This window comes from Elephas maximus, chromosome X (assembly GCF_024166365.1).
Source record: "Elephas maximus indicus isolate mEleMax1 chromosome X, mEleMax1 primary haplotype, whole genome shotgun sequence".
In the NCBI taxonomy this organism is placed as follows: Eukaryota; Metazoa; Chordata; class Mammalia; order Proboscidea; family Elephantidae; genus Elephas; species Elephas maximus.
Window position 1 is genome coordinate 115,731,868 of NC_064846.1, and position 72,089 is coordinate 115,803,956.

The 72,089-nt window shown below is 42.6% G+C and overlaps 1 protein-coding gene and 1 pseudogene across 8 annotated transcripts; one reads left to right on the forward strand and one right to left on the reverse strand.

Moving 5' to 3' along the window:
- The first annotated feature begins 3,674 nt into the window (after nucleotides 1-3,674).
- On the forward strand, nucleotides 3,675-54,891 carry LOC126068980 (protein FAM104A-like). 8 transcript variants are annotated; one of them, XM_049871807.1, is made up of 3 exons: nucleotides 3,675-3,997; nucleotides 48,335-48,434; nucleotides 53,690-54,891. In XM_049871807.1, exons 1-3 carry the CDS (start codon nucleotides 3,924-3,926, stop codon nucleotides 53,924-53,926), a joined length of 411 nt encoding a protein of 136 aa, XP_049727764.1. In that variant the 5' UTR covers nucleotides 3,675-3,923; the 3' UTR covers nucleotides 53,927-54,891. The 8 variants fall into 8 exon arrangements, 1 of the variants encoding a protein (XP_049727764.1); XR_007515800.1 differs by lacking the exons at nucleotides 48,335-48,434; nucleotides 53,690-54,891 and adding exons at nucleotides 35,765-41,854; nucleotides 43,043-44,866 and having other exon boundaries at nucleotides 3,909-3,997; XR_007515799.1 differs by lacking the exons at nucleotides 3,675-3,997; nucleotides 53,690-54,891 and adding exons at nucleotides 41,735-41,854; nucleotides 43,043-43,132 and having other exon boundaries at nucleotides 48,335-48,426.
- A 12,073-nt stretch (nucleotides 54,892-66,964) lies between these two features.
- Nucleotides 66,965-67,845, reverse strand: LOC126068777 (conserved oligomeric Golgi complex subunit 1-like; annotated as a pseudogene).
- Between the last annotated feature and the right edge of the window lie 4,244 nt (nucleotides 67,846-72,089).

Below are 72,089 nucleotides of genomic sequence, written 5' to 3' on the forward strand. Positions count from 1 at the left end.
GTACTACAGAGATGAAAACAAAGGATCACTGTCCTTAGGGAGCACGAGTTCTCAGTTATGGGCAGTATGTAGGATCCCATGGTAATCAACACTTGCTAACATCAACACTTGCTCAGGGTCAAGTGAGAAACCTATGTACATATACTGACTCAGTTTATCTGCCAAACACCCTATGTGGAGGTCACCATTTGCAGCTGAAGAGGCTGAAGCCAAGTGAGGATGGGTGAAGTGCTCACAGTCCTCAGCTCATGAAGAGAGGAGGAGTTGAATATAAATTTGGGCTCACGCAGGAGTCAGGGGAAGGCTCAGGCAGAGGTGGGGTTTGGTGGAGGGAGGTGACAAGCAGAGTGGGGAGAAGGGAAGAGGTTTGCCCAGGGCAACAAGGACCCTGTAACTGGCTCAGTGGATGGATGTTGCTCTCTCTCTGTCACACACACACACACACACACACACACTGCTGGGGACTTGATACAGAATATAATCCTCAGATTATCAGCGGAGGTAGTGGCTAAAGTAGAGCTAATATGCCTGCACACAGGTGGGGAAATACCTGATTCATCAGTTTGCACAAGACCCAACAGCAAGTATAGAGGTCCCTGCTACCCTTCCCCCTTTAAAGCATTTTTTGCACTGGGAATCAGCAGGAGGGCACCCAAGGGCCTGAGAGGGAGTGGGAGACCCCATGGGCAGCATGAGCCTCCCCATAACTGAAATGTGTTCATATCCTGATGTATGTCGAGGTGGTGACAGGAGGGTACCTTCCCTCATGACTGGGGCCCAGGCCAAGGGCAACTGAGTCATTGCCTAGAAACAGTCCCTGGGGAGAGGATTTCTTTTCCTGTAGAGACAGGTGTGGATGGGGTCTACAAAAAGGCTAATTCAGTGGGGGCAGGGGCTGCCAGAAATAGAATCTCTCTTCCTGTCTAATTCTCTTTCTTTCTGTCTTTTCTGCGTCTGTTACTGTCTTGCTCACACACAGGGCTAGTTGTAACCTCAGTCATGTTTGTCAGGACCCTTTTCAGCTCCTCTTGTAGGTATAGTCATCTGACATAGATTTCCATGGGGAGCAGTTGGAGGGGTCCCTCCTGAGTCTGAAGGATTGTCCAAGGAAGGCATGTTCAGCTGCAGTGGGGCTGTGGAAGGGACCCTTCTTTGGGGGAAACCAGGAGCTCCTCCTTATACACTGAGTGACCTGGGTCTCTCGTCTCTGAAAAAGGTATGAGGACTGCTCTGCTAAAAACCCTCCCATGGCTCCCACCTCACTCAGAGTAAGTGAAAGTCCTCACCATGGCCCAGAAGATCCTAACTCATCACCTACTTCTCTTTCCTTGATCACGCTGTGCCAATCACACTGGCTTCCTCACCGTTCCTCATACACGCTTGGCAGTTTCAACCCAGGTCTTTTGCACTGGCTCTTACCTCTGCCTGGAATGCTTTACTCCCAGATACTCATCTCCTGTAGGTTTCAGCTCAAGTGTCACATTCTCAGGAAGATCTCCTTTGGCCACTCTAGAAATGCTCCCCTATCTATTTCGTTACCCTGATTTAATTTTTATCACAGTAATTACCACCACGTGACACATTACATACTTACATTTTTATGTGTATGATCCCAATAGAATGTAAGCTCCACGAGGACAGGGGTTTTTGTCTATTCCTTTATAGCTGTATTCCTATCACTTAATTATGTGCCTGGCACATAATTTGGGCAGAATTGAATGAATGTGTAAATAAGTAAACAAATGCAAAGTTGTAGTGAGAAACACAGCTAGACAGGTCAAGGATTCTGTTAGATAACATGTTCAGGGGCGACAGGTTGGTGACAAAGTCCTATGGTCTTTATCTGACCTACTCAGGGTCACTGGGGCCACTGGGAGGTTGCCCCATCCCTAACAGCTCCCAAAAGTCCTGCTGACAGTCAAGTACAGTGGCCTGGCCCACACTGGGTCTTCTGACCTTTTGGAAGCCTTGTGATTTCTGTCCCTTGGGGAACAGTGATTGGGTCCCCAGGCCAGCAGGCCTGTGATTAGACATACTCTGCATTACCCGGGGGACATGTTATAATGGCAGACACTGCCTGGAGTTAAGTTTCGTCTTTAAAAGACTTTTTTCCGTGTTCAAGACTGCAGGAAGCTGTGGAGTTTTCATCCTGATTTTGCCCTCTCCAGGGGCGTGCTTACCTTGCTTACCAGATCATCTGTAGTGAACAATTTCACAAAAATCCATGTGAAATTGTTCAGTACAGCTTAGTAAGTAAGCACAAGTAAGCCCGCGCTTACCTTGCTTACTGAGTCATCTGCCCCTGTCAGGGATTACAAATTTGAAAAGAGGCTTTGCTTCTGTAGGAAGGTGGTATGGGGTTGGGAGAAAGATGCCAGCCATACCTAGAAGCAGAATCTTTGATGTGGTGAAAACGTGAAATTTTTCTTTACAGATGATCTGGTATGCAAGGTAAGCACCGTTCTTACCCTGCCTGTTGGATAATCTGCCCCTGCCTCTCTCCCTTTGGAGACCAGTCTGGAATGGTTCATGGGCACGTGCATCGACCAGCTATTCCCTGTTTGCACCACTAGGGGGCGCATAGGATGGAACAGTTCTGTCTTGGGACATACCACTGAGCGGTGCACTGATAGGACTGTCCATTCAGGGAGGTACCACTGGGGAGGGGACTGCATTTTGGAGTAATCTATTGTGTCTTTAAAAAACCAAACCAAACCGTTGCCGTGGAGTCAGTCATTCTGACTCATAGTGACCCTATAGGACAGGGTAGAACTGCCCCATAGAGTTCCCAAGGAGCAGCTGGAGGATTCGAACTGCCCACCATTTGATTAGCAGCCATAGCCACTGCGCCACCAGGGCTACACTTCTAAAAACAAACAAACAAAAACCCCAAACCCACTGCCATCCAGTTGATTTCCACCCGTAGTGACCCTATGGGACAGAGTTAGAACTGCCCCATAGGGTTTCCTAAGGCCGTAAATCTTTCCGGAAGCCGACTGCCACATTTTCTCCTGCAGGAGCAGGCTGGTGCGTTCAAACAGCTGACATTTAGGTTAGCAGTGCAGCGCTTAAGCACTGCGTCACCAGGGCTCCTCAGCACTACTAAAAAATGACAACCAAAGCCGTTGCCATCGAGGGGATTCCGACTCATAGCGACCCTACAGAACAGAGTAGAACTGCCTCAGGGTTTTCAAGGAGCGGCTGGTGGATTCGAACTGCCAACCTTTTTGGTTAGCAGCCTTAACACTTAACCACTGCGCCACCAGGGCTCTGTCGGTACTACTAATACCAACCAACCAAATCCAGTGCCGTCAACCGCGCGGACATCAACCACATTTCTCGACGGCACTAACGGTCCATCCCCACGTTCACCACACCGGTCTCTAGGCCCATTCGAAAGCGAGTGGACACCGGGTCTGAGAATGCAGCCACCGTTCTCACTTCGCGAACTCTGCCCGTTCGTTTCTACAGAGGCTAATCCATCCGGGGACTGCAAAGGGGCATTAGATTGGCTCCGGGAAGTGGAGCAGGGAAGCGTCAAGGACCGTACTGGACCGTGATTGGTCACCGCGATTGCCAAACTAAGCCCTTCCAGGCTGCTGAGTGACTCCGGAAGTGCCCCCCCAGTCCCGCCCCCATCTCGCAAGCCTCGTTCTCATTGGCCGTAGGTTTGGGGCCCGCGCGATAGTTACCGAGCTGGAAGTCTGGCCGTAGGAGAATCCTTTCTCTGAGTTGGGCTACTCACAAACCGAGTGCCCCCAAAGGACTGAAGATGCCACACCAGTCAGTGACAGGGTTCCAGAGTCGTACGCTCAAAGCGCGGAATGACGGGAGCTGTCTTTACGCGAGCTCTCTCTCTTGTTTACCGGTAACTCAGCCACAAGCCCGTCAGGCGCTTTTGGTCCGCACTGTCTTTGCTACAGATGCATTCGTTTACTGTCCAGGGAGAGGTCCCTGAGCTTGTTTGGTGTTTCTGCCTAGCAAGTAAAGTTTATAAGTAAGTATGATGATATTTATCGCTAGGTATGACATCTCGGATGCTGTTTGGGGGTATTTGATCACAAGGTGTGAAGACTCAACTCTCTAGGGGGTTGTATCTCGGCTTGTGAAGTATTTTATCTGAGTGGGATTTTCTGTGGCATGGCATGAGATCTCTTAGGCTGTGTGTGTGTGTTTGTGTATCTGGGCGTGCATTTTCATTATCTTTTAATAGTATTGTGTTTTTGGTGAAAGTTTACACAGCAAATTAGGTTCCTATTTGACAATTTATATACAATTTGTTCAGTGACATTAGCTACATTTTTCACAATGTCTTCTCTTTCATTGAGTTCTGTTTGTTCCATTTCCAGTACTCTAGTTTCCCTGCCCTCTTCTCATCTTTGCTTTAATTGTTGACCTTTTGGTCTCTTTTTTTTAAATAGAGCTCTGTACTCACAGGTAATATCCTTTATTTTGTGTGCTGCTCTGTTATTTCACTAAAAGGTGGTCTCGGGATAGTTTTGGTTCAAGGTTTAAACAGTATCTCAGGGTGATAGTCTCAGGCAGTCCTCTGGTCTCAATTGGTCCAGCAAGTCTGGACTTTTTAAGTATTTGAGTTCTGTTCCACATTTTTCTCTCACTCTATCAGGGTTCATCTATTGTAGTCTTCATCAGAATGGTCAGTTGTGGTAGGCCGGCACCATCTATCTAGTTCTTCTGGTCTCAGGGTAGATGAGGCCTTGGCTCATGCAGGCTATTAGCCGTGCAGACTAGTTTCTTCTCTGAGACTTTGGTTTCCTTCTTTCTCTTTTGGTCCTGACGAGTAGAGAACAACACTTGTGTCTTAGATGGCTGCTCTCAAGCTTTTAAGACCCCCAGACGCTACTCAGCTCCCTTGGATGCAGAACAAGAACTTTGTGAACTATATCGTGTCAGTTGACTGAGTTGTCCCTCAAAACCAGAAAACCAATCTCTTAAAGTGCTTGGTTATATCTGAGAGTTGTCTGTAATTGTATCCTCTATGAGTATGAATGCTTACATACACACATCTTTACTTCACGTATATATAGTTATTTCTATTTGTGTGCACGTATGTATACACCTGTACCTGTCTGTATACCTGTATGCCTATACACATACATATGTGACCATACGCTCATTTTTCTTGGTCTTTGTTGGTTTTGTTACTAAATTATGTATGTCAAATTCTTTAGTACAAACATCTTTTTCTCTTGAGCATTTCTTAGTGACACTGTTTACTTTGGTCAAGCTGTGCTTACTACACCCACATTTGGTACAACTTTTCACTTTTCCAAAAATAACAAGTATCTACAATGTACAGCGTGATTCCTCCTCCTCCCTCCCCCACCCCAACCTCTCCCTGGTAACCACCAGCAAACATTGTGCTCTGTATGTACCATGTTTGGCTTATCCATTTATCCAGTGATGGACATTTGGTTTGTTTCCATTTTCTTGCTATTGTGAATAATGCTGCACTGAACGTGGGTGTGCAAATATCTCTCCATGTCTCTATTAGATCTCTAGGGTATATACCTAGGAGTGGGATTGCTGGATCATATTTCTATTTCTCATTTTTTTAGGTAGCACCATACCATTTTCCATAGCTGTTGTTGTTAGGTGCCGTCGAGTTGGTTCCAACTCATAGTGACCCTATGCACAACAGAACGAAACACTGCCCAGTCCTGCGCCATCCTTAAAAGCATTGTTATGCTTGAGCTTGTTGTTGTAGCCACTGTGTCAATCCACCTCATTGAGGGTCTTCCTCTTTTCCGCTGACCCTTTACTCTGCCAAGCATGATGTCCTCCAGGGACTGATCCCTCCTGACAATATGTCTGAAGTATGTAAGGCGCAGTCTTGCCATCCTTGCTTCTAAGGAGCATTCTTGTTGCACTTACTCCAAGACAGATTTGTTCGTTCTTTTGGCAGTCCGTGGTATATTCAATATTCTTCGCCAACACCACAATTCAAAGACATCAGTTCTTCTTCGGTCTTGCTTATTCGTTGTCCAGCTTTCCCATGCATATGATGCAGCTGAAAATATAATGGCGTGGGTCAGGCACACCTTAGTCTTCAAGGTGACATCTTTGCTTTTCAACACTTTAAAGAGGTCCTTTGCAGCAGATTTACCCAATGAAATGCGTCGTTTGATTTCTTGACTGCTGCTTCCATGGGTGTTGATTGCGGATCCAAGTAAAATGAAATCCTTGACAACTTCAGTCTTTTCTCTGTTTGTCATGCTGTTGCTTATTGGTCCAGTTGTGAGGATTTTTGTTATCTTCATGTTGAGGTGCAATTGATACTGAAGGCTGTGGTCTCTGATCTTCGTAAGTAAGTGCCTCAAGTCCCCTTCACTTCCAGCAAGCAAGGTTGTGTCATCTGCATCACGCAGGTTGTTAGTTTTCCTCCAATCCTGATGCCCCATTCTTCTTCATATAGTCCAGCTTCTTGGATTATTTGCCCAACATACAGATTGAATAGGTATGGTGAAAGGATACAACCCTGATGCATACTTTTCCTGACTTTAAACTACTCATTATCCCCTTGTTCTGTCTGGACAGCTGCCTCTTGATTTATGGAAAGGTTCCTCATGAGCACAATTAAGTGTTCTGGAATTCCCATTCTTTGCAATGTTATCTGTAATTTGTTATGATCCACACAGTCGAATGTCTTTGCATAGTCAGTAAAACACAGGTAAACATCCTTCTGGTATTCTCTGCTGTCAGCCAGGATCCATCTGACATCAGAAATGATATCCCTGGTTCCACGTCCTCTTCTGAAACCAGCCTGAATTTCTGGCAGTTCCCTGTCGATATACTGCTGCAGCCGTTTTTGAATGATCTTCAGCAAAATTTTGCTTGCATGTGATATTAATGATATTGTTCTATAATTTCCACATTCGGTTGGATCACCTTTCTTGGGAATAGGCATAAATATGGATCTCTTCCAGCCAGTTGGCCAGGAAGCTCTCTTCCATATTTCTTGGCATAGATGAGTGAGCACTTCCAGCACTGCATCCATTTGTTGAAACATCTCAGTTGATATTCCGTCGAGTCCTGGAGCCTTGTTTTTCGCCGGTGCCTTCAGAGCAGCTTGGACTTCTTCCTTGAGTACCATCGGTTCCTGATCATATGCTACCTCTTGGAATTGTTGAACATCGACTCATTCTTTTTGGTATAATGACTCTGTATTCCTTCCACCTTCTTTGATGCTTCCTATTGCAACGTGAGGCTTGAATTTTTTCCTCAGTTCTTTCAGCTTGAGAAACGCTGAGCGTGTTCTTTCCTTTTGGTTTTCTATCTCCAACTCTTTGCACATGTCATTATAATACTTTGTCTTCTCGAGCTCCCTTTAAAATCTTCTGTTCAGTGCTTTTACTTCATCACTTCTTCCTTTTGCTTTAGCTGCTCAGCGTTCATGAGCAAGTTGCAGATTCTCCCCTCTGACATCCATCATGATCTTTTCTTTCTTTCCTGTCTTTTCAGTGTCCTCTTGCTTTCTTCATGTATGATGTCCTTGATGTCATTCCACAATTCGTCTGGTCTTTGGTCACTAGTGTTCAGTGCGTCAAATCTGTTCTTGAGATGGTCTCTAAATTCAGGTGGGATATACTCAAGGTCATATTTTGGCTCTCGTGGACTTGCTCTGATTTTCTTCAGTTTCAGCTTGAACTTGCATAGGAACAACTGATGGTCTGTTCCACATTTGGCCCCTGGCCTTGTTCTGACTGATGATATTGAGCTTTTCCATCGTCTCTTTCCACAGATGTAGTCAATTTGATTCCTATGTGTTCATCTGGTGAGGTCCACGTGTATAGTCGCCGTTTATGTTGGTGAAAAAAGGTATTTGCAATGATGTCATTGGTCTTGCAAAATTCTATCATTCGATCTCTGGCATTTTTTCTGTCACCAAGGCCATATTTTCCAACTACTGATCCTTCTTTGTTTTCAACTTTCGCATTCCAATCACCGGTAATTATCAATGCATCCTGACTGCATGTTCGATCTATTTCAGACTTCAGCAGCTCATAAAAATCTTCTATTTCTTCATCTTTGGCCTTAGTGGTTGGTGTGTAAATTTGAATAATAGTTGTATTAAGTGGTCTTCCTTGTAGGCGAAATCCGCCCCTCCCCCCACCATTTTCCATAGTGGTTGTATCATTTTCTGGTTCTACCAGCAATAGGTAAGGATTCCAGTCTTAGCATATCCTTGCCAACATTTGTTGTTATTATTTTTTAATCAGTGTCACTTTTTAGCTGGGGTGAGATGGTATCTCATGGTAGTTTTGGTTTGTATCTCTCTAATGGCTGATGATGAGGTTTTCATGTGTTTCTGGCCATTTGAATGTCTTCTTTCATGAAGTGTCTGTTCATGTTTTTTGCCCATTTTATAATTGGGTTGTTTGTCATTTTGTTGTTGAGTTTTAAAATTTTTCTATAAACTTTAGAGATTAGGCCCTTATAAGATTTGTTGTTCTCGAAGATTTTTCCCAGTCTGTAGGTTGTCTTTTTGCTCTTTTAATAAACTCTTTCAATGAGCATAGGTTTTTAATTTTTATGAGTTCCCAATTATGTATTTTGTCTTCTGCTGTTTATGCATTCATAGTTATGTTTGTTAGCCTATTTTCACAGATTAGGTCCAGTAGTTTTTTCCCTATGTTTTCTTCCAGGAACTTTATAGTTCTAGCTTTAACATTTAGGTCTTTTATCTGTTTTGAGTTAGTTTAGTGTATGATGTGAGGAATGGATCCTGTTTCATTTTTCTGCAAGTGGATATCCAGTTATGTCCCACAATTTATTAAAGAGATTGTTTCTTCCCCATGGAATGGACTTTGACCCCTTGTCAAAAATCAGTTATCCATAAATGGATGGATTTTTTTCCTGGGTTCTCAATTCTATTCCATTGGTCTATGTATCTGTCATTGAACCAATACCAGGCTGTCTTGTTTACAGTGGCTGTATATTATGTTTTGATATATCGTAATGTGAGGCCAGCTATTTTGTTCTTCTTCAGTAATGCTTTGGCTATTCAGGTGTCTTTCCTTTTCATATAAAGTTGGTCATTAGTTTTTACATTTTAGTAAAAAATGTTGTTGGTATTTGTATCAGGATTGCATTGTATCTGTAGATCACTTTAGGTAGAGTTGACATTTTTGCTTTTTTAAGTCTTCAATCCATGAGCATGGGATGTCCTTTCATTTATGTAGGTCTTTCTTGTAGTAGTCTTTTATAATTTTCATTGTTTAAGCCTTTTATGTCCTTGGTCCTTGGTTAGGTTGATTCCTATGTATTTTATTGTTTGCCAGGCTATTGTAAATGGTACTTTTTTTCTATTATTGTGCCTTAGATGAAGGTTTACAGAACAAATTAGTTTCTCATTAAACAATTAACACACATATTGTTTTGTGACATTGGTTGCCAACCCTGCAATGTGTCAGCACTCTCCCCTTCTTTACCTTGGGTACCTAATTTTCATTTGTCCAGCTTTCCTGTCCCCTCCTGCCTTCTTGTTCTTACCCCTGGGCTGGTGTGCCCATTTAGTCTTGTATGCATGGCTGAGCTACCTGTATTATTGTTTGTTTTATGGGTCTGTCTAATCTTTGGCTGAAGGGTGAGCCTCAGGAGTGACTTCAGTACTGAGTTAAAAGGGTGTCTGGGGACCATACTCTGGAGGTTTCTCCAATCTCTGTCAGACGAGTAAGTTGGTTTGTGTGTGTGTGTGAGTTTGAATTTTGTTCTACGCTTTCTCTAGCTCTGTCGTTGTCTTAGTCATATAAAATAATAATACACCACAATCAAGTGGGATTCATACCAGGATTGCAAGGGTGGTTCAGTATTAGAAAATCTATCAATGTAATACACCACATAAGTAAACGAAAGTAAAAGAACCGTATGATCATATCAGTTGACACAGAAAAGTAATTTGATAAAATCCAATACCCTTTCCTGATTTAAAAAAAAAAAAAACTCTCACCAAAACAGGAATACAAGGGAAATTTCTCAACATAATTAAGGGCATAAATGCAAAACCAACAGCCAATGTTAATCTCAATGGAGAAAGACTGAGAGCCTTCCCCTTGAGAATGGGAACAAGACAAGGATGTCCATTATCACCACTCTTATTCAACATTTTACTAGTAGTCCTGACCAGAGCAATAAGGCAAGAAAGAGAAATAAAAAGCATCTGAATCAGAAAGGAAGAAATAAAAGTATTTCTATTCATAGATGACATGATCCTATACATAGAAAACCCTAAAGATTCCACAAGAAAACTAATTTTTATTGTGCTTTAAGCGAAAGTTTACAAATCAAGTCAGTCTCTCACACAAAAACTTATATACACCTTGCTACATACTCCCAATTACTCTCCCCCTAATGAGAGCCTGCCCTTTCCCTCCACTCTCTCTTTTTGTGTCAATTTTGCCAGCTTCTAACCCCCTCTACCCTCTCATCTCCCCTCCAGGCAGGAGATGCCAACATACTCTCAAGTGTCCACCTGATCCAAGAAGCTCACTCCTCACCAGCATCCCTCTCCAACCCATTGTCCAGTCCAATCTATGTCTGAAGAGTTGGCTTCGGGAATGGTTCCTGTCCTGGGCCAACAGAAGGTCTGGGGGCCATGACCACCGGGGTCCTTCCAGTCTCAGTCAGACCATTAAGTCTGGTCTTTTTATGAGAATTTGGGGTCTGCATCCCACTGCTCTCCTGCTCCCTCAGGGGTTCTCTGTTGTGTTTCCTGTCAGGGCAGTCATCGGTTGTAGCTGAGCACCATCTAGTTTTTCTGATCTCAGGACAATACAGTCTCTGGTTCATGTGGGCCTTTCTGTCTCCTGGGCTCGTAATTACCTTGTGTCCTTGGTGTGCTTCATTCTCCTTTGATCCAGGTGGGTTGAGACCAATTGATGCATCTTTTCTGCTTGCTAGCATTTAAGACCCCAGATGCCACTCTTCAAAGTGGGATGCAGAATGTTTTCTTAATAGATTTTATTATGCCAATTGACTTAGATGTCCCCTGAAACCATGGTCCCCAAACTCCTGCCCCTGCTACGCTGGCCTTCGAAGCATTCAGTTTATTCAGGAAACTTTTGGTTTAGTCCAGCTGTGCTGACCTCCATTGTATTGTGTGTTGTCTTTCCCTTCACCTAAAGTAGTTCTTATCTACTATCTAATTAGTGAATACCCCTCTCCCACCCTCCCTCCCTACCCACTCTCGTAATCATAAAAGAATGTTTTCTTCCCAGTTTAAACTATTTCTCAAGTTCTTGTAGTAGTGGTCTTATACAATATTTGTCCTTTTGCAACTGACTAATTTCACTCAGCATAATGCCTTCCAGGTTCCTCCATGGTATGAAATGTTTCACAGATTCCTCACTGTTCTTTATCAATGCGTAGTATTCCATTGTGTGAATATGCCATTATTTATCCATTCATCCGTTGATGGGCACCTTCGTTGCTTCCATCTTTTTGCTATTGTAAACAGTGCTGCAGTGAACACGGGTGTGCATATATCGCTCATGTAAAGGCTCTTATTTTTCTAGGATATATTCCAAGGAGTGGGATTGCTGGATTGTATGGTAGTTCTATTTCTAGCTTTTTAAGGAAGTGCCAAATTGATTTCCAAAGTGGTTGTACCATTTGACATTCCCACCAGCAGTGTATAAGTGTTCTAATCTTTCCACAGCCTCTCCAACATTTATTATTTTGTGTTTTTTGGATTAATGCCAGCCTTGTTGGAGTGAGGTGAAATCTCATTGTAGTTTCGATCTGCATTTCTGTAATGGCTAATGATGTTGAACATTTCCTCATGTATCTGTTAGCTACCTGAATGTCTTCTTTAGTGAAGTGTCTATTCATATCTTTTGCCCATTTTTTAATTGGGTTATTTGTCTTTTTGTAGTTGAGTTTTTGCAGTATCATGTAGATTTTAGAGATCAGGCGCTGATCAGAAATGTCATAGCTAAAAACTTTTTCCCACTCTGTAGGTAGTTGTTTTACACTTTTGGTGAAGTCTTTGGATGAGCATAGGTGTTTGATTTTTAGGAGCTCCCAGTTATCTTGTTTTTCTTATATGTTATTTATAATGTTTTCCATACAGTTTACACCATGTATTAGGGCTCCTAATGTTGTCCCTATTGTTTCTTCCTGATCTTTATCATTTTAGATTTTATATTTAGGTCTTTGATCCATTTTGAGTTCGTTTTTGTGCATGGAGTAAGGTATGGGTCTTGTTTCTTTTTTTTGCAGATGGATATCCAGTTATGCCAGCACCATTTTTTAAAACGACGGTCTTTTCCCCATTTAACTGTTTTGGGGCCTTTGTCAAATATCAACTGCTCATATGTGGATGTATTTATGTCTGGATTCTCAATTCTGTTCTATTGGTCTAGGTATCTTGTTGTACCAGTACCAGGCTGTTTTGACTACTCTGTGGCAGTATAATAGGTTCTAAAATCAGGTAAAGTAAGGCCTCCCACTTATGTTCTTCTTTTTCAAGAATGCCTTATTTATCTGGGGCCTCTTTCCCTTCCATATGAGATTGGCGATTTGTTTCTCCATCTCATTAAAGAATGTCGTTGGGATTTGGATCGGAATTGCATTAAATGTGTAGATCGCTTTTGATAGAGTAGACATTTTTATAATGTTAAGTCTTTCTATCCATGAGCAAGGTATATTTTTCTACTTATGTAAGTCTCTTTTGGTTTCTTGCAGAAGTGTACTGTAGTTTTCTTTGTAGAAGTCTTTGACCTCTCTGGTAAGATTTATTCCTAAATATTTTATCTTCTTGGGGCTACTGTAAATGGCATTGATTTGGTGATTTCCTCTTTGATGTTTTTTTTGTTGGTGTAGAGGAATCCAACTGATTTTTGCATGTTTATCTTGTATCCCGATACTCTGCTGTAGTTTTCAGTGGTTTTCTTGAGGATTCCTTGGGGCTTTCTATGTATAAGATCATGGCATCTGCAAATAGAGATACTTTTATTCTTCCTTGCCAGTCTGGATGCCCTTCATTTCTTTACCTAGCCTAATTGCTCTGACTAGGACCTCCAACACAATGTTGAATAACAGCGGTGATAAAGGGCATCCTTCTCTGGTTCCTGATCACAATGGGAATGCTTTCAGGCTCTCTCCATTTAGGGTGATGTTGGCTGTTGGCTTTGTATAAAAAAAAAAATTTTTTTTAAATGCCGTTTATTATGTTGAGGAATTTTCCTTCTATTCCTATTTTGCTGACAGTTTTTATCATGAGAGGTTGTTGAACTTTCCCCCACATTTTTGAATGACTGCTTTGCTGTGTAAGGAATTCTTGGTTGGCAATTGTTTTCATTCAATGTCTTATATATGTCGCTTCATTGTCTTTTGGCCTCCAGGGTTTCTGGGGAGAAATTTGCACTAATTCTTATTAAAGACCTTGCTATGTTATATTGGGCTTTCTCTTGCTGCTTTCAGAATTTTCTCCTTTTTGTTGGTTTCCAGGAATTTTATTAGAAAGTGCTGTGAGGTGGATATTTTGTATTTCTTCTATTTGGAGTTCATGTAGCTTCCTGTATTTGCAGGCTTGGTTCCTGTTTAGGTCTGGGAAAGTTTCTAATATTATCTCTTGGAAAATTCTTTTTATGCCTTTATTATCATCATGATGCTCTGGGATTCCAAAAATTCCATTATAAGATTTCTTAATTGACTCCCACATTTCCATTTGGTTTTGTTCAGTTTTCTTTGTTCTTTTTTCTTGTTTCTCCTTGGACATAATAAGTTACTCTGTCTTTTAGTTAACGTATTCTCTTGTCTGTTCAAATCTACTCTTGAATATTTCTCTTGCATTTTCTAAATCAGTTATTTTATTTTTCACTTCTGGTTATTCTCTTTGTTTTTGTAATGTTTTCAATCTCCTTATTCAGTTTCTCATTTTGTTGTTTCCTGATCTCCATCAGTTTGTTTTCTGTGTGTTTTTTCCGTTCTTTAAACATATTTAACACCATTGTCTGGAAGTCTTCTATTTTTTCCATTATCCTGGTCTCCATAGGAGAAATTCCTTCTTCTTCATGGTTTTCTTTTGATTGGTCCTTCTTCTTTTGTGATTTTTTTGTTTTATTACTTTTTGTTGAACCTTGTTCATTTTAATATCTTTTTGTGATAGTTTGAAAAAAATTTTTTTTGTTTTCATGGGAATATTTTTGTTAGGTTTTTACCGTCACTTGTCTTCTGAGTTTGGTTTTGTTTTTGGTCTTCTAAGTACCACTAGAGGGCACTCTTTCCCTCATTCTCTTTTAGCAATGAGTCAGTTCTGTCCGAGGATTTATCTCTGTTATGTAGGGTGTATGTTTTTTGAGTTGCCTGAGGGACTTTATCTTAAGGTTATGTGATGTTTCTGAGTCTTTTTAACTTCCGTGTTTCTGTTTCTGGTTTTTTTTTTTTTTAATTCTGTTTCATGCCTATTGCCACGGCTTCTAGGTGTTTTGAAAAGTTTTTAGTCTCTGGGTGCTTACTCTGGCTGGTTCTTCCTAGGGTGGCTGACTTTACTGGTGTGTGAGAGTCTCTCTGTTTAGGTGTAGCTCGGTTTAGGTGTAGCTCAGACTGTATTCCTGGGGCTGGGTTCCTTCCCTTCCCTCTGTCAGATTAAAGGATGCTTTCTCCTCTGTGACTGATTGCTCATAGGTGGGAGTTTTCTGCTGACTCTGGAGGGAAGTGCTGGGGCTCAGCTTTCTCGAGGTGAGGACGGGAAGCCTTTCTGTCTTACCCTCATGTGCAACCCTGTATAGTTTTTTTTTAGGGAACCCAGTTGTGGGCACGGAGCCAGTTGTTTTCTGCTGTGTTGCCTAGTTGATGTATATTTCTCACCCTAGCTGATGGATGTGTCACTCACCTTTTCAGTATATCTGGGTCCTAGTGCTATCCGATTCAACAGCACCCATTCACAGCACCACGGCCTTCCTGCTCCCCTTCTCATGAACTCCCACAGCCAATCTGCGTAACCGTAATTGTACTACACCTTCCTCAGTTTAGCTCGCAACCTGTGTTCTTTGTTCAAGGTGTTGCCTGTCCCTGTCCCCAAATGGCTGCAATGACCGCAGTCCTCTGGATATCAGCAGCTAGAATGTCTCAGCTTCTGTGCTGATCCTGCTTCTCCTCTTGCCTGTTTCTGGATTCACGTTGACTCTGCAGCACTTCACCTGCCATCCAGAGGTCTGAGATCTCAGTCTGTGCTTGTTTCTATTTGTTATTCAGTGGGTTAGTTGCAGCAGGTAGATGGGAGTGACTGTTTACTCTGCCATCTTGCCCCGCTTCTCTGTGTGTGTATTTTCTGAGCTGTTTGAGCATTTGTGTCCCTGGATCAATCATCACATAGCCCATTATGTGAGGTCATTGAGCTGTTTGTGATTTTGGGTCCCAAGTTGTCAAGTTTCTGAGCTGCTTGGGGAGGGGAGATACGTGTCTTAAGGTGTGAAGTTTCTGAGCTGTTTGGGGGGGGGGTCTCCTCTGTCCTATAGGGCTGCTATGAGTTGAAATTGACTCAGTGGCAACGGGTTTTTTTTGTTTGTTTGTTTATGTGTAGGGTGTATGTTTTTTGAGTTGCCTGAGGGACTTTATCTTAAGGTTATGTGATGTTTCTGAGTTATTTTAACTTCCGTGTTTCTGTTTCTGGGGTCTTTGTATTAGGTCGGGAGGTCTCTGAGTAGTTTAGTGGTCTGTGACCAGGTCGTGAGTTATCTAAGCAATTTAGTTTCCCAGGGTTGAGGATTTTGGTCTGTTTGGGGAGAGTGTGTTGTAGTGTGTATGGCCTCTGTTCTGTTTGGGGGTCTGTGTCTCAAGTTGTGCACTCTCTGTGCAGGAATTCTTGGAGTCTGTGTCTTAGGATGTGAGTTCAGGGGGCTCTTTTTGGTGTCCTTGGGTATCTGAGCTGCTTGGAAGTCTCTGTCTTGGGAGTGAAGTCTCTTACTTCTTTTTCGTGAGGTCTCTGTGCAGGAACTGTGGGTTTGGAGCTTGGCAAACAAACTTTCAAAGCCTGGAGCCCCCAAGTCCTGGTTGTTGGCCAAGTCATTTTTCTCCTCGAGCCTTAGTATATTTCATAATCAATAAATTAGTGCTAGTGTCCCCCATGAAGGGTATTTGTGCATCTTAGCAATGTGTCTAAAGTATCTGGCTCCCAGCCACCTTCAACAAGAATTTTCTGAGCATCTGGTATGTGCCTGATTACTGTTCTAGGTACTGAGGATACAACAGAGAACAAAACAAAGTCCCTGACCTCATAGCATTGATCTGTAAATATGTAGTCCATCAGAGGGTGGCAAGTGCTTTGTAGAAAATTAGGCAGGGTCAGGGGAAGGGTATGTGGGGAGGGTGTTGTTATTTTATTCAGGATGATGAGGGAAGGCCTCCCTGAAAATATGATGATTAATAGAGACTCAAAGGAAATGAGGGGCAGGTCTGGGAGAAGAGCATTCTAGGTGGAAGGAACAGCAAGTGCAAAAGCCCTGAGGGGGAAACCCACCTGGTGCGTTCCTGGAATATCAAGGACTCTTGTGATACTGGCAAAACCCTCATCACGGGGTTTGGTACATAGCACTCATTAGAAAGTATCTGGTATTACTATATGTCTGTTTCTCCACAGCTTGCAAGGGAAGCAGGGTTATCCCTATTTTACAGATGAGGAACCCGAGACTCAGAAAAGTACCCCAAGCCTGCTCTCCTGCTCACATCTGAAATTCCTACAAGAGGTTGTGAAATCTTCTACTCCATTATGGGAGACAGAGGGATTGAATGTCACAGCTGTAGGGAGGATACCACTCACCCTGAATGTCAGCCAACTGAACAGTATAAATTATAATAGGGGAATCATGGCCATCACAGCATTTCTACTTTTGATGGAGGGCAGGACTTTAGGACTGAGAAAGAAACTGGGGTAGGAGTTAGAGGCAGAAAGGGGAAGCTGGGGGAGAGTGAGAAAAAGCACACTAGCGTCATAATATTCCTTGGGTTTGGCTCAATTCACGTTAATAAGTTGATTGTTTTATAGTTACCCTTTCTCTTCCCCTTCCCTTCCCTTTTGTGCATGAACAATTAGTTCTAGAGCCATTAGGTGGGGCAGAGCAAGCAAGTATATGTGTGGAGGGGCATCCTCATTTGGGGATTCAGAGCCCAGGCATGGTGAGGAGGCCATCCATGCATAGGGACAGCCTGGAGTGGGTGTTGGAGCTCAAGGGGGCAAGAAGGATGTCCGTGTGGGGTTGAGGGGGAGGGCTAACTGGCATAAGTATATAAGCCTGAGCGGGGTGAGGAGGTCATGGGCTGGGGAGGGTTCAGCACAGCCTGTGAGGTGGGCTGCATGGGGGAAGGGTGGTTTATAGACATTGGGATTGATGAACTAAGTAAATTATTAAGGATAATAGGAGTCAGAGCCCTTTCAGAAAAGGGAGTTTCAAATATAGAAAGGAAGAAAACTAGAACAAACCCTGAGGAATTACACTAGAATTAGAGGTCTCCACATGAACTCATGGTGTTCAATATATGTGTGTGTATGTATGGATACATTGATGAATAGGTATGGATGTAAGTGTGTATATGCATGTGTGTGTATGTGTGTACATATATATACTCCAGAGGGCCTGGAAACAACAATGCCCCAATTGCAAAGAGCACACCCAAGCCCCAGATCTTGGCCTCTTAGTACCATTCTCCATTAAAGGGAACCATGGCTCTTTTGAAGAATGGTTGGTTCAAGGACTGGGGGAGGGAAAAGACAGGATGAGCCTGAAACAACTTGAGGTGCCAATAATACGGAAATGTTCAAAGAATGATGTAAGAAGGACACAGAAACTAGTTTGAAGGGGCTCGTACTGGCCAAACTAGGGATGATTTTAGCATCAAACTAATTAATGATAGTAATGGATTATAGCCCATTGAGTAAATAGGAAATCCAAGTCCACATTGATACAAATAAATAAATGAATCAATTGCAGGTTTGATGAAGAACAGAATATTTAATTCCAAAAGACCTCCCAGCAAAATACAGGCAGTCCTCGGGTTATGGACATCTGACTTACATACAACCTGTAGTTGTACAACCTGTAGTTATGAACTAACCCCCCATAAAGTCTATTATATTAAAAATTCAAGATATATTCAATGGTTCATAATAACAAATGGATGCTACTTTGCAATGCATATGAAAACATTATTATTATTGTATTTTTATGTTAAATATGTTTTAGTGTATCTGGAAGTATTTCTTTAATGTTTTTTATGCATAGAAGGGTACACTATACCATATACTAAGACAAAAACTTGATTGACATTAGATACAAACGTACCTAACTGTTCTGACTTACGTTACATTCGACTTAAAGGCAGACTTAAGAACAGAACTTATATGTAATCTGGGGACTGCCTGTACTTCTTAATTACAAATAGGAAAAGTTTAACTTTGTAGGCAGACACTACCTTAATCACTTGATATAAGTGAGCATCATCAGAAGTGGGACAAATCAAAATTATTTACCATGTGATAGGAGACAGTGAGAACAGAATATCACTTATGTGAAATTCTTGCCAAAGATATGTAACCTGAGCCTAATCATGAAGAAACATTGGACAAACCCAAACTGAGGGCATCATACAAAATAACTGCCCTACAGTTTCCCAAAGTGCCAAGGCCATGAAAGTGAAGGAAGGACAGAGGGACTGTTCCAGATTGATGGACATGGTGCAAATGGTTAAGCGCTTGGCAGTTAACTGAGGGGTTGGCAGATCGAGTCCACCCAGAGGTGCCTCAGAAGAAAGGCCTAGTGATCTACTTCCAAAAAATCAGCCATTGAAAGTCTTATGGAGCACAATTCTACCCTGACAAATCGGGGGTCGCTATGAGTTGCTTCGATGGCAACTAGATTGGGTTGTTTTCATGATAAAGAGATATGATAACTAAATACAGTGTATGATTCTGAACTGGATCCTTTTGCTGTCTAGAAACTATATTATTGGCAAAATTTAATGGGCCTGAGGGTCTGGTGGTAGTACTGTATCAATGGTCATTTCCAGATTTTGATGGTTATATTGTGGTTATATAGGAGAATGTCCTTGGTTGTAAGAGTGATGTTCCTTATCTTAGCATCTTACTCTCAGATGGCTCAGGGGAAAGAAGATCTTTGCAAATTTTTAGTAAGACTGAGATTGTTTGAAAATAAAAATGGTAAAAAAAATGATTTATTTTCCTTTAGAAAAAACAAATGTGCTTGTAGGAACATGGCTTTTGAGCCAGTGAGAGCTATCAATTTTATATGTTTTATACTTGAATTTCTTTCTTAAAATTTTTTTTTATTGTGCTTTAAGTGAAAGTTTACAAATCAAGTCAGTCTCTCATAAAAAAACTTATATACACCTTACTGTGTACTCCTAGTTGCTCTCCCCCTAATGAGATAGCACGTTCCTCCTCTCCACCCTGTATTCCCCACTTCTATTCAGCCAGCTCCTGTCCCACTCTGCCTTCTCATCTTGCCTCCAAACAGGAGCTGCCCACATAATCTCACGTGTCTACTTGAGCCAAGAAGCTCACTCCTCACCAGTATCATTTTCTGTCCAGTCCAATCCCTGTCTGAAGAGTTGGCTTTGAGAATGGTTCCAGTCTTAGGCTAACAGAAGGTCCGGGGACCATGACCTCTGGGGTCCCTCCAGTCTCAGTCAGACCATTAAGTCTGGTGTTTTTACTAGAATTTGAGGTCTGTATCCCACTGTTCTTCTGCTCCATCAGGGATTCTCTGTTGTGTTCCCTGTCAGGGCAGTCCTCGGTTGTAGCTGGGCACTATCTAGTTCTTCTGATCTCAGGCTGATGTACTTTCTGGTTTATGTGGCCCTTTCTGTCTCTCGGGCTCATAATTACCTTGTGTCTTTGGTGTTCTTCATTCTCCTTTGCTCCAGGTGGGCTGAGACCAATTGATGCATCTTAGATGGCCGCTTGCTAGCGTTTAAGACCCCAGACGGCACTCACCAAAGTGGAATGCAGAATGTTTTCTTAATACATATTCTTATGCCAGTTAACATAGACGTCCCTTGAAACCATGGCTCACAGACCCCTGCCCCTGCTACTCTGGCCTTTGAAGTATTCAATTGTATTCAGGAAACTTCTTTACTTTTGGTTTAGTCCAGTTGTGCTGACCTCTACTGTATTGTGTGTTGTCTTTCGTTTCACCTAAAATAGTTCTTGTTTACTATCTAACTAGTGAATATCCCTCTCCCTTCCTCCCCACCCTCTTAACCATCAAGGAATATTTTCTTCTGTGTTTAAACTATTTCTTGAGTTCTTATGATAGTGGTCTTATATACTATTTGTCCTTTTGCAACTGACTAATTTCACGTAGCATAATGCCTTCCAGATTCCACCACATTATGAAATGTTTCACGGATTCATTGTTCTTTATCGTTGCAGAGTAGTCCATTGTGTAAATATACCGTAGTTTATTTATCCATTCATCTGTTGATGGGCACCTTGGTTGCGTCCTCTTTTTGCTATTATAAACAGTGCTGCAGTGAACATGGGTGTGCGTATATCTGTGTGAAGGCTCTTATTTCTCTAGGGTATATTCAGAGAAGTGGGATTGGTGGATCGTATGGTAGTTCTATTTCTAGCTTTTTAAGGAAGCACCAAATCGATTTCCAAAGTGGTTGTACCATTTAACGTCTTTACCAGCAGTGTATAAGTGTTCCAGTCTCTCCATCTCTCCAACATTTATTGTGTTTTTCTGGATTCATGCCAGCCTTGTTGGAGTGAGATGCTATCTCATTATAGTTTTGATTTGCATTTCTCTAATGGCTAATGACTGAAAGCATTTCCTCCTGTATCTGTTAGCTGCCTGATTGTCTTCTTTGGTGAAGTGCCTGTTCATATCCTTTGCCCATTTTTTAACTGGGTTGTCTTTTTGTAGTTGAGTTTTTGCAGTATCATGTAGATTTTAGAGATCAGATGCTGATCGGGAATTGTCGTAGCTAAAAATATTTTCCCAGTCTGTAGGTAATCTTTTTACTCTTTTGGTGAAGTCTTTGGATGAGCATAAGTGTTTGATTTTTAGGAGCTCCCAGTTATCTAGTTTCTCTTCTGGTGTTTGTGCATTGTTAGTAATGTTTTGTGTACTGTTTATGGCATGTATTAGGGCTCTTAGCGTTGTCCCTATTTTTTCTTCCATGATCTTTATCGTTCTGGATTTTATATTTAGGTCTTTGATCCATTTTGAGTTAGTTTTTGTGCATAGTGTGAGGTATGGATTTTTTTTTCATTTTTTTGCAGATACATACCTAGTTATGCCAGCACCATTTGTTAAAGAGACTATCTTTTCCCCATTTAACTGACTTTGGGCTTTTGTCAAATATCAGCTGCTTATAGGTGGATGGATGAATTTATGTCTGGATTCTCAATTCTGTTCCATTGGTCTATGTATCTGTTGTTGTACCAGTACCACGCTGTTTTGACTACTGTGGCGGTATAATATGTTCTAAAATCAGGTAGTGTGAGGCCTCCCACTTTGTTCTTTTTCAGTAATGCTTTACCTATCCGGGGCCTCTTTCCCTTCCATATGAAGTTGGTGGTTTGTTTCTCCATCTCATTAAACAATGTCATTGGAATTTGGAACAGAATTGCATTGTATCTATAGATCGCTTTGGGTAGAATAGACATTTTTACAATGTTGAGTCTTCCTATCCATGAGCAAGGTACGTTTTTCCACTTATGTAGGTCTCTTTTGGTTTCTTGCATAGTGTTTTGTAGCTTTCTTTGTATAGGTCTTTTATGTCTCTGGTTAGATTTATTTCTAAGTTTTTTATCTTCTTCGGGGCTATTGTAAATGGTACTTATTTGGTGACTTTCTCTTTGTTGATGTAGAAGAATTCAACTGATTTTTGTATGTTTATTTCGTATCCTGATCCTCTGCTGAACCTTTCTATTAGTTTCAGTAATTTTCTTGAGGACTTTTTAGGGTTTTCTGTGTATAAGATCATGTCATCTGCAGATAGAGATACTTTTACTTCTTCCTTACCAATTTGAATGCCCATTATTTCTTTATCTAGCCTTATTGCTCTGGCTAGGACCACCAGCGCCATGTTGAATAAGAGTGGTGATAAAGGGCATCCTTTTCTGGTTCCGGATCTCAAGGGGAATGTTTTCAGACTCTCTCCATTTAGGATGATGTTGGCTGTTGGCTTCGTATAAATGCCCTTTATTTATGTTGAAGAATTTTCCTTCTATTCCTATTTTGCTGAGAGTTTTTATCATGAATGGGTGTTGAGCTTTGTCAAATGCCTTGTCTGCATCCGTTGATAAGGTCACGTGGTTCTTGTCTTTTGTTTTATTTATACGATGGATTACGTTGATTGTTTTTCTAATGTTGAACCATTCCTGCATACCAGGTATGAATTCCACTTGGTCATGGTGAATTATTTTTTTGATATGTTGTTGAATTCTATTGGGTTGAATTTTGTTGAGGATTTTTGCATCTAAGTTCATGACGGATATAGGTCTGTAATTTTCTTTTTTGTGGTGTCTTTATTTTATTTTATTTTTTTTACCTGGTTTTGTTTATCAGGAATATGCTGGCTTCCTAGAATCAGTTTGGGAGTGCTCCATCCTTTTCTATGCTCTGAAATACCTTTAGTAGTAGTGGTGTTAACTCTTCTCTGAAAGCGTCGTAGAATTCAGCAGTGAAGCCGTCAGGGCCAGGGCTTTTTTTTTGTTGGGAGTTTTTAAATTATCTTTTCAATCTCTTCTTTTGTTGTGAGTTCATTTAGTTGTTCTACCTCTTTTTGTGTTAGTTTAGGTAGGTGGTGTGTTTCCAGAAATTCACGAATTTCTTCTAGGTTTTCAAATTTGTTAGAGCCCAATTTTTCATAGTAATCTGATATGATTCTTTTCATTTTAGTTGGGTCTGTTGTGATATTGCCCATCTCATTTATTAGTCTGGTTATTTGCTTCCTCTCCTGTTTTTCTTTTGTCAGTTTGGCCAACGGTTTATCAATTTTGCTGATTTTTTCAAAGAATCAGCTTTTGGTTTTGTTAATTCTTTCAATTGTTTTTCCGTTCTCTAATTTAATTCTGGTCTAATTTTTATTATTTGTTTTCTTTTGGTGCCTGAGGGCTTCTCTTTTGTTCTCTTTCTGTTCAAGTTATAGGAGTAATTCTTTGATTTTGGCCCTTTTTTCTTTTTTGGATGTGTGCATTTATTGATATGAATTGACCTCTGAGCACTGCTTTTGCTGTGTCCCAGAGGTTCTGATAGGAAGTCTTTTGTTTCTCATTGGATTCTATGGATTTCTTTGTTCCGTCCTTGATTTATTCTATAACCCAGTCATTTTTGAGCAAGGCGTTGTTCAGTTTCCAAGTGTTTGATTTCTTTTCCTACATTTTCTGTTATTGATTTCTACTTTTATGGCTTTATGGCCAGAGAAGATGCTTTGTAATATTTTGATGTTTTGGATTCTGTTAAGGCTTCGTTTGTGACCTAATATGTGTTCTATTCTAGAGAATGTTCCATGTGCATTGGAAAAGAAAGTATACTTGGCTGCTGTTGGGTGCAGTGTTCTGTATATGTTGATGACGTCAAGTTGGCTGATTGTGGCATTTAGATCTTCTGTGTCTTTAATGAGCTTCTTTCTGGATGTTCTGTCCTTCACCAAATGTGGTGTGTTGAAGTCTCCTACTATTATTGTGGAGCTGTCTATCTCACTTTTCATTGCTGTTAGAGTTTGTTTTATGTATCTTGAAGCCCTGTCATTGGGTGTGTAAATATTTAATATGGTTACATATTCCTGGTATATTGTCTCTTTAATCATTATATAGTGTCCTTCCTTATCCTTTTTGGTGGGCTTAACTTTAAAGTCTATTTTGTCAGAAATCAACATTGTCACTCCTGTTTTTGATTGTTGTTTGCTTGATATATTTTTTCCATCCTTTAAGTTTTAGTTTGTGTGTGTCTAAGTCTAAGGTGTGCCTCTTGTAGGCATCATGTAGATGGATCGTGTTTTTTTTAATCCATTTTGCCACTGTCTGTTTACTGGTGCATTTATTCCATTTACATTGAGCGTAATTATGGATAGATATATGTTTAGTGTTGTCATTTTGATGTCTTTTTTTGTGTGTTGTTCACAGTGCCTTTTTCCACCTAATTTTTTGTGCTGAGTAGTTTTTCTTTATGTATTCTGTTTTCCACTTTTCATTGGTGTTGATTTTGTTTTTGCTGAGTCTTTATGTTTTTCTTGTATTTTATTTTGATATGTGGGATTGTTTTTCTCCTTTGTGGTTACCTTAATATTTTTACCCATATTTTTCTAAGTTTAAACCAGACTTTTATTTCTTTATGTTGCCTTGACTTCCTCTCCATATGAAAGATCTTTGACTACATTTTTTAGTCTCTCTTTATTGATTTAACGTTGTCATCTGATTTCCCTATCTGTATTGATATCTTGTTGCACTGTCCTGTGTTCTAGTGTTGGGTTGATATCTAATGTTACTGATTTTCTAACAAGAGGTCCCCCTTTAATATTTCTTGTAGTTTTGGTTTGGTTTTTGCAAATTCCACAAACTTCTGTTTATCTGGAAATGTATTAATTTTGCCTTCATATTTGAAAGACCGTTTTGCTGGATATATGGTTCTTGGTTGGAATTTTTTTCCTTCAATCCTTTATATAAGTCATCCCATTGCCTTTTTGCCTTCATGGTTTCTGCTGAGTAGTCCGAGCTTATTCTTATTGACTCTTCTTTGTAGGTGACTTTTCATCTATCTGTAGCTGCTCTTAAAATTCTCTTTATCTTTGGTTTTGGCAAGTTTGATTATAACATGTCTTAGTGACTTTCTTTTGGGATCTGCCTTGTGTGGGGTTCTGTGAGCATCTTGGATAGATATCTTCTCATCTTTCATGATCTCAGGGATGTTTTCAGCTAACAAATCTTCAGCAATTCTCTGTGTTTTTTCTCTTCTCCCTTCCTGCTCTGGTACTCCAAGTACTTGTAGGTTATTTCTCTTGGTAGAGTTCCACATGATTCTTAGGGTTTCTTCATTTAAAAAAAAATCTTTCATCTGATTTTTCTTTGAATATATTGGTGCCAAGCGTTTTGTCTTCAAGGTCACAAATTCTCACTTCTGTTTCCTCAGTTCTGCTCCTCTGACTTTCTATTTCTGAAATTTTATGGTTAATCTTCTGAATTTCTGATTGGTTTCTCTCTATGGATTCTTGCAGCCTATTAAATTTTCCATTATGCTCTTGAATAATCTTCTTCATTTCCTCCAGTGCTTTATCTATGTGTTTCTTGGCTTATTCTGCATTTTGCCTGATCTCCTTCCTGATCTCTTGAAGAGTTCTGTAAATTAATCTTTTGTGTTCTGCGTCTGGTATTTCCAGGAGATGTCTTCATCTGGAAGATTCTTTGTTTTGATACAGTTGAATGTCTTAAAAAGAGATACTTTCATAAGAATTCATTAATTAAACTATCACTCTGATGGATGTTGAAACAGTGAAATACAACAAGCCTTCCCTTCCCTTCCTTAACATTCCCCCCTTAGGTGTTATTTTTTAAAAAACAACCTGTTGCCGTTGAGTTGATTTCGACTCATAGCGACCCTGTAGGACAGAGTAGAACTGCCCATGGGGTTTCCAAGGAGTGGCTCGTGGATTTGAACTGCTGACCTTTTGGTAAGCCGCTGATCTCTTAACCACTGCACCATCAGGGCTCCTAGGTGTTTTTTAGGTGTACTTTTTGTTTCGTCAGAATGAGAATCATTACTTTCATTCAGCAGCTCTCAGCTGGTAGCATATAAGTTTCCCTAACACCACATGTCTTTCAGTTTGTTATACTGTGGGTGCTTGTGTGTTGCTGTGATGCTGGAAGCTATGCCACCAGTATTCAAAGACCAGTGAGGTCACCCATGGCAGACAGGTTTCACCTGAGCTTCCAGACTAAGACAAGGAAGAAGAACCTGGTGGTCTACTTCTGAAAAGAATTAGGCAGTGAAAACCTTATGAATAGCAGTGGAACACTGTCTGATACAGTGCTGGAAGATGAGCCCCACAGGTTGGAAGGCACTCAAAAGACAACTGGGAAGGAGCTGCCTCCTCAAAGTAGAGTAGACCTTAATGAAGTACATGGAGTCAAGTGTTTGGGACTTTCATTTGCTGATGTGGCATGGCTCAAAATGAGAACAGCTGCAAACATCCATTAGTAATCGAAATATGAAATGTATAAAGTATGAATCTAGGAAAATTAGAAATTGCCAAAGGTGAAATGGAGCGTATAAAGTTTGATATCCAAGGAATTAGTGAGCTGAAATGGACTGGTATTGGCCATTTTGAATCAGACAGTCATATAGTGTACTATGCCAAGAATGACAACTTGAAGAGAAATGGTGTTGTATTTATCGTCAAAAAGAATATTTCAAGTTCTATACTGAAGTACAATGGTGTCAGTGACAGGATGACATCCATACGCCTCCAAGGAAGAACAGTTAATTATTCAAATTTACGCACCAACCACTAAGGCCAAAGATAAAGAATTTGAAGATTTTTACCAACTGCTGCAGTCTGAAATTGATTGAACATGCAATCAGGATGCATTGATAATTACTGGTGATTGGAATGTGAATGTTGGAAACAAAGAAAAAGGTTCAGTAGCTGGAAAATATATGGCCTTGGTGATAGAAACAATGCCGGAGATCTTATGATTGAATTTTCAAGACCAACGACTTCTTCATTGCAAATACCTTTTTTTCAACAGCATAAATGGTGACTATACCCATGGACCTTGCCAGATGGAAAATGCAGGAATCAAATTGACTACATCTGTGGAAAAAGACAATGGAAAAGCTCAACATTATCAGTTAGAACTAGGCCAGGGGCTGACTGTGGAAAAAACCATCAATTGTTCATGTGCAAGTTGAAGTTGAAGCTGAAGAAAATTAGAACAAGTCCATGAGAGCCAAAGTATGACCACCTGAATTTAGAGACCACCTCAAGAATAGATTTGATGCATTGAACACTAATTACCGATGACCAGATGAGTTGTGGAATGACATCAAGTACACATACATGAAGAAAGCAAGAGGTCATTAAAAAGACAGGAAAGAAAGAAAAGACCAAAATGGATTTCAGAAGAGACTCTGAAACTTACTCTTGAACGTTGAGTAGCTAAAGCTAACGAGTAGCTAAAGAGCTGAACAGAAGATTTCAAAGGGTGGCTTGAGAAGACAAAGTAAAGTATTAAATTATGTGCAAAGATGTGGAGTTAGAAATCCAAAAGAGAAGAGCACGCTCGGCATTTCTCAGGCTGAAAAAACTAAAGCAAAAATTGACGCCTCGAGTTGCAATACTGAAGGATTCTACAGGGAAAATATTAAACGATGCAGGAAGCATCAAAAGAAGATGTAAGTAATACAGAGTCACTATACAAAAAAGAATTGGTTGGCTTTCAACCATTTCAGGAGGTAGCCTATGATCAGGAACTGATGATATTGTAGGAAGAGGTCCAAGTTGCACTGAAGGCATTGGCGAAAAACAAGGCTCAAGGAATTGACGAAATACTAATTGAGATGTTTCAACAAAAGGATGCAGTGCTGGAAGTGCTCACTCGTCTATGCCAAGAAATTTGCAAGATAGCTACCTGGCCAACCAGGTGGAAGAGATCCATATCTATGCCTATTCCAAAGAAAGGTGATCGAACCGAATGTGGAAATTATCGAACAATATCATTAATATCATGGCAAGTCAAATTTTGCTGAAGATCATTCAAAGCAGCTGCAGCAGTACATTGACAGGGAACTGCCAGAAAATGAAAGGGAATTCAGAAGAGGATGTAGAACCAGGGATATCATTGCTGATGTCAGATGGATCCTTGTTAAAAGCAGAGAATACCAGAAAGATGTTTACCTGTGTTTTATTGACTATGCAAAGGCATTCGACTGTGTGGATTGTAAGAAATTATGGATAACATTGTGAAGAATGGCAATGCCAGAACACTTAATTGTACTTATGAGGAACCTGTACATAGACCAAGAGGCATTAGTTCAAACAGAACAAGGGGATACTGTGTGGTTTGAAGTTAGGAAAGGTGTGTGTCAGGGTTGTATCCTTCCACCATACTTATTCAGTCTATATGCTGAGCAAATATTCTGAGAAGCTGGACTATATGAAGAACAGGGCATCAAGATCTAAGGAAGACTCATTAACAACCTGCATTATGCAGTGACACAACCTTACTCACTAAAAATGAAGAGGACTTGAAGCACTTACTGATGAAGATCAAAGACCACAGCCTTCAGTATGGATTACACCTCAACATGAAGAAAACAAAATCCTCACAACTGGATCAATAAGCAACATCATGATGAATGGAGAAAAGATGGAAGTTGTCAAGGATTTCATTTTACTTCAGTCCACAATCAACAGCCATGGAAGCAGCAGTCAAGAAATCAAAAGATGCATTCATTGCATTGGGAAAATCTGCTGCAAAAAACCTCTTTATAAAGTGTTAAAAAGCAAAGATGTCACCTGGAAGACTAAGGTTCGCCTGACCCAAGTCGTATTGTTTTCAGTTGCCTCATATACTTGTGAAAGCTGGACAATGAATATGACTGAAGAAGAATTGGCGCCTTTGAGTTGTGGTGTTGGTGAAGAATACTGAATATACTGTGGACTGCCAGAAGGACAAACAAATCTGTCTTGGAAGAAGTACAGTGAGAATGCTCCTTAGAAGCAAGGATGACAAGACTACACCACATACTTTGGACACATTATTGGGAAGGACCAGTCCCTGGAGAAGGACATCATGCTTGTTAATGTAGAGGGTCAGCGAAAAAGAGGAAAGCCCTCAACCAGGTGGATTGACACACTGGCTCCAACAGTGGGATCAAGCATAACAATGATTGTGACGATGGTGCAGGACCGGGCAGTGTTTTGTTCTGTTGTACGTAGGGTCACTATGAGTTGGGACCAACTTGAAGGTACCAAAGAACAATAAGAACAACCCCTGGGCACCCCCACCTCGTAATCCCCACAAGTTCAAGCACTTCCTCTGCTCTGCTTCAGACATTTGGGGTCCTTGTTTCCTTTCAACAGCCGCATTGATTCTCACATTGCACAGGGTTTCTCAAGCAATGGTATCACTGTGAAATGTTTAATCACCTGCTGGTACACAGTGTAGAAAGTAAACGTGGTTTGAAGTCAGGCCTGGGTTCAAATGCTGGCTTTGCTGTTTTCCAGCTTTGTGACCTTGAGCAAGCCATTTGTCCTTTCTAATCCTCAGTTTCCTCATTTTTAAAAGGGGGCTGATGCCTACCAGGCAGGGTAGTTGTGGGCTTTGGGCCCTCCTCTGAGACCACATTTGATTGATCTTGTAGTCGAAGCTATGTGGCAGGGTGGGTAAGAGCAGGTGCTGTGGAATGAGGCAGCCCTGGACAAAATTGCTACCATGTCATATAATGGGCAGGTCTCTTAAGCTCTCTGTGCCTCCCTTTGGTCATCTGTCATCAGGGTTAATAACTCTGAGGGTTAAATGAGATAACTAGTCAGTCACCTAGAGCCATGCCTGGTACAGAAGAAACATTGAGTAAACATCAGCTGTCATCACACCTCTCTACAAGTGTTATAATCTCTCTTATCCATGATGCCCCTGCCCCCCTCTGTGGTGTGTGTATTATCATCACAATGTACAATGCGTACACCTCATACAAAATAAGAAATTTCCCCTGCCTCCACATGCCCCTTCCTGGCTTGGCCCCTTGAAAGGCACTGGGTCACCACAAATTCTCCCCTGGGAACCTGCACCCTCACAGTCTCCCTTTCTCTAAGGCTGGCAGAGGGGACAGGGCCACCACCTCAGCATCTCAGGGGTACCATCTTGTAGGGGCCTCAGGACCTTTTTGACAAAAATGGGAGCTTGGGAAGGAGGGAGGGAAGGATGCATGTTCCCGCCTGTAGTAGTTTTCTATTGCTAATATAACAAATTTACCACAAATTTAGTAGCTTAAAAAAACACAAATGTATTATCTTACAGTTCTGGTGGTCAGAAGTCTAACATGGGCTCTCTGGGCTAAAACTAAGCTGTGGGCAGGGCTGTGTTCCTTCTGGAGGCTCGAAGAGAAAATTTGTTCTCTTGACTTTCACAGCTTCTAGAGGCTGCCTGCATTCCTTGATTTGCGACCCTTCTTCCATCTTCAAAGTCAGCAGTAGCCAGTTGAGTCTTTCTCACATCAAATCACTCTGGCAGTGACTCCCCTGTCTCCTTTCACTTATGAGGACCCTTGTGATTGCATTGGGTCCACCTGGATACTCCAGGATAATCTCCCTGTAGCAAGATGTTTAATTTAATCAAACCGCAAAGTCCCTTTTGCTACATAAGGAATGTATTCACAGGTTCTGGGGATTAGGACATGGACATCTTTGGGGGCCATTATTCTGCCTAGCAAACATCCCCTGCCTTCCTAGGCCTTTGGGTTGACTGCCACTGTCCCCATACTGGGGCCACAGAGGTGGACAGATAGGGCCTACACTCGAAGGAAGGAAGTTCCCCATCCCATGGGGGGAACAACAGGTCAACAGTCAATTAACATGGAGTGATTCCTGTAATAATAACTAGCAGTACTCTCAGCATTTACTTCACTGTTTCTCTGGGCCAGACACTGGCTGATGACTTTACATGAATCATGCTTTTCTCACAACAACCCCACAAGTACAAATTTTTATCACCAGCTTACAGATGAGGAAACTGAGGCCCTGAAGGCTTCCTGTGTTCTCATCACTCCTAAATACAGCTCTTTGCAGGGGTCCTTCCTGATCTTCTCAACCTCCTCCACTTCCTTGTTACTAGGCTCAGTATCTTAATCTCATGGTGGCCCCTGCTGTCTGTCCTCTGCCTTCAGCCAGGACCTTTCACCTACCTAATACTACAACCCCTCCAACTCCTGGTCCAAACCTGAGCTCTGCTTAGAGTCAAAATGACCAGTCAGGGTAGAAGAGCCATGAGTGGCTAATGTGGCTCCATGGGTGGCTGTGGCCAGCTGGTGAGGTCTGGGTGTCACCAAGTATAGCTCAGCCATGAACTGTCCAGGTTACAGCCATTCCCGCCTTTGCCAGCAGGGGGCTTCTCACCTCCCATACAGGGATGGCCCCAGAGAAGACAGAGAATGGACAGAGGATGGAATATTCACACCTGGGGGGTCAGAGGCCTCTGGGTGTGTGGGCCCCCGGCTGGGGTGTCTTGTGGAGCCTTCCTCTCTGCATGTTGTTGTAGTGTAAACACACCACACGTCTGTTTAGATTTTAAAAAAGAGTTTTATTATGGCCAAGAAAGTGTTCTGCAAAATGGGGAGACACAGTGCTGGGAGAAATCCAACAATGTGCTTGGGGAATGGGTGGGGGCGGCTACAGTAACACAAAGACTTATGAAGAAAAAAAACTTCAAGCAAAAGATCATTGTTTTGTTAGGTGCTGTCGAGTTGGCTCCTACTCATAGCGACCCTATGCACAACAGAATGAAACACTGCCCGGTCCTGAGCTATCCTTACAGTCATTGTTCTGCTTGAGCTCATTGTTGCAGCCACCGTGTTAATCCACCTCGTTGAAGGTCTTCCTCTTTTCCACTGACCCTGTACTCTGCCAAGCATGATTTCCTTTTCCAGGGACTGATCCCTCATGACAACATGTCCAAAGTACGGAAGATGCAGTCTTGCCATCCTTGCCTCTAAAGAGCATTCTGGTTGTACTTCTAAGACAGATTTGTTCATTCTTTTGGCAGTCCATGGTATATTCAATATTCTTCGCCAACACCACAATTCAAAGGCGTCAGCTCTTCTTCGGTCTTCCTTATTCATTGTCCAGCTTTCACATGTATATGATGCAATTGAAAATACCATGGCTTGGGTCAGGCACACCTTAGTCTTCAAGGTGACATCTTTGCTCTTCAACACTTTAAAGAGGTCCTTTGCAGCAAATTTACCCAATGCAATGCATCTTTTGATATCTTGACTGCTGCTTCCATGGCTGTTGATTGCGGATCCAAGTAAAATGAAATCCTTGACAACATCAATCTTTTCTCCGTTTATCATGATGTTGCTCATTGGTCCAGTTGTGAGGATTTTTGTTTTCTTTATGTTGAGGTGCAATCCATACTGAAGGCTGTGGTCTTTGATCTTCATTAGTAAGTGCTTCGAGTCCTCTTCCCTTTCAGCAAGCAGTGTTGTTTCATCTGCATAACACAGGTTATTAATGAGTCTTCCTCCAATCCTGATGCCCTGTTCTTCATATAGTCCAGCTTCTCAGATTATTTGCTCAGCATACAGATTGAATAGATATATTGAATATATATATATATATATATAGAATATATATATTGTTAATTGGTTAATGTATTCAAAGCTACAAGTGGCAACACCTCCGTTGACTATCCTGGCAGGTATTGACATACTTTGCAAGGATGACTCCAGGTGACAGGATCCTGGCTGATCTCTAAAACCACTTGTTTTCTGGCACCTAGACATCTGTAGTCCATGTTAAATTGAGTTACTTTAGCATTATGATGGGAATTCTGTTGAAAATATAAGAAAAGTTTTAGGATAATTATATCTAATATTTAAGGAGGGAAAAACATTTTTGGTACAGAGAAGCCATAACTTTGTAACATTAATTAATTCTAAGTTTTAAGGGGGGTTAGGTCCCCCTTGGGTTTAGGCTGAGCAAGTTTATAAAGAAAATGTAAGGACCCAAGGACAGGTTAGAAAAACATTTTTTGAGGGAGGGTGAAGGAGGCATTTTCTGAAAACTGGCATAGTAGTTAGAATCACATGTTTCACAATTCTGTCTAACATGTATAGGTCTTAAGTTATATATATATATGTATATATATTATATATATATATATATATATTTTAACATTGGCCATTTCTAACTGCAAATGCTTCCTCTAGCAGGAAAACCACATCTATCTAAGTAGGTCAGGGTACAGTGGAAGGCTTTGCAAAAATGACAAGCTGCATTGTATGACAGAAACTTACACCTAGAAATCTAAGATGGAGTTGCTTAGGACAAGAAAGGATTGAGGTCAAACCCCAGCTGGAAGTCCAGTCATGCCAAGGGTTTTAGCTTTGGAATGCTCTTTATCACAGTGGATAGCTGGGGGTAGCCTAGGGCTGGCTCTGCCCCTTCCTTCTGAAGGGACTGGTTTTAGTCAGTGCTCTTCAGGGTTTTCTGCATATGCCGTCTTTGGAACCATGAGTTATCACAGCGTCCATCTGTTTGACACTTAGGTAATTTATCCAAACAGTGGGTTCACATATTTTGAAATGATTTTTTTGATATTTCATTTTCATTATACCAAACCAAAAATCAAACCCATTGCTTTCGAGTCAATTCTGACTCGTAGCGACTCTATAGGACAGAGTAGAACTGCCCCATAGGGTTTCCAAGGCTGTGATTTTTATGGAAGCAGACTACCACATTTTCCTCCTCTGGAGTGGCTGGTGGGTTTGAACCGCTGACCTTTTGGTTAGCAGCCGAAAGCTTTAACCACTGTGCTACCAGGGCTCCTCATTATTTATTATAGCCATGGTTTATTTAGTCACTCTCCGTTGGATATTTAGGTAGTGTTTGATTTACTTTTTTGCCATCCTAAACTAGCAGTGGTGGGCATTCTTATACATACACATAAACCAGGAAGAGGTAAGCAATGTGTATACAGTAACACTGTAATAGCAAAAAAACTGGAAACACTGGGGTGATGTAAAATGGTAGCAGTAGTGTCAGAACTTGTCGAACTTCACGGGGGATAATGAGAATCAAGATCAGTACAAGGCTGATCTCTACGAGGTACAGGTCAGATATAAGAAACCTTTTAACTAATTCTGACACCAACTGTCCTCCCCATGGCACTCTACTCTGCTGGGTTTGGTAATTCGTTGCGATGGCCACACAGAACTCATAGTGATGCAACTTGTCTTTTTCCCTCCTTGGATCTTTGTTTATTCCCCCTATCCTGCTGGCAATAAGGAGTAAAGGATCTGTGTAGGGTGTGAACGTCTTGCTGATTTCAATATTCTTTTTTCCCCCATTTGATTGACTGGCCACAAGAGAAAGCACTATGTCTGAGGAAGTGCACACATGTTTTAGAATTTTCAGGTCAATAATAAGATGAGATCCATTTTTAAAGTTTTGAGTCCAAAGAATGTGTTGCAAGCGCATGTCGGAATAGAATGCGTCGGCTTCACACTGGTTTGGGTAAAACGTTAAACTTATAAGGCAAGTGTAGTGAAATATTTTTATACTCCTTTACAATTGGGTACTAATCTCTGCCTGAAGGAATTTTCAGCACCAAAGACTCATGTACATAAAAGGAATTTATGTTCAAAGTCAGATATTTTAAGCAATATCGCATGGATTATTATTTCATCAATGGGCACTGCACCTGTAGATTTAGAATAGGGGCATAGGAAAGGAGTCTTTGAACATATTTGCATTACTCTCCGGGGTACCATGGTCGGAACGGCACTTGGAGCAGCCAGGCAGGATACACCACTCATCCACGTGGAGAGCAATGGGAAGCAGAATACCCTGCCCACGGTGTGAGCATCTGCACGATACATTCTCTCCTCTCTGGTGCCCTGCTGTGTTCATCAAAAGGAACCTTTGAGAGAGTGAAAAGGAAAGCACGAAGTACTCATATACAGGATATATAAAGAACTCCTAAAAATCAGTGGAAAATATAGACGTATTTGACCTTATGATGTCACAGAGATCAGTAGTATCAAAGAGAAAAAAAAAAAACTAACCTGGTTAATACCTCAAGCATCTCTAATGATGCCCTCCTTTTCATTCCTGACTATTGATCAATTTTACTTTCTCGATTTTTAAATTCATCTTGTTGGGAGTTTATCAATTCTATTAATCTTTTCAAAGAATCAACTGTTGCCTTTCTGGTTTTACTATATTGTTCATCTGTATTCTTATTTCTTTGATTTTTGCTCTCATATTTATTACTTATTTTGGATTCAATTGGCCATTTTTTTTTCAATAGCTTCTGGAGATGTAGACTTAGATTATGAATTTTCACCCTTTCTCCTTCTCTAATATATGCAGTTAAGACTTTAGATTACCTCTAAGCATTGCTTCACCTGTATCCCATACAATTTGTGGCATTGTCTTAGTTACCTAGTGCTGCTATAACAGAAATACCACAGGTGGACGGCTTTAACAAAGAGAAATGTATTCTGTCACAGTTTAGGAGGCCAGATGTATGAATTCAGGGTGCCAGCTCTAGTGAAAGGCCTCCTCTCTCTCTCTCAGCTCTGGAATAACTTCCTTGTCATCAGTCTTCCTGTGGTCTAGGAACTGGTCAGCGCAGGGACCCTGGGTCCAAAGGACATGCTCTGCTCTCGGCTCTTCTTTCTGGGTGGTAGGAGGTCCCTCTCCTCTCTTCTCGCTTCTCTCTTTTATATCTCAAAAGAGATTGACTCAAGATACAACCTAATCCTGTAGATTGAGTCCTACCTCATTAACATAACTGCCTCTAATCCTGCCTCATTGACATCACAGAGATTAGGACTTACAACACACAGGAAAATTACATCAGATCACAAAATCGAGAACAACCACACAATACTGGGAATCATGGCCTAGCCAAGTTGACGCACATTTTTGGGGGACACAATTCAATCCACAACACCCATCGTCATTAACGTTTGGTTAAAAATATTTTCGAATTTTCAGAGTGATTCATTCTTTGATTCATAGGTTAGTTAGAATTATATTTCTTCATTTCTAGGCGGTCAGAGATTGTCCAGTTATGTGGTCAATGTCTCCAATTCAAAGACCTCTGGGGGTGTGCTGTCCTCTCCATCAGATCCAGATGTGGCTCCTCTTGCTGTGAAGACCTGAACCTGCCTGCTAGGCTGCCACACGACATTTCGAACCCCAGCTTGTGTGCATGCTGGGGAGCCGAGGGCCACTTAGTCCCTCAGCCTGCCCACGTGCTGTGCAAACAGGAGTCCTTTAGATCACTCTTTCGGATCTTGGACGCTGGGGAGGCAAAGGTCCTTCTGCTAGTCAATTATCTTTTAAAGAAATTCACATAATATGAAAAAACTTATACCTCCCCACTGACCAACATCAACGCCCTAGAAAATACCCAAATGGCCTAAACACTACATATCCACTTGAGTGGTGCAACATCTAAACCTTGTTCAAAAACATACAATTTTGGGATCAAGTTTTCACATGATGGTCAAGCCTCCCCCAGTGCTGTAGAGCCAGGTCTCTGCCTATTCATTCATTTGATTTATCAGTGGGTCAGTCTCCAGCCTGCTTGATCTGGAGAGAGGATATGATATGTCTGTGCTTTTTTGCTCCTAATCTACTATAATGTAAATGAAGAGTGACTTGTCCAATGGACCTTCCACTCTGGGCTACGAGAGGTGTCCTTTCAGCATCTGCTGAACTTTAGAGCTACCTCGAAAGACAACAGAGTCACACGATTCAGAGATGCACTATTATGGCTATTTAACAGAAATAGGGCTGCACCTACTTTCAGGCAAAGCTGGTTTAGCGTAGAGTTTGCCCTAAATAAATAGCTGTAGATATGACTCTAAATGTAATGGAAATGTCAAAATAAGCCTTGAAAAAAAAAAAAAGGGTAGGTAATAATTTTAAAAAGGAAGGTAGGGCCTCCCCGCCTTTCACGATCTGGCTTCTGCTATGTTCCCTCCTCATCACCTACCTACCCCACGTGTACTTTATATCCACTTCTGTGCTCCTCTCGGCTGTGAGAAGTGCTTGTGACTACACACGTGTACACACATTTGCATGTATGCGAGGACCGTTGCGACAAACACGTTTATCACAATTCAACCTGAGTCTTAGTTTTCTCGTTTGTTAGTTTTTCTCCGGTGCCAGATGGACTCAGCTTCAGTTTCCCTGGTAACCAGTTTGGATCTTTGTCTCAATCTCTGGTCACACACACACACACGCACGCACGCACGCACGCACGTACGCACGCACAGAGAGAGACAGACACAGAGAGAGAGATGGAAAGGCATGTTTCCCATCTCTTACGGCCTTTCCAGCTGTTGCCTGAGACGACTGACCCAGTGGGGTGAGCAGCAGAGCGGTTACCAAGACAACCTAATTCCAGACCCCTTTCCAGCACTGAGGCCCTTCTCCCTCCACCTGCCAGCTTGGACTTCACCTGAGAATAGGGATGTGCTTTGGCTAAGAGTGAAGGAGGAGGGGTATGGCTGAGGGTTTTGATATCTTGGGATCCCCTCAGAAGGGACTGGAAGAGGCCGAGAGTCACAAAGAAAGTTAGCTGTAGAGCCCAGGAGAGGTAGCGTGAGATACCAGAAGACAATGAAGACCATAAGTGTAGTTCCGTGATCTTCTGCAGCCGTACACAGTGCGAGAACCATCTCCTGAAGCCAAGCTCCAGGGCTCAGGCCCTGGGAGATGAGGTCTGGGTTATCTAAAGATAAGGGAGCCTGGTGTCACTTGTGGAGGGCAATGAGATGCCTCGAGGGGGCCCTGCTCACTCAGCAACAGCTCTCAACCGTTGCACGCTCTGTGGGTCTCTCTGTCTGCTCCTCTCTTCTTTCTGTGCTCTGTTGTGGGGGTCCATTTATGGAGGTTTCGAAGGAGTCCTGGGTTAAAGGAGAAGAGGAGGCAAGGACGGCACATTCCCATGCTAAATGTGGACAGATGAGACGGTGGGCAGGAGGAGCTGGTGGAGGTGGGGTGCCGAGATCACAAAGTCACTGGGTGCTCCTCAGAAGGCATGGGCACTGTGGTTATTTATTCTCTCTGACTGGTCTGATCTTCATCATGAGTGCCCACCCTCTGGACTGAACGATAAGGGGGAAAAAGCCACTGAATTTATGTCTAATCCGTAAGTGTTGTTTGTGAATGGTCCGTTTGTATCAATGCTCAATCTGTTTGGTGAAAGTGCTCTCAGTATAAAAATGGCATGGGGGCAGTGTCTGACGTCCTCAAACCTTACAAGGAGGAAGGAGAATCGGGATCAACAGCCCGAGGCTGATTCCTATGAGGCGGGGGCCAGACATGCCTCCTCTCTCTGCCAGCTTTACCAACTCTGACACCAACTGTCCCTCCCACAACACTCTCTACTTCTCTGCTGGGTTCAATAATTCATTGCAATGGTCACACAGAACTCACAGACCATACTCACAATTATGGGAGTTTATTAGGGAAGTAACAGGTTACAATTCAGGCTCAGGAACACTCAAGGATATAGTTCTTCCATCAGGACAGCCTCTTCCCAGCCATGCTCACAGGCACGCCTCTCCCTGGCCCTAGGCCTCTGCCCAAAGGCACTCAGCTTTCTCTCGCCGTGGGCCAGGAAGCCCACTGTGCCGTCTCCTGCTGCCGGCTCTCTGCCGCCAGGTCTCTGCTGTCACTTCTCACTGCGTTTAGTGTTACAGTGCTCTGTCTGTTTCCTGGTTCCAGGAGCTTCTCAGCACAGGGATCCCAGATGGAAAGGATGTGCTGGTTCCTGGCTGTTCTTCCTTGGTGGTGGTGGGCTCTTCTCTTCCCTGCCTCTGAGGTGGCTCATTTGAAGCCCTGCGAGATGGCAAGACAGGCCGATCCCTTTGGTGGGCCACAGTTACCCTATCACACAGTCCCGCCCAATCACCTGGGTGGTCGTTACAAGACCATGGCTAGAAAGGCAATATTGAGTAGTTCATTACACCACACTCAGATTTCCACCCAGCCCCATGATGTTTCCCCAGTGGGGAAGGGGTATGGCTTATAAGTCTCCGAGGTGCTGTGGGAAGGGGATCTCTGACCTATTCAGGTTGCTCTCAGGGTCCTCAGTGGTTTCTGCGACAAGGATGACACGTGGCCCTGGGTCCTGCTGGGGATGCTGACCTCCATCGCCCATGTCCGTGGCTGGTGTAAGTTGTATGTTTGTCTCTCATCTTGGTCAGGGCCTGGTGCTATGCCCTGGCTGACTTGGCCTCAGCTCCTCTGTGCTGGCATCTGCAGACCCTCTGAATCTGGGGCCTCTCCTCCCTTCCACCAGGGCCAGCACTGTCCACTCCATAGCCACAGCTGCAGGGTCACCTAGCCCCTTGCCAGGTTGGGCTTCCTTTATGGTAGAAGCCCTGGCTCTGGACTCAGCCATTTTCCACATCCCCGCTTCAGGGAATGAAGCCCACCCCGCCAGGGTCTCACCTACCCCACAGCAGAAGCCAAGGTCAGTTCAGAAAGCTAAATTCCCAAATTCTAGCCACCCTCTGCCCAAGGGAGCTGCTGGGTCATCCTGTAAAGTGAATCCTCTGGGTCCCAAATGTGAATGGGGGCAAACCCCCTTTACATGGAGTGCCCCTCCACCTCTCTGACACACTCCCTTGTCTGAGATGAGGCCCAGAGAGGGCAGACTGAGACACGAGTAGTGTCTTACCTCCATCTGCCACTGCCTCCGTGTGCCTTCTGATCACCTGCGGCTGGGAGACAACACTCTCTTCGACTTGTGTTTCATGTCGACCAAAGGCACATTCACCTCCAGAATTCAGCCTTATTGGAACACAGGGAGAAAGAGAGTGGCTAAATGATTAAAGGATAATAATAATAACCACAAAATAGAAGAGATTACAAAATAGGACTCCCTTATACCTCATCAGCAGGACAAGAGCTCTGTAAAAATAAGCTCGGGGTTCAAAGAGAGGCATCATGCTTAAAACCGGGCCTACGAGCTGCTGTGTCAACGGTCTTAATGTGAGTGTCCAGAGAGCTTCTCTCCTAAGCGATCTGTCCCCATCCTCTTCTGCCAACTATTCAGGATAGTTGAGCTGTGCTGCTCAACTCTCCTGAAGCATGTGATGTGTTCCAGGAGGTACAGGGCCAAGCGCGGGTGTATGTTCATGTCTGCATGCGTCCTAGAACTTTGTGGAAGCCCTGGAAACCTTTTGATTGGCCAACATCTTCCTCTTTCTCCCTCTAATTTATCATGGATATGTCATTTAAAATGGCAGTAATTTCACAATTTAGAAGGAAAACAAGGTAGGTAAATGTATTCATTACAGCTTTTATACACACACCCAGAGTCCTACAGGAGTTACTGTGGGCATATATGAATTGCAAAACGATTTGTAGAATTGACGGGAGATTCTTCAGTAACTTCTCTCCCCTCCCCTACTCCCCTATAAGGAGGCAATAACAGGTCTCAAGTGGCCCTTTAATTGGCATTCAACCAACATTTATGGAACCTCTCTTAATAGGTTTTTGGCACTCTTGTAGAATCCGGTAATATACCATTTAGGTGGGTCAACAGAAGACCAACCAAGCAGTGAATAAATAAGTTCAGATCGGGATACGTGTTAGGAAGAAAACAACGCAGCTCATAGGCTAGAAACCTGCTCCTTTACACAGGGTGGTCAGGGAAGGCCTCTTGGAGAAGGCCAGACTTGAGTAAAGACCCTAAGGTTCAGAAGAAAGACCTGGGGGTAGACTCTTCCGGCAAAGAGAACTGCAATTATACAAGCCTTAATGAGGAAACAAGCTTGGCATGTTCAAGGAACAGAACTAGGGCAGTGGTATTGTAGTGAAGGCAAGAGATGATGAAATTGTTTGGATATGAAAGTAGAAGGAGGGGCTGGAAACAGGATATACTCAGAAGATCCAATCAAGAGGCCTTGCTGATGGATTGCAGTGGAAAACAAACAAAACACATCCAAGAGGTGTGCTTGGGACATGCGAAATGCAAGATGCCTCTGGGGGATTCAAACAAAGAGACAGGTAAGTCTGGATCTCAGGGGACAAAAAGGTTGTTCCACGAGAGAGAAATTTGGAAGATCACACTATGCAGATCATGTATGATGGCAAAATGGATGAAATCACCCAGGCAGAGAGTGTAGCATGAGAAGGGGGCCTGGTTAAAAGTCATGCAGAAACAGGTGCAAATAATGGACACCGAGAAGGCGTGCAGAGGCTATTGTAGTTGGAGGGACAATCAGGAGAGTACACCACCACAAATCTAAAAATAAAAAATAAAATGAAAGGAAGGAAGGAAGGGAGGGGTGGGGGAATGAAGGGAAGGAGAGTAGGTTTCAAAGGAGGGAATTGTCAAATACACCAAAGGCACTTGGGCGATATAGTATGATGAGGATTAATTAGGTCTTTGGTGCCCTGGTGGCACAGTGGTTAAGTGTTTGGCTGCTGGCACTTTGAATCCACTAGCAGCTCCCTGGAAACCCTACGGGGCAGTCCTACTCTGTCCTGTAGGGTCGCTATAAGGCAGAATCGACTCGATGGCAATGGGCTGGTTTTTTGGTTTTTTTCTTGGTACCCTTGGAAAAAGCACTTTCCTTTGGGGGGAATGAGGGTAGAAGCTCAACTGCAAACAGAATGGTTATACAATAAGTGGAGACATGTTTGGTGTTTGGAGCATCAGGGAAAATGTGGCAGCACCTTGGAGGAAAATGGGATAAGGCTTTATATATTATTTCATGCTGTTTAAGGTGTAAGAAACAAGAGCATGTTCGTAGATGATGGATGGGATGACCTAGTGGAGACGGAGAAGGAGAAAGGAACGATAATTGCAAAAGCCTACCCCTTGAGAAGGTGGAAAGGCATTGAATCCAGAGCAGAGGTGAAGGGTCCAGCCTCAAGTAGGATCTGGTAACTTCCTCCAGAGGGGCAACACAGAATACAAGTGCCGATTCAGGGTTTTGGGGAAGTGGTGAGAGAGTGCCTGTCTGATCATTTGTTTTTCCAACAAAGTATCAGTGAATATCTTGAGAACAGTGGGTGATGGTTTCTGTAGAGTGGAGAGTGCAGAGAGAAGGGAGAAAGGAGCCAAAGAGGTGTGTTTGACCTGGAGAGTGAACAGCTCTGAGTAAGCAGGGTAAGGAAGGGCCTGGGGATTGTGAGGAACGCGGTGTGGTGGGTGGTCTGGGGTCTCCACGAGGTTGAAGCCTCTGGATGCAGGGGCAGTAGAGGGAGTGAGCTGGGAGGAAAGGACGTGGTGTTGGTGATGATGAGGGAGGAGGGATCAAACAAATGGAGATCATGGAGGGTTGCACGACCATGGGCGCGGGGAGGCTCAGGGGGCGTGGAGGAGAGCATCCCCGAGGACTCAGAGGCTCTGGTGGTGGCCGGGTCAGCCTCGGGGATGCTGAGATCCCCAGGAAGGACGAGGAGGGAGGGCGGAGAAGACGGTCAGTGTGCCAGGAGAGCAACTTGTCCCAAAGCTAGGGAGGGTGGCTGGGTGGGAGAGGGTGGCAGGGGCTTGGTAGCGGTCCCGCACGGGGGCTGTCGGGCGGCAGGAGCTGGACATCCCGGCCCGACCCTTACCAGTCACCTCACAGAGGCCTCCCGTAAGGTCACCAGCTTGCCGACACCGGGAGGGACGCCGGCAGGGACCGCACTCCGCTCCCACCCGCAGGCCCAGAACCCGCCAATCCCAGGCAGCCCCGCCCACCAGGCCGAGTCCCGCGCAGGGCGGAGTGACGTCCTTTTTCACCGCTGTTGCTATGGTTCCGAGGGCGGGACTAGGGGAGGCTTCCGGTACCTGGGACGGTTGGCCGCGGATGGTTGGGCCGGAACCGTTTCCCCCCCCCTCACCTTCCTCCCGCCTCGCTTCCTCAGCCAAGTCTCCAGGGGTAAAAACCAGCAGGAAAGAGCCTCCCCCAGCCCCCATCCCCTCTCCCCGTTCCGGTCGCCTGCGCTTTCTTCGACCTGTAGATGGCAGTGCTGCGCCGTGCGGGCGCGCGCGTTCCGCGCCTCCCCCGCCCCTTGTGCTTGAAAAAACGCGGCGGAGGCGTTCCAGGCAGAGGTGGGGTTGCGGCTTCTTGGGGATGGTTCCCAAAAACCTCGCCGCCCGGGAACAAAGCCGGCCCTTTTGATTTTCAAATTGACATTTGAAAAGCTGCGTGGGGCTGCTGGGGGCCCTTAGCAATTGGTAGTTCTGCGTGGTCTGGTCATCCTCTTTCCCCAAGTTTGTCCTGGGGTTTTATGGCCCTGTTATTGATTAAAAAAAAAAAAAAATTTTTTTTTTTTTTTTTTTTAAATCAACAAAGTCTTTTCATTATAGAACTCGCTCAACCGCAACGTGGAGAACTTGGAAGACCGGGAAAGTACAATAAGCAAAGCTACCCTTATCTACAGCCCCACCACCTAGCGTGTAAGTGAGACAACGACCATTAATTATATTTTGTGATATATCTCGCTCATAAAGGTGCATTTTAAACATACTGAGGTTCATATTGTATCGTGACTTAAACACCCTGCCTTTTAAACTGTTTTGCACCTTTGAAAAAGCGTTTCGATATGTTTAGTCTTTTTTGTTTAAAAAGGTAATACAAACGTATTATAAAAAGTTGAAAGTTTCACGAAGGCTTGAGGTCAAAGTACAATAACCCATGATCCAAAGACAACCATCTCAACACACCCTTTATGAGGGCAGGAGCTGTGGTGTGTGATGGTTTCACTCTTTTGTTCTCAGCACCTGGAAGAGGACCTACACTTAGTGGGGGCTCAGTAAATATTGTGAAATGAAATAATATTCACATCTTCCGGTCATGTTTCTTTATATATACTCTCTCTCTTCATACCAATGGATTATATCATCAGTTTTCTACATGATTTTGTTTTTCATTTGCCATTTTGTAGTCAGCATTGGCTTATGTCATTAAGATTTTTCAAATATCCATTTTACTGGCCTCAGCCAGGCCAACTGACTTGCTGAAGGCCATTTAGCTGGTTGATAACAGAGTCAGGATAGAGCCCGGGTCGTTCCGGGCTCAAGGCTCTTTCCTTCATCCCATAATAATCTCAGTAAGACTTAAAGTGAATAAGATGCATCCTAGAATTACATCGGTGCATGTGGTGGATCGTTTATCATTGCTCCATGTTTTATTGGCTCTCAGTATGTTTACTGGCTATCTTTCCACAGGACCCTGCCCTGGAACATGGTCAAGTCTTAGGACGGAGATTCTGGAAGGCGTGCTGAGGTTATTTGGTCCAATAGTAAATACCTACAGGCAGCCTAGCTTGCTACAGTGGATTGTCGATTTGGGTCAAGGAGGGCCTCCATGAGTCGGAATCGACTCCACAGCAACTAACAACAACAAATGAGGGGAGAAGGGTATAAAAACCACACTGAATATGAACTTGTTGTTAGTTGCCATCCAGTCGATTCCGACTCATGGCGACCTTGTGTATACAGAGTAGAACAGCTCCATAGGGTTTTCAAGACTGTGACCAGGTCTGTCTTCCTAGGCACCTCTGGGTGGTTTCGAACCGCTAACCTTCCGGCTAGTAGTCAAACGCTTAACTGTTTGCGCCACCCAGGGACTCCGAATATGAATTTAGGGGCCCAATTACCGATATGCTATTGGAATTAGGATGGAGGCGGTGGTGGTTCAGTGGTAGAATTCTCTTCCACGTGGGAGACCCGGGTTTGAGTCCTGGCCAGTGCATCTCAGGTGCAGCCACCACTCATCTGTCGGTGGGGGCTTGCATGTTGCTATGATGCTGAACAGGTTTCAGCAGAGGTTCCAGACTAAGATGGACTAGGAAGAAAGGCCTGGCAATCTACTTCCAAAAATCAGCCAGTGAAAACCCTGTGGGTCACCACAGCCTGATCCACAAGTGATCATGGGAATGGCTCAGGACAGGGCAGCATTTTGTTCTGTTGTGCATGGAGTCACCATGAATCGGAGGCTGTCTCAAAGGCAGCTAACAACGCGAACAATTGGGATTAGGGACATGGTATATATGAAGCATGGAGTCCCTGGGTGGTTCAAAAGGTTGATGTGCTGGGCTGCTAACCAAAAGCCTGGAGGTTTGAGTCCACCCTGAGGCGCCTCAGAAGACAGGCCTGGTGACCTACTTCCAAAAAATCAGCCACTGAAAACCCTATGATCATAGTTCTACTGTGACATACGTGGGGTCACCGTGAGTCTGAATTGACTCAGATGGCAACTTTTTTTTTTTTTTTTAATATTGTCTTAGTCATCTAGTGCTGCTATAACAGAAATAACACAAGTGGATGGCTTTAACAAAGAGAAATGTATTCTCTCACAGCCCAGTAGGTTACAAGTCCAAATTCAGGATGTCAGCTCCAGGGGCACGCTTTCTCTCTGTTTCGGCTCTGGAGGAAGGTCCTCGTCCTCAAGCTTCCCCTGGTCGAGGAGTTTCTCAGGCGCAGGGACCCTGTGTCCAAAGGACAGGCTCTGCTCCTGGTGCTGCTTTCTTGGTGGTATGAGGTCCCCGACTCTCTGCTTGCTTACCTTTCCTTTTATCTCTTGAGAGATAAAAGGTGGTGCAGGCCACACCCCAGGGAAACTCCCTTTACCTTGGATCAGGGAAGTGACCTGAGTAAGGGTGGTGTTACAATCCCACCCTAATTCTCTGGACATAAAATTACAATCACAAAATGGAGGACAACCACACGGTACTGGGAATCATGGCCTAACCAAGTTGACACATATATTTGGGGGGACACAATTCAATCCATGACGAATATATATGAAGCAAGCGAAATAAGTAAGCAGTATATATGCAGCAAGCCCGATCTGACTGCCACGTTCGTTCTCTAAGTCCAGCAGTCCAGCTATACTTCTGAAGCTTCTTCGGGCATGCCTCACATCATTGGGGAAAAAAATCCCATATTTTCCACAAAAGAAAAATTTCATTTAAACTACTGTAGCCACATAATCTGAATTCATTTATACTGGCAACTCCTTAACCATAAAAGAAGTCGTTTGATGTGTACTAATTAATTTTCTCTTTGTCCAGGGTTTCATGGAGTGCCTTGGGCCAGGGCTCACGAGAACTTCCCCCTTCCAGTCCGGGGTCTGCCACATCTGCCTATTTTACCATCTGACTCAGTCTAAGTTACTGGGGGTGTGGGGAGGTGGATCCGGGGAGGATATTGGCTAGAGAGCTCCTGTTCCCAGCAAAGAAACTCCTCTTTTTTCTCTTAGGTATTGGATTTTTTTTTTCCAAAAAGAAAGCTTTCTTTTACTTTAAAAAAAGAGTTTGAAATTCATTGGTCTACATGATCTCTAAGATTTTCTCTGTGCTCAGTCTCCCAGTGGTGAGAGGAAGATTGGAGAGAAATGAAATTATAAAAATGAGTAGACTCAGCCATCCTTAGGAGTAAAAACCAAAAAACCAAACCCGTTGCCATCAAGTCGATTCCGACTCCATAGCGTACTTCCAGGACAGAGCAGAACTTCCCCATAGGGTTTCCAGGGAGCGGCTGGTGGATTCGAACTGCCAACCTTTATTTTTGGTTAGCAGCCAAGCTCTTAACCACTGTGCCACCAGGGCTCCATCCTTAGGAGTACCACACACTTAAAAGTAAACGCCAAGTGGAGAGCTGGGGCTAATATCTGATCAATTATAGGGTGTCTGCAAGAATTATAGTGTCAAAACCTACAATCTGATTATTTACTGATGGGGGACATGGGGCTGAAGATGTAATCTTGCCAATCGTTAGAAACATTTTTGGGAGAAAAATGTCTCAAGGAAGTAATCAGCAAGGAGCCCAGAGAAAGGAGCATGAAGAGCAGGTAGGGCTCATTCTTAATCTAGTACCGTCCAAGGGAGAGGACCATGGCCAGGCCAATGTGATGATTCTGGCACCTAGGGAGATGACCTCCAATTTTGAGGCAGGGGTGATTTGTGTGACTTTCCCTAGAGCTTAGGAGAAGTTCTTAAAAGCAGCCCATCCCCAGTGTCCTAACACTCTCCTCTCCGTGCTACCTCTCGGGCATGTATATTCTGGTCGCTGGAAAGACCAGAATATATCCCCTGTTGTAAAGGAAGAAATGGCCATGTGTAATTAAACATCTGGGTCGTAATTTTGGTTAGAGCAACCCAAAGCATGACCAAGACTTGGTACACTGATAAAAATAGTCTTGGACCAAGTTACTGCCAGTCTCTGTGTTTTCATTTGGGTGGCCAACTGGCTTCCCCTCAGACCTGGCATTCTTACTGTAGCACATTCCTATTCCACTTCGGTGATCACGTTAAGATGAAGGTAACAATTGCTTAGGTCAGATGCATGATGATAGCACGTTCGTTTCGTGATTAATTACACCTTGTTTTCACCATTTTATTAACATCCAAGCATTTTGAAGAATTACACAGGTAAGGTCTTATCTCCTGGGAGATAGGAAGGGAGCTGAAATGATGGATTTCACTTTACAGCTAGACAACTAAGTCTTAGATTGAGGTGAATGATATAGTCCACTGCAGCTCACACATCCACCATTTCTATCAGAACAAGCCTACACTGAGAGCCACAACTTCCTTAATAAAGTTGGACTTTTAGTAAGAATGTTGTGGAGTACAGGGAATTGAACTCAGGGTGCCAAGGTCTTTCATTAATTTACAGTTTTCAAATATCCAGACCTAAAATCAAAACATTAGGATTAAGGCCTGTCACGGTAGGCATCCAACTCACATAGCAGGTGTATAGCTGTGTATAAGATATATCAAATTAAGTGCCTTTCAAAAGGCTGTATTCTGCTTCCCTTCCCTGCCCTAGCCTCTTGCCTCCTAATTATAAAAAGTTAAACTTTAAAAAGTTTTCATGAAAATAGATTATGCAGCATTGTACAAATGGGATGGGCCACTTTGGCTTAAACGTGTGCCTCCTTTATTTTACTGCTGTTTCCCTCCTGGGTTTAGAAGCCGTTCTGATAGTACTTGACTCTTGTATAAGGGGCATCCACATTCTGAAAACATCTGACTGAGGAAGTCTGTGGTTCTTCTTCAAACCTGGTCTTCTTCATCAGTGAGCCCTGGAAATGCCAAGTAGTTTGTGCTACAATCTCAACTGTGAAGTAACCGTTATGTCATAATACATAGCTGGCATAGCAACAGTAACTGGTTAACATGACACAAGAAAATCCTCTCCAGTGTTTGCCCCTACATCACCTTCATAAGGACTTTAACGGTGAATAGACACTGGCAGCCACCTGTGTTCAGTGCTATCCTATGGAAGGGGTTAAAATCATGTAACCTGGAATTGTAATTTCAGGGCATGAAGACGATGAGCTTAATTAGGTAAAGTTTGAAAACTTAGCCATTAAACTCTTCCTGTTCTTATTTCATTCATTTACAATTAGAAAACTAATTTTTAGAAATCAAACTTACGGCTTGACTTTACTCAGAGTTCCTGTTTTATACTTTTCCTCTCTGCTTGGTAATGGTGCACTTTCGACTTTAAGTCTCTGGGGTGGCAGACAGTGAATTACAGTTTCTCAGAGAAGATCTCAAATTTATACGTTGCCACTCATTTGCAGTTTAAGTGTCTCGTTGAGTGATTTCCCCCACCCTCACCCCCACTCTCTTTGTGATTTGTTTTCAGGAAAAGAAGAAGGAATGGCAATAAAGAAGACAACCACCATTCCCCCCACTCCAAAAGGAGTAAGAGAAACCTTGTCTTTCAGGATTCTCTAGATGCAGAGGTAGGACACGTGCTCTGATAAAGTCTTTCTCCATTCATTCATTGCCTAAGCTAAATTATCTAATCTGTGCTGTGCAGTTAAAAGAAATGTATTATTCAAAGAAACTTTCGTAAAAACTAATCTCCCTTGTTGCAGTGGCTTTGGACCTTTTTTTTTTTTTTTAAATCACAGCCCCTTTGAAAATCTGATGAATGCCATGGACCCCATACACTCACACACAAAAACAACCTCTCCATCCTACCAAAATTTGGAGTTTTTTAGAAGCCCACAGACCATGGAAACACCCATCCATGGAACCCCTATTTAATAATATTTTAGAAAGTAACCTGTGTTTTAGAAGTTTATGACCTTTACTTTTTGTTCTTTAGACGTGAACATTTTGTTGCTTCAGTTCATGTGTCTTTATAATTGAACCAAAACAAATAAGAAATCCCATTTTGAAGTGTTTTCACTTTTCCACTATGTTGTTCTGAAAAAGGCTGAAATTTTCTACAATGCATGGTTTCTTGAAGCGCTGTTTAATATATGGATAATAAAGAGAAAATTTCCAGGTTTTCACATAATTTACCTTTAAATGCTCCGATGGATTTGGTTAGGATAATCTGTTTCACTTACTCCCATTTCTAAATTCCAGCTTCTAAGGCAGCTGCCTTAGGATGGGCTCATTTTATGATTCTAGGGTTGGAATGTACACTGAGGTGAAAAAAAATTTTTTTTTCTCCTGTTGAGGTTCACATAAATGAAAAGCACTGAGGCATAGGGAGGGGGATGGAGATGAGGGGAAAGCTAGGACTTGAAAGAAAATAAAATACTTGGTTCATTTGTATTAGGAAGAACTACACAATTATGAAGAATTACACAATTCTATATTATAAATGTAATATGTATTCCAGTTCTGTTTTCATGAAGATAGATAATTAATATTCCTCCTCATCTCTTCCTATTTCGCTTATCTACTGGTTCTTGCATTAGCCTGTTAAGGTGGTTTTTTTTCCCCTTCCTACCTTATTTTTCCCTCAAGTTGCTGGGTCTTTTCTCTCCCTTTTACCTCCTAGCCGTAATCTGCATTCACTGCCTGTTATTTTTCATCTCCTTTGATGCAGCTACTCACTAAAACTTGGCTCCCTCCACCCACCTACTTTTCTGCTATGATATTTCTCAGGGATCACCTGAGATCTTGCTAAATTCATTCAACAAATCTTTGCTGAGCACCTTCCAGTGGCCAAGCATTGTCCATGGTGCTTGAGGTCAACTTAGGTGTCTCAGTCCTTTCTTCAACGACTCCTTTCTATTCTACCTCCAGTGTGTGTCAAATAATGTCCTTCCCTTTACATTTCCACAATCCTAATTCAGGCCTTCCTTCCCTCTTGCTTGATGCATTGCAAAGCTTCCCAGGTGGTCTCTGTGCTCTCAGTCTCTCCCTACCCCATTCATCCCACATGCACCTGCTAGAATCATGTTCCTAAGTGCAGATCTGAGTATGTTTATTTTTGCTCAAGCACCTGGTCCCACAGACCCCTTAACATGACATTCAGAGCTCTCAATAACCCAACCATAACTTCTCTTGCATAGTCTGTCTCCCGCTAACTCCTCTGTAGGAGGCTCCAGCCACTCATCATGTTACTTGCTTCATCTTCTCAAACACTGCTCTTCACCCTGCTTTTGATCTTGTTCCCCCAGTTTGTAACACCCTGCCTCTTAATATTCTTCTGATCCTCCAAGGCCCAGTTCAGATGTCATCCATCTTAAGGGGCCTCCCCTTGTTCCTCCAGTCAGCATCTGCTTGCTGCTAGATTCCAGTCATTGCAATAGCTTGGCACTGTCATTCTTGAAGTAATCTTCTTCACTGGGCTCGGGAATTACCTGTTGAATGCCCCAGTAGCCCTGGCAAAGCGCCTCATTGTACATAGTAGGCACACAAGTATTGTTTGGGATTTTCTGTGGGGAGGGGAGGGCATCACGACAACCTGTGGAGTCCTGGCAGGGGCACGTTAAGCAAACCGACAAAAAGCTCCACAGGCGATTCTGATGCCTCTCCCAAAATAGAATGTGCTATAGAAAATCTCTGCTGGACGCTACTGAGCTTCTTTGGTTATGGGGTACATAGGCAGATTTCATTAAGGCCTAAACGAACCTAACTTCCCACCTCTTAACATAGACCTGGACTCCAGGACTTTTGTGAGGTGCCTTTGTGAATATTGTGTAGTGAGATACTGTGAGTTTGGTCAGAATCTTCATGAACCTAACTTCATTTTGCTTGTGTACATGAATTTGCAAGGGATTCTGTTTCACAGAGCATGGCCCTATTCTCCTTTGATTGTTAATACTGTTTTGCCATGAAAATACCTTGTGCAGATATCACCATTAAGCCTCAGATCTGAGAGAAATGACATGAGGTTTGTAACTGTCAAATGGGATAAACATTGTGACGAGGAGTCTCTCTGTAAGGAGTCAGGAGAATGGTGAAAAAGCTGAGGTATTTACTGGGTCTTTCTTAGTCCTGAAGCATTTAGAATCTCATTTCTCTTCAGATTCAAGTGTAATAAGGTCAACACTTTTGTGCTAGGACAGCAGTTTCAATTTTCAAAACCATGTACCATCAAGGAGTTAACTTTTCCTCCATGAGCCATCTGACAATAAAAGGCTTCCCTAAGCAGGACATCCCACATGAAGTACATTCACAAGGGTAAGTTGCGGCACAGTGTTGCTGAACCCGGAGGGGGGGTTCCTTGTCTGGCACACTCAGACTTGCCGATGATCTGGACACTGGTCTTTGAAAAAGAGAAAGTAACTTTATTGCAATGCGCAGAGCAAGGAGCCCGGAGGAAGTCCCTCAGATCCGACTCCCCCAGCTATGGGGAAGCAAGGCTTATATGTGATTTGGGTAGCAAGACGGAGGCTGCACAGGCGTACTGGGGAGGGAAAATTCTAGAAGGAAGACGTTGCAGGAATTATGGCGGCCAGGAAACAGGAAGTGATGTGGTTCTTGTTGGCCCTCTCACTTCGGAATGGGGTCCGGGTAATGATTTTCCTTCTGATTCGTTCCACCTGTTGCAGCATCCTCTGTTGAGGTCAACTGACGGTCACAGCTGGCTCTTTGCCTCTGCGGGGCAGGCCGAATCTGGCTTAAGGACTGATGGAAATTTACTGGCATTCGTAGGGTGAGGTTACAACAGCAAGGCCATGTTTATTAGATAAACAGTATTATTAGCCTAGCAAATGAGAGTGAATATGACATTTTAGATGTATGTTAATAGTTTAAAGGCAGCTAAACATTCTTCCTAAATTTTTTTTTTCTTTTTTACAGCATCACAGATCATTTTAAGTCTTTGTTTTGAAGCCAGAAGTAGCTGAATCCAAAAGCAGACTTTCCCTGGTCTTGTAGTAGCCTTCTTGAGTTTTCTTTCTTACAGATAAAATATTTACTTTTCATAAAAGAAATACATTTGCTGTATATGATTTAGAAACTAAAGATAGCCAACATATAAAAATAAAAACTGGACTAAAGTCAAAAACTTTATATATTTTTCCAACCGATTATTGGAGCAGACATTCATATGTTAAGAACATTTTAAAACCATATGCCACACTATACATACTGATTTGTAACCTTTGCAAATGATGTCAGGGACATCCTCGTGTATTAGGATATATACAACTATATTCTCATTGTTAATGGCTGACGACATTCTATTGTATGAATGGATGCGCTATAACTTAACCACTTCCCTGTTTACTGACATTTAGTTGCTTCTGATTTTCACCTAGTAAAAACAATGCAGAGGCGTAGCGAGGGAGGGGGCAGAGAGGTGCAAGTCAAAGAGGGGACCAGACAAGGCGTGGAATGACATTCTGAGACCCCACAAATATGAAAGGTGCCTGATCGAGGCAGCGGGACGGCATTTCTGCTGAGTCGCTATCAATGTATATCCATCTTGAAATTGGGAGGGGGCGCAGTCCCCCTGGGTGCTCGAATTGGGGAGGGGGCAACTTAGAGATGGCTTCTGGGCACTCATTACCCCCTCTATGTCCCTGAGACAATGCTGATATTGTAAACAGTGTTTCAACACTCATTTGCACGTATGTCTCTATAGAGTTGGGTTTAAAAACTTTTTAAATGAACTAGAGTTGGAAGTAGATCTATTTTTTTTTCCCTGAGAGCTATTTTACAGAAATCCCATCTAGCCTATTAATTTTAACGTACTGTTAAATTTTCCCAGCATAGCATCACCCTAGCCACTATAGTGTAAAATGAATATGTTGTAATTTGACATGAAAACTTGATTCATTAAAACCCAGTTCTAGTTCTTGCCTTATTTTTCTCAGACGGTATCTGTAACTAAAAACAATAAGGAATGCCAACTAAGAGGAACCAAAGTGTGTGTGGTAGGTTTCTTATCCAATGTAATAGCCTACTTAATATTTGAATATTCTTAACCTCACTAGTTTGTGCCTGTGGAGGTTCTAGAATTTTTCACTCTGGGCCAGGACCGTCTATTCTTGAACTGTCCTTGACATTAAGTCCTCAAATCAATTTGATTGCTGTTGCTGTTAACCCAGCCATCCGACTTCATTTGGCCATCACTTACCAGGTGGTAAGTACATAATCGTCACACGTTTGTTTGTACGTAGGTATGTAAGTATGGAGCCCCGGTGGTTAAGACCACGGCTGGTAGCCAAAAGGTCAGCAGTTTGAATGTACCAACCGCTCCTTGGAAACCCTGTGGGGCAGTTCTACTCTGTCCTATAGGGTGGCTATGAATCGGTATGAGTCAGAATCCACTGGATGGCAAGGGGTTTTTTGTCCTTTTTTTTATTTTGGTTTGTGCCCAGAGGCCCTCTTATTTGCTATGGGCATAACAGGTATTGTTACTACAGCCTGTAGCACTTCTTTGGAGTCTGAGAAGTTACTTCTCTGATGCAAATTACTGGAATAAATGGTGCAAACAGGGACAAAGGATGTGCGAAGGAATTTGGAGTGAGACGCCCTGTGTTTAAATCTTCACCCTGCCACTTCCTAGCTGTGTGAACGTGGGCACATCAGTGACCTCAGCTTCCTCATCTGTAAACTAGGGCTGTTAGTCCCAACCTACTTTACAGGGTTGTTCTGAGGATAGAATGAACTATCTTAAGTGGGTGTACTTTGTAAACTGTCAAGCCCAGCATAGAGTTTGATGCTGTTATTCTCCGAACTGAATAGGAAAAAATATTGTAATAGCATAATAGTGATCCTGTTTCTGTCTTTTTCCTCCCAGCCTTCAAGCAGTGATAATGATAGGAGCAGCGGCAGCAGCATTAATAGCCCGGAGAGAGCGAGTGGCCCAGGAAGCAGTTTAAACCAGACTGGTGCTGAACTCAACCCCAACATCCCTCAGTCCTTCTACGAGAAGGCTGCTCTATGCCAGGGTCCCTACTTCCACATCAGCCAACTCTTGAAGGAGGCACACTTCCACAGCCTGCGGCAGAGAGGACGGTCTTCTCCAACCAGATGAACTAGGAGCTCCTTGTTCCAAACTAAAATTTGCTTTAAAGAGCAATCGCACGCACACAAAAAAGTCTGTTGGCTTTTCAGTCCATATTTTAAATAACAGGCTAATGGACAATTGTTTACTTGTGGTTTTGCTACACTATTGCAATGTCAAAGGGACTTTGAAGCAATTTTTATAGAATTCTTTTCAGGTTGGGTGTCAAATCCACGTCAAGGTAGCAGTATGAGGAAACCGCATCTGTGTGTTGAATGCGTAGCATGTCCAAGTCAGGTTGGCTTCCAAATCTGTCAGTCAGAAACTCTACTTCATGTCAAGGAGCCCTGGTGGCATAGTGGTTAAGGGCTCAGCTGCTAACCTACTCTGTCCCATAGGGTCACTATGAGTCGGAACCGACTCCATGGCACCTAATGACAACAACTTTATGTCAAAAGGTCTTTTAAAATGTGGAAGGTCTTCTTTTTTCTTTTTCATGCAGTTGATTCAGTCGGCTAGTAAAGGCTGTGTAGTTTTAACAAAAACGGAAACAAAACACCTAAGTTGCTTTTTCAAAACATGGAAAACTTGATTCAGTCTTGCACTGAAATGAACTGCCATGCTGCCTCTCAGAAAGCAGATGTCCTATTGAAATTCCCCTCTCCTTGTAACAGGAGTCCCTGGGTGGTGCAAACGGTTAACACGCTCAGCTGCTAACCTAAAGGTTGGAGGTTCGAGTCCACCCAGAGGTGCCTGGCCATCTACTTTCAAAAATCAGCCGTTGAAAACCCTAAGGAGCACGGTTCTACTCTGACACAAACGGGGTCACCATGAGTCAGAGTCGACTCAAGGGCAACTGGTCTAACAGGAGAACAATTAGATCCAATTAGACTGTGTAAGTGAAACCCTCTCTAACAACTGCCTTCAGAATGTATTCTCAGACACCTTCTGTATCATTAGCTCTTCAAAGCGTGCATTTCAGACTTGGCTTGGTAAGTGCATAATAATTTTTTGTCTTAAATGCAAACTTGTTATGCTGACACCTTTTGTTTTCTCATTTAAAATTTCACCTATTATGTCTAGAGTTTATGCTGATAAAGTGGAAGCTACTCGAACTGGTGCTTGAGTAACACAAGTATTGTGAAACTGGGTCAGACAACCATCCACTTTGTGCTTCAAGGATCCCTTCATAGAGACACTAGGGGGCCAGCTTCTGTCATTGAAACTGTAAAGATCGGCATGGCTTAGAAATAGTGAGCTGAGGTGCCTTTAGAAGAAACAGGCAGTAGTATTTACTTAGAGAGAGGTGGATATGTGTCCGTGTTCTTCAGTCATACCAAAGAGGCATCCAGGTTTGAATAGTGACTGCACAGATGTGTATGCTACCTCAGTGATAAGCTGTACGAAAAAGGAAACAGAATGCATCAGGCCATCTGCCCTGGAGAGTGCCAGATACAACCTGACACTGCCCGAGAGTGTAATAAAATTCTCCTGCCTGCTCATGTTGTCTTCTCCACAATACTTGGACGTCCCCATAGCACAGACAAGGAGACCTGAGAAATAAGGCCACTCTAGAAAGAGGTCTTTGCCAGTTGTCCAGATTTAGAAAAGATGTAAGGGAACAGAATGACCGAAAGAAGGATGAGATTTTATTAAGTGACAGAACTAACAATTGAAAAGTGAGAACTATCTTAGGAAAAGGATAACACACACACACACACACACACACACACACACACACACCCCTTCTTTCCATAGTCATGTAGTATGGTTAAGGTTTTAAGGTCAGTTACTTGATACGTAATTTTAGTGTTATGGGAAAAAGTTACAGCAGCATTGACCCCACGCTTATAGAATATATAGATCCTTTTTTTCCCCCCTCAATTAGACTTGTCGTGCAAGAAAGAACTTTTACTATTTCTACTGTCTCCGAAGTTGTAAAACCAGATGTTTAGCAAAAAGACTTTTGACCTGATAGCAGGGAATGTAGGAAGGATACCTAGCTACCACTTTCTATAACAATACAGCCAACAACCAAGTACTAAAGGAGACAATCTGTTTTAACTCTTAAGCCACATGTGTACAACACGATTCAGAAAAGCCCAGGAAGGCTCTTGCAGGCTTAAATACATGATATCCCACTGAAACAAAGTGTGTATTAAAAATGCAAGTATCATCAAAGACCTGAGAAAGCAAATTTCCTTTCATTCTCCACCTTACGTGGGTGATGAGACCATCACCAGGAGCAAACATCATTTTTTTCAAAATAAGTTCAATCTTGGTCCAGGGTCGGCAGTGTAAGTCTCTTACCCTAGGAAGTACAATGTGGAATCTCCAGCTTATCTTTTGCAGACTTTCTAAGTCTTGGCAGCCTGATACATATTTCCATTATGAGGTGAATAAGCATCTTTTAAAATATCTGTTAGCTCACACTGGTAAGAGCTGGTACTTACTCATTGCTCGGCCCTTAAAAGCACCATTGTTTTTGTGCATTTTGTCATTCAGCTTTCCATCATATACTTAAAAGGGAGCTATCTGGGCTGTTGGGTGGGAGATGATGACAGGATGAACCTTTTGGTGTATGCACTGACCTGAGCTTTTCTTTTGGCGCTTTCACTGGCTGACCTAGCCTTTTGAGTGCTTGCCATGCTCCGTGGAAAAAGTCAACACTCCACGACAGGATGAGGGAATGTCGGTAATATGAGCAGGAGGTTTCAGGGCCCAGCCAAAGTCTACTTTAAGTCACTTACCTGATCCAATTCGATGTCAGTGGTAGTATATTATGTGGTTTTGGGGGAACTGAATCTACTGCTCCTTGAGGTGAACTGATTCACTGTACCAGTCACCAATCCAGAGACACAGAGACACCTTTTTCTCGTCAAAAGGAGCAAAATAAAATGTTCATCGATTATTAAACAGGTAAAAGTGATAATCACTGCTCTGTTGCCAGTCATCGCTGCTTTGTTCCCAAGCATCTATTTGGGGGTTTACTCTTCTGCCATGTTAATGCTTCAAAATAACTTTTTCTTTTTTCAGAATCACCACAGGTGAGTGGCTTATAGTCATGTACCTCTTTTGCTTTATACTTCTTTTGTAGCCTTTGGTTAACCTAATAATCTTTGTCTACAACTAAAGGAGTCAAATCATGGTTACCTCAGCTTTTGGGAGCTTTCAATGCAATCCTGCATACGGCCCTTATATCTAACTTAGGTATCTGCCCCTAACTGGCCTCCCAAAACTACATTCTGGAGTATTAGGTGGAGTAGCAAGTTAGTTTCATAATTTGACCCTGTACTGCTTCATTCACTCGAAGCCTGTTTCTGTCTTCACTTATATAAGTTTGCTGTACAGGTAAGAAAGGTTGCTATTGAGGAGTGTGGCATAAATCACCCAGTTCAAATGGATGGTCAAGAGCTTTCAGGTACTCAGTCACTTTCCCGATCCTGAAAAATGATTAGTGTCCTTACACTCTAAATTTTCTTAGGATTGGAAAAAAAACACCTATGGAAGGATCTTCAGAATGACACAGTAATTATCTCCAAAAATCCACTCCTCCATGAAAGCACCTAGAACCCTGGGGAAAAAAAAAAAGGTCAAAATCAACTTTTCCAAAGTTCTGGAAATTAACCAAACACTTGCAATAATTCAGGAAGCATTTACTCAAGAAAAATGGCTAAATATCAGTAAGAAAACTGAACTTTATGATGTGTGAATTTTTGCTTCCCCATCCTCCTCTCCCCAAGCTCTGCAGTAGCCTTCCAAACCAGCAGTTTGCAGCCACGGTGGCTGAGAAAACTAGCAGCCTAGATGCCCCTGGAACAGATAGGCCAGATTTGGAGCTACTCAGCCCTATCCACAGAGAAGTATCACTAGTTGACTTATCTGGCGTTTCCCTGGAAAAGCCCCATTTGCAGAACTGTTGATTATTTGACTTGACTCAGAGTTTCCTCTATGGGAAAAGCCCTATACCCAGGGCGTTTGTTGAAAAAACAAATGTGACAGTTTTTTTTAAGTCACAGGTGCCTGAGGTGGCAATGACAGTTGGGAAAATAAGCAGCTGGACTAAAACTTCAAAGGAAGACCTGGGGGAGTGAGCTAGCTGTCCACAGGGGACTTTGAAAAGCTCCAAAATATTCCCGAGGATCTACAAGGCCCACACACATGTATAGCCTTGTGTGCATATGCCAGGAAAGACCTGAGAATGCCCTAATCTTCCACCTCTGGGTGGGCCTTAGGCTCTGTGCAAGCAGGAAGTGAAGGCTAAGGCAGAAGTTGTAATCTGCCAGAGTATGGAAGGTAAAACCCCAACACACACAGCTAGTCACTAAGTAAATGTTGGGAGACTTTTGGTTCAAGGCATTTAAAGAAGTTAAGGAAGTTTCTGTCTGATCATTAGTTCACAACTAAGCTAACCAAGAAAAGACTTCAGTGGCCACACACAACAGAATATATACCTTACAGAGTACATCCAGGAAAATTATTAAACAAACAAACAGCAACAACAACAATGACAACAACAAACACTGGGGTGGAGTGGGGGGAGGAAGGATCTGATATACAGAGTGACCACATTATATTATTTAAAATTTTTGTCTCATAACAAAAACTTACAAGAATGCAAAGAAACAGGAAATTATGACACACACGCACACACACACAAGTCAATAGGAACTGTTCCTGAGGAAGCCCAGGTATGGAGCTTACTAGACAAAGCCTTTAAATTAGCCGTGATAAATATGTGCAAAAGCTGAAGAAAAACATGTCTAAACAAATTAAAGTATGACAATAATGCCTCATCAAATGGAGGATATCAACAAAGAGAAAAGATACTAGAGAAGACCCAAATACAAATTCTGGAGTTGAAAAGTACCATAACTGAAATGACACTTCGGTGGAAATTTCAGCTCCAAAAGAGATTTGCACTGGAAGAAGAAGGAATCAGCAAACTTGGGGACAGGTAATTGAGATTATCCCGTCTCAAGAAAAAAAATAAATAAATAAAATAACGAAAGTGGAACAGAGCCTCGGAGACATATGGGACACCATCAAGTATACCGATATTTACCTAGAGGAAATCCCAGAAGAAGAGGAGAGAGAGAGGAGGGCAGAAAGAATATTTGAAGAAATAATGGCCAAAAACTTCCCAAATTTGATGAAAAACATTAATCTCCACATCCAAGGAGCTCAAAGTACTCAGAGTGGCATAAACGGAAAGCACTCCACATCTAGATACATTATAGTCAAATCGTCAAAAGCGGAAGACAGAGAATCTCAAATGCAGAAGAACCAACCATTCATCACATGCACAGGATCCTCAGTAAGATTAATAGCTGTCTTTTCGCCAGAAATCACGACATAGTCAAGGTGCTGAAAGCACTGAATTCTAGATTCAGCAAATCTATCATTCAAAAGTGAAGGCAAAATTAAGACATTCCCAGATAGAAAAACCATAGAATCTGTCACTAACAGGCCTGTCCTACAAGAAATTCTAAAGAGAGTCCTTTGGGCTGAAAAGAAAGGGCAGTAGATGACTCAAAATGAGAAGAAACAGCTGCAAACATCCATTAATAATCGGAACGTGGAATGTACGAAGTATGAATCTAGGAAAACTGGAAGTCATCAAAAATGAAATGGAACGCATAAACATCCGTATCCTAGGCATTACTGAGCTGAAATGGACTGGTATTGGCCATTTTGAATCCAACAATTATGTTGTTTACTATGCCAGGAATGACAACTTGAAGAGGAATGGTGTTGCATTCATCGTCAAAAAGAACATTTCAAGATCTATCCTGAAGTACAACGCCGTCAGTGATAGGATAATATCCATACGCCTACAAGGAAGACCAGTTAATACGACTATTACTCAAATTTACCCACTAATCACTAAGGCCAAAGATGAAGAAACTGAAGATTTTTTACCAACTTCTGCAGTCTGAAATTGACAGAACATACAATCAGGATGCGTTGATAATTACTGGTGATTGGACTGGGAAAGTTGGAAACAAAGAAGAAGGCTCGGTAGTTGGAAAATATGGCCTTGGGGATAGAAATGATGCCGGAGATCGCACGATAGCATTTTGCAAGACCAGTGACTTCTTCATTGCAAATACCTTTTTTTCACCAACATAAACGGTGACTATATTTTTTTATACATATACATGGGCCTTGCCAGGTGCAATACACAGGAATCAAATTGACTACATCTGTGGAAAAAGAGGATGGAAAAGCTCAATATCATCAGTCAGAACAAGGTCAGGGGCCAACTTGCTCACATGCAAGTTCAAGTTGAAGCTGAAGAAAATTAGAACAAGTCCACGAGAGCCAAAGTACAACCTTGAGGATAAAACAACAACAACAAAAAAAAGCCAAACCTGTTGCCGTTGAGTTGATTCCGACTCATAGCGACCCTATAGGATAGAGAAGAACTGCCCCATAGAGTCGCCAAGGAGCGCCTGGTGGATTCGAACTGCTGACCTTCTGGTCAGCAGCCGTAGCACTTAACCACGACGCCACCAAGGTTTCCACCTTGAGGATATCCCACCTGAATTTAGAGACCATCTCAAGAATAGATTTGACCCGTTGAACGCTAATGACCAAAGACCAGATGAGTTGTGGACATCATACATGAAGAAAGCAAGAGGTCATTAAAAAGACAGGAAAGAAAGAAAAGACCAAAATGGATGTCAGAAGAGACTCTGAAACTTGCTCTTGAACGTCGTGTAGCTAAAGCGAACGAAAGAAATGATGAAGTAAAAGAGCTGAACAGAAGATTTAAAGGGTGGCTCAAGGAAACAAAGTATGACAATGACATGTGCGAAGACCTGGAGTCAGAAAACCAAAAGGGAAGAACACGCTTGGGCGTTTTTCAAACTGAAAGACCTGAAGAAAAAATTCAAGCCTGGAGTTGCAATATTGAAGGATTCTACAGGGAAAATATTAAATGACGAAGGAAGCATCAAGACCAGATGGAAGGAATACACAGCTTTACAATACCAAAAAAAATTGATCGACGTTCAACTGTTTCGGGAGGTAGCATACGATCAGGAGCTGATGGTACTGAAGGAAGAGGTCCAAGCTGCGCTGAAGGCACTGGCATAAAACAAGGCTCCAGGAATTGACGGAATACCAATTGAGATGTTTCAACAAAAGGATGTAGTGCTGGAAGTGCTCACTCATCTCTTCCAGGAAATCTGGATGACTGCTACCTGGCCAACCAAGTGGAAGAGATCCATATTTATGCTTAAATATGCCTATTTATGCATATTTATGCTCCAAAGAGAGGTGATCCAACCAAATGCGGAAATTATCAAACAATATCATTAACATCACATGCAAGTCAAATTTTGCTGAAGATCATTCAAAAGCAGCTGCAGCCGTACCTCGACAGGGAACTGCCTGAAATTCAAGCCGGATTCAGAAGAGGACATGGAGACAGGGATACCGTTGCCGATGTCAGGTGGATCCTGGCTGAAAGCAGAGAATACCGGAGGGATGTTTACCTGTGTTTTATTGACTATTCAAAGGCATTTGACTGTGTGAATCATAACAAATTATGGATCACATTGCAAAGAATGGGAATTCCAGAACACTTAATTGTGCTCATCAGGAACCTATACATAGACCAAGAGGCAGTCGTTCGAACAGAACAAGGGGATACTGCATGGTTTGAAGTCAGGAAAGATGTGCGTCAGGGTTGTATCCTTTCACCAAAATTATTCAATCTGTATGCTGGGCAAATAACCCGAGAAGCTGAACTATATGAAGAACTGGGCGTCAGGATTGGGGGAAGACTCGTTAACAACCTGCATCATGCAAGTGACACAACCTTACGTGCTGAAAGTGAAGAGGACTCGAAGCACTGACTGATGAAAGTCAAAGACCACAGCCTTCAGTATGGATTACACCTCTACATAAAGAAAACAAAAATCCTCACGACTGAACCAATAAGCAACATCATGATAAATGGAGAAAAGATTGACGTTGTCAAGGATTTCATTTTACTTGGATCCACAATCCACAGCCATGGAGGCAGCAGTCAAGAAATCAAAGGACGTATTGCATCGGGCAAATCTGCTGCGAAAGACCTCTTTAAAGTGTTGAAGAGCAAAGATGTCACCTTGAAGACTAAGGTGCGCCTGACCCAAGCCACGGTGTGTTCAATCACCTCATATGCACGCAAAGGCTGGGCAATGAATAAGGAAGACCGAAGAAAAATTGACGCCTCTGAGTTGTGGTGTTGGCGAAGAATATTGAAGACACCATGGACTGCCGAAAGAAAGAACAAATCTGTCTTGGAAGAAGTACAACCAGAATGCTCCTTAGAAGCAAGGATGGTGAGACTACAACTCACATACTTTAGGCATGTTATCAGGAGGGGTCAGTCCCTGGAGAAGAACATCATGCTTGGTAAAGCAGACGGTCAGCGAAAAAGAGGAAGACCCTCAACCAGATGGATTGACACAGTAGCTGCAACAATGGGCTCAAGGCCGGGCAGTGTTTCATTCTGTTGTGCATAGGGTCACTATGAGTTGGAACCGACTCGATGGCACCTAACAACAACAAAAAAAAAACAACAAGAACAGACAATAAGTCAAATCCACACAAAAAAAGTGAATTGCTCTGTTAAAGTTAACTCCATAAGTAAATATGAAAGACAGTATCAATGTATTTTTGTTTGTACACTTCTCTTCTCCAATCCAATTTGAAAGACAACTACATAAAGCAATAATTTCAAATTATGTTGAAGACCTTATAGTGTATAAAGATGTAATTCGTATGACAAGAATAGCACAAAGGAGCAGGAGGGAATGGAAGTATATTGAAGCAAAGTTTGTGAACACTGTTGAAACTAAGTTGGTATTAACCTGAACTGTGTTGTTTTAAGCTGAGATGTTAATTGTAACCCTCATGGGCAGCCAATAAGAAAATAACTAAAAATACATAGTAAAAGAAACAGCAAGCAAATAAAAGTAGTACATTAGAAAATATCCGTTTAACACAGGAGGAGGCAGTAGTGGAGGAACAACAAAGACATAAGACGTAGAGAAAACAAATAACCAAAGGGCACACATCGATCCTACTTTATCAGTAATTAGGTTACAAGTAAATAGGTTAAACAATCAATCAAAAGGCAAAATGAATAAGAAAACATGATGCAAGTATATGCTGACTACAAGAGAGACCCTTGTTTAGATCCGAAGACACAAATAGGTTGAGAGTAAAAGGATGGAAAAAGATATACCTTGCAAAAAGAGAATTTGAGTACTACTTGAGCTTGAGTGCGAATGTACTAATTGCCACTGAATCGCTCACTTTAAAAGGGCTAAATTTTATGTGAATTTCACCTCAATAAAAATAAATGAAGGAAAAAAAAAAGCGTTACTAGAGACAAAGAAGGATATTTTATGATGGTAAAACGGCCAAACCATCAGGACAACATAACAAGTAAAAGCATATACGTACCTAAGAGCAGAGCCCCTAAATGCATAAAGCAAAAACCGACAGAATTGAAGGGAGAAATAGACAAATCAACAATTGTAATTGGAAACTACAATACCTCACTTTCAATAACGGATAGCCAACTAGAGAGAAGATGATAAAGGAAATAGAAGACTTGAACGACACTGTAAACCAACTAGACCTAGCAGACATCGATAGAACACTCCACCCACCAACAGCAGAGTATGTACACGTTCTGCTCCAGTGCATTCTCCAGGATAGACCATATGTTAGGCTATTAAACAAGTAATAAGCAATTCAAAAGTATTGAAATCATCCAAAGTAGGTTTTCAGCCACGATGGAATTAAATTAGAAATCAGTAACAAGGAAATTTGGGAAGTTCAGAAATATATAGCAATTAAGCAAAGAAATCACAAGGAAATTTAGAAAACACTCTGAGATGAATGAAAATGAAAACACATCATACCAACACTTGTGGGATGCAGCTAAAGCGGTGCTTAGGAGCCCTGGTGGTGTAGTGGTTAAGACTTCTGCTGCTAACCAAAAGGTCGGCAGTTCGAATCCACCAACCACTCCCTGGAAACCCCATGGGGCGGTTCGACTCTGTCCAAAGCAGCGCTTAGAGGAAAATTTATTGCCGTAAATGCCTCTATTAATGAAGAAGAAAAATATTAAATCAATAAACCAGCCTTCCACCTTAAGAAACTAGAAAAAGAACAGCAAACTAAACCCAAAGTGAACAAATGAAGGAAAATAAAGATTAGAAAAACAGAGAAAATAAAAAAACCAAAGTTGGTTTTCTGAAAAGAGCAACAAAATTGGCAAACCCTTAGCTGCAGTGACCAAGAAAAAGAGAGTAGACTAATTACTAAAGCCACAAATGAAAGGAGGAGCATCACTTCTGACCTTACAGCAGTAAAAATAAATAAATAAATAAATAAAATTATAAGGTAATGCTATGAATAACTGTATACCAACAAATTAGATAAACTGGCTGAAAAGGACGAGTTCCTAGAAAGGCACACACCTCCAAAACCTGACTCAGGAAAGAAGGTATTTTTGAGAATAAACAGAAGATTAGACTTCTCTGGATTTTATCCAAAATTAGGAGTTTGAAGAAAGGAAGCCAAGTTTACTCAAGAGGTAAGTTTGGTCCCCGTCTTAGAAATGTTACTAAAGAAATGGGAATATAGAGCAAGGGCAGAATGTTTCATAGACAATGGGGTGGGGATGGAGGTTGGGGAGAGAGTACTGCCCTTAAATAAAAGAACCGATTATATGCCACACTCTGCGATTTCCTCACAATAACCCGAGGTAGATGTGGTGTGGGCTCTCCATTTCACAGGTAAGGAGAGGGAGGCTGGCAGCAGGTTATCCACACGACAGCATCCTGAAGAACTTGAGAAGGGTTAATGATTTGCTGAAAGGCACGCAGTGGGCAAGCAGCAGTGCCAGGGCTGGAACCCAGGTCTTTTCTACTTTGAAGCAGGCCGCCTTTCCTCTTGTATCGAACTGCATTTTTAGTGAAGACCAGTTTGACCCTCAGAGCTGGAGATGACTACTAACTGGGCATTTTTACCAGGCCTGACAACCGAGCTGAGTCATCCCAAACACTTTGAACCGTTGAAGCGGGCCACTGAAATCCAGGAAAAAGTCACTCTTTCTCTCTGTCTGTCTGTCTGTCCTAGGGTAGATTCTCTAGAGAAGCAAAACCAGTAAAGAGTATGAAATATCTACATAAAAAAAAAACAAACCAAACCTGTTGCCTTCGAGTCGATTCTGACTCATACCGACGCTATAGGACAGAGTAGAACTGCCCCATAGGGTTTCCAAGGAGTGGCTGGTGGATTCCAACCGCCGACCTTTTGGTTAGCAGCTGAACGCTTAACCACTGAGATTTATATCAAGGAAATAACTCCCGCCCTCGTAGAGGCTGGGAAGTCCTGATTCATGTAGCCACAGGGGCTGTTGAACCCAAGATCCACAGGACAGACAGCAGGGCTCTTGCTCACAGGCTGCAAAGATAGATGAATCCCAAGATGGGCAAGCAAGATGGCAGGAAAGCTGCTAGCTCAAGTCCGAAGCACTGGAGGTCAGATGAACAGGAGCCAGCTGCAGGATCCAGAGTGAGGAAAAGCCTGCGAGCCTTGCCAGAGAATCCACCTGTATTAGATGTAGGCCACACCCCTAAAGAAACTTCCTTTCAACTGATTGGCTGCTCACAGCAGATCCCATCATGGAGGTGATCACATTATATCAAATCTCACCATGGAGGTGATCACATCATCACATGACTGCCAAACTACATCATAACTGCCAAACCACTGTGAATCATGGGCCAGCCAAGTTGACACACGACTTTAACAATAACACCATCTATCTCTGTGAGAGAGAAGGGAAAAAGTTCTAACACCAGTATGAGATGTGGTAAATATGGATGGGTTTAACTGTACAAGGCTTATATGCCTGGGTTGTTGACCTTTCAAATCAGTCTCTCCTGCATGCGCACCAGACTAATACAATGTGAACCTCTCCAATTAACAGATACCAAAGCCCTTGGTTAAGTGACGCTTTTGTCATTCTCTCTTTGGTCCCTGGCAGATGTCATTGAGTTTTACCTTGCTGTTTTCACCTAAGAGTAGTGACGATTATCAGTGTGATTCCCTAGTTAACATGCAGCCTTTGCTCCTCCTAAACAGAACCTGGCTATTGCTACAGAATAAAAGAATAATTAAGTAATTTCATCTAGAGAACGGTTTGCTCTTTGCTTAACCCCACACCCGTGTTGTCTCCACAGTAGTAAATTAGTAAGGAAACAAAGTTTTCTTTTAGGTATCCATCAGAACCTACATGTTGAATGGCTTTCCAAACTCTCATTCCTTTCTGCCTGGCAGTTTTTTTCCCCCCCTTCCTATTTTCAAACCAAGTCTTCTGTAAAGTGTCAGTTGAATACCTATAGAAGGAGTCAGATCGTGGAGGTGACATTGAAACCAGATTTTGTCTCCTCCTGAATTTTTAGTTCATCCCTACTGGTGGCTGTGGTCTGGGCACAGAGAAAGTAATGACTGGTTGAATCCATATGCCAAGGCCAGGCAAAAAAGGGGAAATATTCTCACCAAGAATCCATTTAGATCCATTGTAGGGTTCGTTTAAGCTAAAAGAGTAATCTTGAGACCAGCTGTACAAGAGTGGCACAGCTGCTTCCACCGCGTGTGGGACCCTACGCTGGTGAACCTTTGATTGACTGGCAATTGCCATGTCCTTTTGGCCACGGTATTGTTATAAGCAATGGGAATTTTCTGCTACTGACAACACTGTACATCTAGTTGCCACTTCTTAGGAGACTCATAGAGACTGTAGGGGAAAATGATGTTTAGGTTGAAGAGCAGAAAACAGCCTTCTTCAGGGAGAAAACACTTAATTCATTCTCATGTGATCCGAGGAAACAGTCCCAAGTTTTCAGTCGAGAAGATCTAGCTAAAATGAGCAAAAAGATTTTCTATCTATGCCGTCAACGATAAAGTGAAAGTACCTATGGAATAAGGATGGCTCTTCTGTTACTACTAAGGGAATTCTTTCAGTAAGCAAGAGTGGAAGATAATGATTTAAGATAAAAAGAGGTCTAGGTGATGAACATGGAAAGTACAAGTTGACATGTCACTCAGTTTAACAACGCCCAGGCTCCATATTTGGTATTGCGTTAGACTCAGACATAGGAGTAGGTCTTTAACTTCCTGTCACTTGGCCCAGGTAGGATCCATTCCCTTCGTTTTCCATTGTCTCTGTTTTATTCATATCCCTAGAATCCCTTGGTGGTTTCTCTGAGCTCCTGGAGTTGCCCCAAATGCATTGCTTTAGATGGGACACAGTTCTTCCAGTGGCTGGCAGGATCAGGCCATGAAAAGTACAGCGTGTAGTTCGACATTGTTGTGGACATCCTGTTGCCCTTGCATAGCTTCTTCAATGCTTTGCAGCTCTACCCAGGTGCAGCATCCGATGTGCTTCCTACATGCCACGGAGTGATTCTGGAGCGTTTCCTGCACAGTCCCAGCATCTTAAATCTGTCAGAGGAAGACTTTTTGGCCTGCATGGCAAAGACCTCGTTGGGCTGGAAGGAGTCACCACAAGGGAGATAAGCTAGGAAGTTGTCCAGTTTAATTTAAATTAAATTAATCCAGATTAGTTTAGAGTCTACAGCTAAAGGGAAGTTCTGCTCACAAGGACCAACTGCTGAGCTTTGGTGGAGAGGCCACTACTGGCAAACAGACCCTGGTTTGTCACATTGACCCAGGCAGCATCAGAAGTCAGGTCATTAGGACTCTGGCCCGAGGAAGAGAGACATGCTATGCTCCAACTGGATCTGTTTATTTGGAGTAGAATTGCTGGCGCTGGTTTCAAGATCCTGAGGCGCTGAAACCAGGAATTCTTTGGAGCTACTGGAGTCGAAGCCTCTATTTGCCAGTCTGAAAGACAGTGAGAGGAGCATTCTCAGCAAATTCATTCCAGGCAATCTCAACTCAGGGGTACCGAGCGGCAATGTATCTTAGCACCCAGATTGCCCCTGGACTCCATTGAGAAGGATGTCAACGAACAAAGAGGCCACTGCTAATGAACGTGGGCATATTCCCTAACCACTGACTGAGGCTTGGTCTCTCTTTCAGCTCAAGGGTCTGTATCTATGTTAATTTCTTTTATTTATTTATTTTTTATTGTGCTTCAAGTGAAAGTTTACAACTCAAGTCAGTTTCTCATACAGAAACTTATACACACAACCTAGTTGCTCTCCCTACAGTATGACAGCACCCTCCTCCTCTCTACCCTGTATTTCCCATGTCCATTCAACCAGCTCCAGTCCCCCTCTGCCTTCTCATCTCGCCTCTGGACAGGAGCTGCCCACTTAGTCTCATGTGTCTACTTGAGCTAAGAAGCACACTCCTCACCGGTATATATAGGCTTTCTCTTAACAATTTTATTTCAGCTTTAATCATAACAGCAAACAATTCGAAACAACTCAAATGTCCATCAATGAGAAAGTACATAAGCAAATCGTAGTATGTACACAAAATAAAAGGAATAAATCTCAAAAATAAATCCTTCACTCAAATTTTATGTTGAATGAAAGAAGCCAGACACAAAAGACCACATGTCGCATGATCCCATTTATATGAAGCTTGAAAAGAGACAAAAACTAATCTATGGGAATAGAAATCGAATAGTGATTGATTCTGGGTGGTGGTGGTGGGGTCATGGACTGAAAAGGGGCATGAGGGAACTATCTACGATGCTGGAAATATTCTATATCTTGACCAGGATATTTGTTCCGCAGGTATCTGTATCAGTTGGGGTTCTCCAGAAAGACAGAACGAGTAGTATGTATCACAGCAACATCTAGTGTTTGACTAAACAACTGCACACAATAGCCTAGCCAAGATGACAGAAAAATTAACCATCACAGTTCCCAATGGCTTTTTTTTTTCTTTAATGTTCGTTGACTTCTTTTATTCAAACCTACCCCATCTTGCATTGTTCCTTGTTCCGTCTTGTTCCATGTGACCCACCCAGGTTCTACTGTCTACCCTCCAGCCAGTGATCTCACATCATGGAAATCCACCGTGAGTTGTGAATTAAGTGCTGGACACAAAAGATGGCATGGTCAGCTCCATGTGGACCCTGGTCTGTTGGTAAACAGTCCAAAGGCGTGGTTGTAGGATGTGATCTTCCAACCTCAGAATTCTCCTGATGGGTCAGGAGCCTTACACCAAACAAATAAGAAAATCTGGGCCTGCTTCCTGCAGGAGGAGGACTTGGCACTCCAAATAACAACCTCCTCAAGCACTCATTGTTTATTTAAGGAAAACAAACTAATATGGCTACACACTTTAAAAATTATAATTTTAAGTAAATTAAAAAACCTAAAGATCTGTATGCTAACCATTTGTGGTTAGCATATACTTGCACGTAGATGACTCGAGGTCACAATGGTATAAGCAGAGGGCTGAGAGTCAAGCAACCAGGATTCTATTATCAACTAGCTGAGCGACCATGGACCAGTTATTGTGCTCGACACTCGGGCTCCCGGATCATCTTCTGTAAAACGGGAATGATAGCAGCCTCATCTTTCATTTATTCATCTGAAATATTGTTGAGCCCTGCCCTGAGGGTGGTGGTGGTGTCTTAGTTATCTGGTGCTGCTATAGCAGAAATACCACAAGTGGATGGCTTTAAGAAACAAATTTATTCTCTCACAGTCCAGGAGGCTAGAAGTCCGAATTCAGGGAGCTAGCTTCAGGGGAAGGCTTTCTCTGTCGGTTCTGGGGGAAGGGCCTTGTCATCAATCTTCCCCTGATCTAGGAGATTCTCAGCCCATGGACTCAGGGTCCAAAGGAGGCGCTCTGCTCCCGGCACCTCTTTCTTGGTGGTATGAGGTCCCTCTCCTCTCTGCTCGCTTTTCTCTTTTATATCTCAAAAGAGATTGACTCAAGATACAACCTAATCCTGTAGATTGAGTCCTGCCTCATTGAGGTAACTGCCTCTAGTCCTACCTCATTAACATCATAGAGGTTAGGATTTACAACACACAGGATAATCACATCAGATAACAAAATGGTGGACAACCACGCAGTACTGGGAATCATGGTCTAGCCAAGTTGACACACGTTTTGGGGGGGAGGGGAGCACAATTCAAGCCATAACAGGTGGCATCAAACAGAAGAGCCCGGGCTTTAGAGTTAGCGAAAGCTGTGTTCAAATTTCAGCTAGTTTACTTACAGTTTAAGCCTTGGGCAAGTTACTTAACCTCTCTGAGCCTTTTCTTCATCTGTAAAATGAGAATGATAATCTTGCCTTCTACTCCATAGAATTGTGTGGAGGATTAAATTGGACAATACATGTCAAGCTCCTAGAACAGGCCCTGACATATAGCAAGTGCTCAACCCACTCCATTATTGTGTTTATTAGCTCTGTGACTTTAGGTAAAGTTGTTACATAAAAATGTATTTTTCCTTAATTATAATGTGGCCATATTCTAAGGTGTATCTATTTCATAGAGTGCTGTTAAGACAGGGAGCAAAGGCCCTGAGATCGGAGGGAGCGTGTTTGAGAAATAGCGAAGAGACCGGTGTGGTTAGAGGAGAAGCAAGTAAAAGAGAAATAGGCTACACTATCAGCGAGGTAATAGGGGGTTGAGTGTGGAACCTAGAGACTTAGTAAGACAAGGAACAGAGGGGCCCCCAAATCTGCAAACAAAGTAATAAGAAATGGGCCAGGGCGCAGAAACGAAGCCACTCCCCAGAACAATGGGGCAGGGTATCTAAAAATAGCACGCAAACTTCTTTGAAGTTGCCTTTCGGAAGCAGCTGGAGAAAACCAGGTCCAGGGACGTGCGCAGAACATCCACCTGTGACCGCTGTGTGACCTTCCACCAGGGGCGGTGAGGGGCTACAGCCCTAGCCGGGGAATCGAACCTGGGGAGCAAGAGACTGCGCAGGCGTGACACCCCGTAGTAAGTCCTGCTGCGAATCCCAGAGGCCTCCGGGACAGGAGCCATCTTGGAAAGCTGCTCCCGCGGGCACTGTAGTTAATATATCCCCGCCTGTGCCTATGAACAAACATGAATCTTTTCCCTGCCCAATTAGGGCCGTCTTTTGTTCTGGGAGATGAGGGTAAGCCTTGCTCTAGGCCCTCCTCTTCTCCCTGCTTGCAAGCCTCTTCAATAAAGCTTTGCTCCTGTGGAAAACTACGTGCCTTACCTGCTCATTCTTGACCAGTGAGAGGCAAGAACCTTATTCTGGTAGCACTGCGAGGATTAAAGTGTGGTGTCTGACACTTAGTACGCATTTCAAAAATGTTAACTCCCCTTTTACCCAGGGGATTGTGAATATTAAGGAATAAACTTCTAGGTACTTGGAGGAGACTCGTATAGTGCTTTAGTGCCCAGGCTTTGGAGGAGAACCTGGATTTGAATCCCATATCCGCTTTGTGGTTTTTGGTAAATTACTTAACTTCTCTTAGCCTCAGTTTTCTCACCTCAATAGTTTCATCTCCAGGACTGTTGTAAGGTTTAGAATACAAGGAGCTTGAGACAGCGTTTAACACACAGTAAACATTCATTTAATGGTAGCTAGTTTTTTTTTTTTTTAGTTTTTAGTATGATGGGGTTTTTTTTGTTGTAGTTTTTAGTATGATGGTGGCACAGTGGTTAAGAGCTCAGCTGCCAACCAAAAGGTCGGCAGTTCGAATCCTTGGAAACCCTAGGAGGTAGCCCCGTCCCATAGGGTCACCATGAGTCGGAATCGACTCGACGGCAGCCGGTTTAGTATGATGGTAGAGGTATACTTCGGTGGTATACTTTAACATCGAAAGAGTCCATGATATATAGTAAATGCTCAATAAGTATCTATTGACTATAATTAAATTCTGAAAATATTGTTCTTAGGTAGATTTTCACCTTTGGGGATCATTTAGCCTTTTAAAAATTAGTTTTCTCCTTTTTACATAAATGACCTATTATTGTTATCAAAAATTGAAGAAGTACAGTCAAGAATAAGGAAGAAACAAACAAAAAAAGCTCTCCCAAATCCTACCAGGCGGAGACAATCACCATCAACAATTTGGAGAATATCTTTCCAGATCAACATACCCATATAAAGTTTGCACACATGCATGCACACAAGTGTATACATATGGGACCATATAGTAGATACCATTTTGTAATCTACAGTTTTTCACTAA

Coding starts and splice junctions, on each gene's coding strand:
- LOC126068980 (XM_049871807.1), top strand. CDS start 3,924: ATGCATTCGTTTACTGTCCAGGGAGAGGTCCCTGAGCTTGTTTGGTGT. Junction 3,998..48,334: donor CTAGCAAGTAAAGTTTATAA/GTAAGTATGATG, acceptor ATTTGTTTTCAG/GAAAAGAAGAAGGAATGGCA. Junction 48,435..53,689: donor AGGATTCTCTAGATGCAGAG/GTAGGACACGTG, acceptor TTTTCCTCCCAG/CCTTCAAGCAGTGATAATGA.